The sequence below is a fragment of the Hibiscus syriacus genome, unplaced genomic scaffold (genome assembly GCF_006381635.1).
Source record: "Hibiscus syriacus cultivar Baekdansim isolate YM2019G1 unplaced genomic scaffold, ASM638163v2 tig00116971_pilon, whole genome shotgun sequence".
Classification (NCBI taxonomy): domain Eukaryota; kingdom Viridiplantae; phylum Streptophyta; class Magnoliopsida; order Malvales; family Malvaceae; genus Hibiscus; species Hibiscus syriacus.
This window is the reverse complement of record NW_024063495.1, coordinates 5449511-5521599: the sequence shown is the minus strand read 5'-3', so window position 1 is coordinate 5521599 and position 72089 is coordinate 5449511. Positions and strand designations below refer to the sequence as shown.

The following is a 72089-nucleotide window of genomic DNA, read 5'->3' as shown; positions in this document are numbered from 1 at the left end:
ATGTTCTTTATTCATCCAAGATTTATGGACATTTGAATAATATGGAGCCTCTGAAAATCACTGTTCTAGTTTCTAGCATAAGATGCAACTTTTGAGTATAAACATACAGCATTTTAACTGCCACGCTTGTCGACGCAGCTGGAAGCAAGTATAAAAAATGGTGATATTCAAGGATTTCAAATATTTAACGAGGCAGCTAAGCATCTTTCATCAAGGAGTAGAGTGGAAGATTCACATTTCGATGGACATCAAGAACCGGAGGTATCAGGGTGTTGAAAGTTGAAACCCTTGAGAATGTTTAATGTCCTGTTCGAATATGATAGTAACTTTGTTTTTCTATTTCAGATGAGAAAAAGAGAAGATAGAAATTTGCCTGATGCTGAAGAAGAATCAAGAAATGAGATCCGGAAGTGGGGAATCCATAGGAATTCTGATGAACACCATGAAAAGTTGAATGGAGATTGGGATGATTATGATGGAAGTGAACACTAGAAAATGACCCCATAAATCAGCCTCATCCTCTAGTGCTTTTGCTGTTGATTGGAATCTTTGTTGTAAACTCATGTCGAACATGATCGATCAGCCCATATTACAGGTATCGATCCGGCTCGAGGATAGTTCTATTTGTTTTACTCTCGTATAATGAGCAATCAATCGGTTTGGATTATGAAAATCTATGTTTAAGTTGCACATTGCCGAAGAATAGAAGCCAAGTAAACAACATATGAAAATTATAAACTGGGTTCTATTTTGTGTCTTAACACATGTTCTCCCTATTTTTTTTATTGTTTATTTCTTTGCTAGTTTTAATGCAACTAGGCCCATAAATTCCAAAACTTGAAATGTAGATTCAACCTGAAATTGTTGATTTTGTAGAAACCAAAATATGTTAAAATGACAACTTTTCAACTCTTTTTTTCTTACTAAACAATCACATGAATTTAAATAGTAATCCGTTATTTGAATAACGATTATTATATAGTGTATAAAGCATTATTTGAAATTGTTATTGCATGATCATGATATATGTAATAACTATAACTGTAATAGTACTCATTATGTACACAATCACGATAAAGGCAACTCAATCGAAAATGCAATTACAGCCTCAATTTAAATCTCCATTGGATTCACCAACTATTATTAACTTGCAAAATTTATTTAATATAAAATAATTAAAATACAATTAGGTAAAATATATTTCAAATTAATTAATTATGTGTTCGATAATAAATATGTTATTTGTTTTAAATGCAAATATATTATTAAATTAAAATATTATTACTGTAAATAAATCATTTTATCATTGAAACCTAAAATAGTCTGTTATGACTGATATAATAATTTTTTTAATTCTTAAATTTATATATTCTATCAATTTAATAATTTAAATTTTTATATTTAAAAATTTTATCTATTTAATATTGTTATACTTTTAAACTAAACAAGTTCATTTGACTAAAGCAATAGTTGAATAACTATATCTCTATATAAAGAAACAACATGTTACTGTTAAGAAAAATAATATAATGTTTCGAAATAAAAACAAAGACTAAAATAGTAAAAATAATAAAAATTAAATTTATTAATTATTTTGAATTAAACTTAAATAAATATTATTATTATTATATTATATCATGTTATATTATTATTATTAAATATAATATTTAAAGATTAATAATACATTTATAATAATAATATTTTATTAAATAATATATTTATTTATTTTTTTAAAATAAAACAACTCATGTTTATCAAATGTATATATTTTATACGTGGAACCTTCATTTCCTATAAAATTAGCTTACCCTATCCCCATATGTAATGGGGTAAGAGAAGGTAGGGTAGTAGGCTGCCCCCAACGCTAGGTTGAGAACAACTTCCGTGGAAGACCTCCGACAATTATGAATTGCCCCCTATGAGACTCGATCCCACGACCACAAGGTTAAGAACCTTAATTTCTTATCATAAAACTTATTCATTTTTATAAAAAGAAAATGGTTAAACAATAAGTTTGGTATCTTAACAATAACTTTTTATGTTTTAGTCATCTAACGGTGATGTTAATGTGTCACTATAAGATAATACTATTTCACTATTGAAAAAATAAAAAATATTACATCAATAGTTTTGTTAAATTTTAGCGATATGTAATTAAAATAAAATCAAAATGTAATGTTAAGATAGATTTTAAAAAAAATAATTCAGTGACCAAATGTGTAGTTTACCCAAGAAAAAAAGAATGTTTAAAAATCACCGTAGAAGAAGCGAGGTTTGAACAAGTAAAACCCAAAGTCCAGCACCATACATCATCGTTGAATCAACATCCGTCTGTTTAAGCTTTGAGACAAGAAACCTGTTTTGTAATAATACGAGGAAAGAAGAAGGGGTCGAGAGAAAAGCAAAAGATGTACGTGAGAGCTGAGCCTACGACAGATCTAAACAAGAACACCGAGTGGTTCACTTATCCAGGAGTTTGGTCCACTTATATATTGATCGTCTTCTTTTCATGGCTCATCGTTCTCTCTCTCTTGGGTACTTCTCCTGGAACCGCTTGGACCATTGTGCATCTCTCCCATTTCTTTGTAAGCCCTTTTCTTTTGATTTCGATTCTTAAAAGTTGGGTTTCTTTTTTCGTGTTTGATTGATTTTCGTATCTGGATTTGATCTGCTTTATTTATTGATGTTTCCTTAATGGGGTTTTGGAATGAAATAAGGGTTTGGTTGTTGCTTCCAACTTTATCAAGCAAATACGACGATAATTTTCCTGCGTTTGTTTAAAATTTTAGGTTTTTTTTTTTTTGTGAACTCAGTTTAAGAGATTTAGCATAGAGTTTGAATTTCCAATTTGTGCTTGCTTTTTCTTGGTGGGAAGTCTCTGTCTGTGATCAGAACTCTATGTTGATTGTTGATAGGATCAATTCATTCTGTTTCGTGTTTGTAAGTTGATTATTGAATTAGGTATGATGGTCATCTATTTGTTGGCCTTCAGCATTGTGATCCTATATCTTCGAGCCTGCTCGAGGCTTAATTAGTGAGGGGAAACTTCTCTAACACTTGGATATGCGAGTTGGACTTGTATTTTCCAATCTGTAGACGGCGATAGATAAGTACGGGTAAAAATATGTGATGAGATAATTGTTTAGTCTTCTTGGTATTATTTGGGTTCAGCATGCTGCATCATGTTATTTATGAGTAAGTTAATAAGTTGGGAGTGCTAAGGTTACATATTTCAAAGTCAGTGTACTTTTCCCCTTTGAGATTTTGATTAGATTACATCTTTGTCATCACTAGATGTTCTTATTTTTCATGATTTAGTGTCATATTTTCTAGTTTTCTTGATGTCTTGATATGTGTTGATGAATGAAAATCTGAATTTTTAAGTCGCGAGGGTATACACCTACGAATACCAACATTTGCTGATGTTTTGTCGTGATCCGGATTGGCTCTCTTTCCTGCCTCCTTGAAGAGTGAAAGAAGGCACTGATTTCACCTGTACAGTTGAAAAAATTGACAAACTTGAACTATATACTCTTCCTTTTTCCCAGTTAGGCAATTCGAGTTCGATTTGAAACTAAATGTGCAATAGAAGCAAAAAGGGCTTGTCGAAACACTATGCTTAGCCCCTAGTTGTCATAATCCTTACTGGTCAGTCGTAAGTCCTTTAAATTTCTGCTCCTAGATGTCTAAATAATGATATGCTGTTTATAAATGTGAAGTGAGCTTTTTGGGGGGATTAATATATTATAATATCTAGTTAGAGATTTGCTAATTAATTTAATGCCTCAAGAAAAGAAATTATCGTCTTGACCTCCTCACTATAACAATTGTAAATGCTATATAGTATCGGAATTTTATCGACTTTGCAGTCTATGTTTCTTAATGATTGTGTTATGCATGGATTATCTTACGTTAGGTCACGTATCACTTCTTTCACTGGAAAAAGGGAACACCGTTCGCCGATGACCAAGGGATCTACAATGGTTTGACTTGGTGGGAGCAAATAGACAATGGCAATCAACTCACTCGCAACAGGAAGTTCTTGACTGTTGTACCTCTTGTGCTGTAAGTACTCGCTTTACTCGGTATACTAATATTCTTAAATAAGGGTGTGCATATATTGATCCATGATCTCTATCATATAACATCATAAACGATTGATTTGTTCCTGCAACGCTTCTCAAAGATCAAAAATAGGAACCACGAGCAAGATCAACCGGTTCACCATGGCTGTAATATTTCAAAAGTAAAGAATAAATAACGAATTTACAAGAGTAATTCTTCCGAAAGATTAGAAAAACAGAATGACATACATATTAAGAAAGATATCCATATATAGATGACAACTTCCGTATGGATTTAAATATCTTATGAAATTAACAATACAACAATTAAATCCGGTGTGAATTGATTAGGGACTTAATTATGTGCTTTTAAATAGATATTAGGGTTTATCTATTAGTATACAAAGTTACCAATAAGTGCCAAAAAGGATACTATATGACATTATGTAATTTAATTCTGTTTAAGTAAAGAGTGCTATATGACATTTCACATTTCGTCTAAATATGCACACCCTTAGTTAGATGCCATCTCCACACCATGAATGTCTCTTGGTCGACTCACTCTGCATGATGCGATGCAGCACATAATACCCGAACATCGATGTTTTCCTCTATCACGGTTAATGTCACCCTGCCTCTTACTTTGCGTTCCATTTGTCAGGTATCTTATCGCCTTGCACACAACGGATTATCAATTACCGGTTCTTTTCTTAAACACAGTGGCCGTTCTTGTGCTGGTGATCGCGAAGTTCCCCAACATGCATAAAGTCCGAATATTTGGAATCAATGCTGATCATTGAACTGTGAAGGAATTCATGTCTGATTTCTAGTACTAGGTTTTCAATATCTTGTTTTTCTGTAATGAACTCGATACATATACCTCCCTTAATTCCAGGGGAAAGTACATCCATATATACTACTCTCTTTGCAGGATGTCTGTTAAATCGGAGTTCAACCCAACCTTTAAAAGATAAACGAAGGCTTATACTATTTTATTTTTCTTAATGTCAAAATTAGTCCCAAAAGTTTGTTAAATTGATCGCTTTGGCCTTTATTCCCTTTTTAGAACATTTTGACCTCCAACCTTTTATTTTAAGGTAAAAATTCTTCTAACATTTGGTCAAATAATCATTTTGTCCTTATTCTTTTCTCTAGAGCATTTTGACCCTCAAAGTTTCATTTTAAAATAAAAAGTGTCCGTATTTTAGAACGATAACCATATGTTAACTAATGATTTTCATGTACAGAGAATCTTTTTATCCAAAAAAAACATTGAGAGTTAAACTATTCTAAAAGAAAAATATACACTAAAATGATCGTTGTAGTAAGGGGTTAATTTTAATACTATGTATTTTATTTTTGAAAAGATTTACTGTTACAGAACTTTATAATTTAAACATTAAAATGTCTGATTGTTTTGATACTTGTTTTCGTAAAATTTATTAACAACAAAAATAGAAAATGTTGTTTGACCGTAAAACTAGAAAATACCTTTTAGAAAATAAAAACAAAAATAAGTGGAAAGCTAAAAATATAAAGAATATGTTTTTAATATTTTCATTAAAATTAATTTAGTAACTTAAAGAATAAAAAATAATTTTTATTAAAATTTCTTTAGAAAATTAAAGAATAAAAAATACGAGATTTAAATTTTTAATTCAATTTATATGGATTTAAATTGTTTTTACGTTTTTTAATTTAGTGGCAATTTGTTTATTATTGTAATAATAGTTTTCTAATAAATATATTTTAATGTTAATGGTTATTTATTCATTTCTATCTTGTGAAAGTACATATTGAACATAATTTTATTATTTTTATCTTTGAAAATAATTTTTTATTAATCAAAATATTTTTTAATTTATGTAAAATTATTTATTTTTAAAATTGTACACGTCTTATTTTTTCAATATTTATTTTGTTAATACATGATCTTCATTATCAATAATCTATCGTCGATATAATCTTTATATCAAGTTAACTATCGATATTTTTAAAAAAATGAAATATATTATTTTTATATCTATATTAATATATATTGAGATAATAATTAAATAATTATTACAATTTTATAAAAATAAGAAATAAACCTTTAACATTTTATTCCATGACATTAAAATTATATTTTAGCATTTACTTTTCTTTAATTATACCTTTTAAGTTTATAATTTTTTTGTTGTTTAACAAGGACACTTATTTAAATAACAAATACTAGTACGAACCAAGCGGTCTCGGTAGTAAAGGAATTGTTGTTATTCTTGGAGGTCCCAAGTTCCAACACTAGGAATGTCAAGGATGTGAATATTCGATGTCAAATGGTTGAAAATTATCTTTGAACAGATATTACTTTGTACTTATCTCATATTAACAAACGAAGCAAATAGTAATCATAACATATAATTAATAAAAGAATAATAAAAGGAATAAGAATAAAGATGGAAATAAATTTAAATTAACTTATGGATGACAATAGATATCTATATAACCTTTTCTCGAGTAGACAATCTTCATTATCTAGCCATACATCTCTCCAAAAGTCAGTGGATTATCCATCATAAATATTTTAAATAATCTTTTCCTTTTTTTTTAAATCTCATCCCACAGTTGCTCAAATCCCTTCATGATCAGAACAATTATCCTTGTACAAGATGGTATTTTGTACATTACACCATTCTTATTTTTCCTTCAATACTCCCATCTAAAATCTATCTTCTGTAACCCCTTCGACCCAGATAATTAAAATCGGATCAAAGGTATAATCTAAAGACGAAAAACAGATTTCGAACAAACATTGTTGAACATCCCAAGATACACATTTATCTTTTAGTCAAAATGTGAATTAGTCATCATTAATGAGCATTTTTAGAGATGACTACTAATGAGAAATTAATTTATGATATTACAAAAATTCAGAGACTAAATTATAATTATTCAAAAGTCGAGGGATTAACTTAAAGTATCAAAAAATCAAAAGTTTCTAGAATGGGATGTTTCGAAACTAGACCAAGAGTTTCGAAACTCTCCTCCCCAAATCTGCACATTTCACCTACTTACACCACAAATAACTTCACCTAGTGACTTTGTCAACAAGTAACCTTATAATCCATACAAAATACATAAAACCCACAATCAACATGTACTTAACAACCAACATACAATCAAATGCATACCTTCACATATTCATAACCTAATGTTCTTATACTTACGCATTGTTTCTTGCATTCGACATACATATTCATCATAAAACATGAACGTACCATATGCATCATCTAAATGACACTATCACAACAACCATAATACCAAACCTTATATGCACATACGTTACATAACTCTATCAAACTTAAACCTAAGTTCATCATGACATATATCATATTTACACAAACAAAATAACATATATCACCATTTAAGAGTTTAACAAAATAACATCTATCTTTTAAGGAGTGATTTACAACTTCTAAATATAATCGAATAACTATCCTGAAATGGTGAAATAAAGAAAGTGTAAGTTTATATAATCTGGGCAATTAATCTAGATCAAAGCAATTGAACATAAAATAATTCATGCCAACAATGATTCATATCATAATAATTTGTCTTTAACATGCTTCAATGAAAAATGACACATAATGTTCATAATCATAACATGTAACTTTTATCGCAAGATTTATATCATATAAGATCATAATTTAACTTATTAGAATATAATTTAGATCTTTAACACGCTCGCTTGGTCGACTGGACTGAAATTCAAGATCTAACTGTTAGATCTATTTAACCTGTTGATCTACGAGTAGTCATAATTACCATGTGCTTGACACCATCAGTTAGGCCTATAAATACTCCTCAGTCACGATTGAGGGAGGGGCCTTCCTTATCTTCCATCTCTCTCTTGTCTATCTTCTCTCTATGCTGTCTTGATCCCCCTTTCTCTCATGGAGATTACTGGCGAACAATCGTCCTTGCATCGACTGTGATTTTCCGCTCAAATTAAAAAGGTTGAATTACTAACGACCGACACAATCCATTTATTTTTGTCAACAAATCTAAAATTATTTTCAAATCGTTCGACGCATTCTTAACTACAAACATTTCGTTACCTTAAAGACATTCCTTTTGGTTTTGTCCAAAATCAATGGCCACGAATGATGGTACTTGGTAAATAACATTTTTACAAGGTGAATGAGTTTAATCGTGTGAATTCGAATGATTCAAATTTCATCTTAAGTCCATCTAAAACAATTGAAACTAAGATTAAACTTTAAATTTTTAAGCTCGACTCAACTTATGTACACCAAAGCAAAAAAAAAAAAAAATCCACGCCTAGTGCCTATAGTCCAAGAGGCACATACATTAAACAATCATCCTACATGCAAACTATTTCATTATCCACAACGTCATTTGCTCCATTTGTTATTTTGGCAATAAATTCTGGAGGAAAGTGAGTGCATTATCAAAGCTAGATCAAGAGACAAAGAACCCTGGAAGTCCGGATGAGAAGCCAATGTTGTACTTATGTGCTGGTTCAATGTAAAAAGCACAGTCAAGTCTTTGTTGCTCCTGTTTTCCACCAATTATTTACTCATTTCCAAGGAAACTGAAATGCAACTCCAGTAACTGCTGTACAAGAAGGAAGAAAAAACTTATTATATATAATTAGTTAAACATCTGATAAAGTATACCGCAAGCCAAACCAAAAATGCCTCCTCAAAAGCAAACCAGAGTCCAGGTATCAAAGAGTAAGATTTTGAGTGGAAAAAGAGCGAGGTTATACATAATCTGGCGTTGCGTGTTCATGCTGCTTTGTTGGAGGGATCACGGAGACGAAAATCGTCCGTAAAGCTCGACATTCATGCTACATGTTATCAGCATTAGATTCGATGGTACAGATATAGCGTCAGTAATTGTAAAAACTAGAACCCAGGGCATATAGAGATGTTCACTAGCTAAACATGCCAAAGAAGGCAACGGAATATGTACAAAGCAGCAAAGCATAGGAACCTGCATCCATCTTATCTCGATTTTGTTAGGTGATTTTCTTCTAGGAAGTGAGTATAAGAATGTACATTCTTGACTTATTTTGAGGTGTGGAAACAGCCTCTTTGTGAAATGAAAGAGAAAGGCATTCGGCATCCGAAAACACCCTTTTATGCTCTAAAGAACAATTTAAGACCAAATCATTCTGATGTAAAAGTACCTGTTTCAGGCAATAAATATAGTGAAGAACAGCATAGGCTGACAACATTAACAAAATGCTGCAAGGAAAGCAAAGAATTCTAGGCACAAGCAGTCAGTACAAATCTACAACCATACCTAATGAAATTGCCTTTAAAAAAACTCTATCTCTATAATGAATCTGAAGCACTTAAGAAACCAAATCCCATCCCTGCATAAGTTCAAAATACCAAAATCAATTAATGCAAAATTCATACATATAAATTAGAAAGTCCAAATGATACCTCTAACTTATCACATAACAACTCCGTATTAAATCAGAGTATAAATATGTCTAAAAATTACATTTTTTTACACCACCGGAATATTAGTGGAATTGCAATCCATAAACTGTTCTTCTTTTGAAATCATTTTAAAATTAAAAGAATAATAAAAAACTCTTTTCAATTTTTTTTAACTGAAAGCGCATCTAGCGTAGTGGTATCATAGTACCCTCCCACGGTACTGACGGGGGTTTGATTCCCCGGATGCGCAGTGAAACTAGCACCGTGATTTCTAACTGATAGTATCTGATTTTAGCTATTGTTCTATAAGGATATTCATGTCAAAACAATTCTCTAATGAGTTTGGTTTTTAGTTAACATTTTTTTTCTGTATAATGTTTTTAGATAGTAAAGTGCTTTAAAACCAAGAAACAAACTTCGAAAGTGGTGTTGCGATTCTACCTAAGATTTACAGACGTTTCAGATATTCTGCTTAGGAACAGTGTAAATCTAATGTTTGGATTTGCTTTTAGGTTGTAAATTTGATCTTTGTAGCTGCAAATGTGACATGGTGTTCGAATTCTACAAACACGCCCAAGATTTAAAGACGAACGGTTGATTTGATCAAAGTTTCATGGACCGGAGGAGGAAGAATGGCAGCTAGTTAAGATAACGAGAGGCATAGATTTAATTTGCAGTTCGATTGTATTTTTGGTTGTGTTACGCTTATCGTGATTTCAGCATAAAATAGTAGGTATCACGATCGTGTAATAACAATTCCGGACCATACTTTTACTTCTGTATAATGACCCCTATTCCACTAGTATACCGCTGGCGTAACTTTAAATGCTCGCTAATTAAACGTTGAAGCTGGTGCTTTAGGGTTTGAACCAAGGTGCTTTGATTATGTATGCATTTCTTTTTATCATGTATTTGTTCATAACTACAGAATTAATGGATGATTAAGTTTTACATCTAAATTAGTTATTTATTTTTGTTAAATATAATTTGCATAACCCTTTTTTAAGCCCTAAGTTTGAGCTTTGAAAAATATAAATGTGTTGCTTTAAATATGGATTTGAGCTTTGAAACATGTTTAATGATATGCATGATTTATGGTTTAGATTATGAATTGGTCGATAAATATGTGTTTTTATGGTGCTAGATGATTTTAGGTAACTTCCTTAAGCCTTGAGAATCAATTTAGCCTTAAACTAAAGTGTTTGGAAGGGTTTTGGAGTGATTCTTCAACCTAGAAAGAGGCAATTTTTAGCCTAGGTATTAGAACTTGAGGAACAGTACCGATATCATATGAACTGATGAAGAAATCTAGAAGTTTTAGACATAAATATTGATATTATTCTTTAGAGTATTGATATTGTTCATCTATAACCGATACCAACGGTTCGGTATCGATACCGAACAACTTCGAGACTTTTTTTAGTATCGATATTCGTCTAAGAGTATTTATACTATATGGTTGAGTATCAATACTTTCTGCTTTAGAAGTCATGATTGGCTTTTATAAAGGTTTATAAGAGCACTCATAATAGCAAGATTTAATGCCCTTGAAGCTTAAATAATCATATATGATTAGAACAGTTGTAAAAGTTTGGTGGATAACATCTCAGAAATATTTCTAAATATACCAGTATTGAAAAAGTCGATAGTGTATAACCTATTTATCATGCCTAATAAAAAAAGAAAAGCAATAAAGAAGAGATAGGGAAGGTGAAGGAGAAACGATGAGGCATACTTGGATCATCGCTTGTTCACCACAAACAATCATAATTCTCACTTTATCTGGCCTTTCTTTAAAGTATTTTTTATATTCACAATTATCTCTGTTCATTTTATTGTCTTAAACTCGCATATACTTACAGACTATACAATTTGAACTCGAGTTATCAAAGAAAAACCAAATTCACTCAACTACTGGGACCACTCCGAGGGTATAGAAGCATCATAATAAATTTTGTAAAAATTGCTCGTCCACCTCAGTTGGTAGAGCGCAAGGCTCTTAACCTTGTGGTCGTGGGATCGAGTCTCACGGTGGACATTTCATAATTCTGACTGCCGGAGGTCTTTCACGGAAGCTGCCTCAACCTGGCGTTGGAGGCAGCCTACTACCCTACCTCCCTCTCACCCCATTACATATGAGAATAGGGTACGCTAATTTATAATAATTCTTGTGTAAATATATATTATTATAAAAAATAAAAATAAAAAATTATTATCTTGAAAATAATTATATTTGGTGTCTAAATAATAATGTCTTAAAAATTTAGTGATCATTTGGGAGCTCAGTTGACATAGTCATTAGACTATGTATTTATCGTGAAAAGTCTCTTTAAAATCAAAAAATGGATTGAAAGACAAAAATTGGTTAATTGGTTTAAAATTTCTAATAACATAAAAAATTATGTCATTAGGTGGATTAAATATTTTAATCATTCATTAGAGTAAAAATCCACATAAAACTCTTGTTATACCAATTCAACATGAATGATTAAAATGACAACAAAGTTTGATGTGAGTGACTAAAATGACATTAAAGTCTAACATGGGTGACTAAAATGATAACAATGTCTAATGGCTTCATTATTAATTTAACATGAGTGATTAAATTGACATTGAAGTCTAACGTGGGTGGCTAAAATGACATTAATGTCTAACGTGAGTGGCAAAATGATAACAATGTCTAATGGCTCCATTATCATTTCAAATGTGAGTGACTAAAATTGATGGGCAAAATATCATTTATGAAAGTTAGAATGATCAAATATGTAGTTTATCCTAATATTTTTTTTAACAAATATCATTAAAATTTTCTAAATGTTTTTCTTTTCAAAAAACAGTTTTACGATTTCGCCAATTGTAGTCTTGACGAATCGCCCGGATATAAGCAGTTGGGATCCGTCTCGTTTTCAATGTCTTCCAGATCGTATCTCGGGGAACGCTATCATACGCCTTTTCAAGGTCAATGAACGCCATGTGAAGATCTCTATTTTTTCCCTATATTTCTCCATAAGTCGTCGCAGTAGATGAATCGCCTCCATAGTAGACCTGCCTGGCATAAAGCCAAATTAGTTTTCCGAAACCCTAGTAACTTGTCTCAACCTAGCCTCTATCACCCTTTCCTATAGTTTCATGGTATGGTTGAGTATTTTAATACCTCTGTAGTTACCACAACGTTGGGGATCTCCTTTATTCTTATAGATTGATATCACCGTAGACTCTCTCCATTCCTCTGGCATCGTGGCAGTCTCTAAAATAATATTAAAGATGTTGGTTAACCACTTAACTCCCTCTTCTCCTAGGGCCAACCACACAGTGATAGGAATTTGATCTGGACCGACAGCTTTGTCCCTCCTCATCTTTCTAAGAGCCATTTTGACTTCCTCAAATCCAATCCTACTTGTAGGACAGTCATTGGCCGCAGTAAGATGATTGGATGACCCATCAACAGTACTATCTGTACAGGGAGAGACACCGTCATTAAATAATCCAAAGAAGTAACTACCCCAAACCCTCTTAATATCATGATCTTTCACTAAAAGATCACTATTGTTATCCTTTACAAACCTAATGCTACCTAGATCATTTTTCCTATTCTCTCTGGATTTTGCAAGCCTGAAGATGCCGCTTTGTCCTTTCTTGGTGTCTAATTTCTTGTACATTTCTTCGTATGCCTTATCCTTTGCTTTAGCCACCATTTTCTTGGCTTCCTACTTTGTCTCATTGTATCTTTGTTTAGCTCTCGATCTTTCGTCGTCGTCATTGCATTGTAGAAACTCCTTGAAGCAAGTTTGCTTTATCTTCACTTTAGTTTGGACTTCTTCGTTCCACCACCATGATTCTTTATGTTCCTTTACCTTCCCTGTTGACAACCCAAGGGTGTTTTTGCCCACATCTTTGATGGAATTTGCCATATTTTTCTATAACATATCTACATTATTTGAGTTTGTAGTTCCAAAACCTGTATTAGATAAAACCTTACTCCTAAAGTCATCAGCTGTCTCTCCATGTAAGTTCTTCCAAAGGATCCTAGGTTTACCAAGTTTAGCCCTCCTATGAGTACTCTGCCCGTGGTGTACGCGGAACACTAAAACCAACAATCTGTGTTGTGATGCACATGCCTCTTCAGGGAATACCTTATAGTCAATGCAAGCCCATCGATCCCGATTTCGAACCAGGATGTAGTTGATTTGGGTACAATGTCCCCCGCTATGGAACAAGATCAAGTTCATATCTCTCTTGTTAAAGAAGGAGTTTGTGACCACCATATCATGTGCAGTAGCAAAATCAAGCAACTTACGCCCCTCCTCGTTCCTACTACCAAAACCAAAACCCCCATAAACATCGTCATACCCGTCGGATGCGCTACCTATATGGTCATTGAAGTCTCCCCCTATGAAAACTCTTTGGTCCTCCGGAATGCTCCTAAGTACGTCATCTAACTGATCCTAGAAGCAACGTTTATCCCCCTCCCCTAGGCCAACGTGTGGGGCGTACACTGAAAGGACATTCACCACTTCCGCTTCTATAATAACCTTAATCATCATGATCCTATCCCGGTATCTACAAACTTCAACTACATTTTCTTTGAGCCTAGAGGATACCAAGATACCCACCCCATTTCTAGCGTTATCTATACCTGAATACCACAACTTGTACCCATTACACTCTCTGGCGCATGCACCTTTCCACCTAGTCTCCTGAATATATGCAAAATCTATTTTCCTATTACTAAGTACGTCGGTCAGCTCCAACAACCTAGCATTTAATGTGCCTATATTCAACGAACAAACTCTAAGTCTAGTCTCCTTGACACCACTCTGTCGAGCCCTCCCCCTATACGCCCTATGGGATCTAGAAGAAGGACATAACCTCAAGTAATCATCTGTAGCCGAAGCTATGAGGAACTATGAAAAGGAATCCAAAGAAGACAGAAGATGCACCAATAAAACGCTAGAGAATTAAGGGGTACTAAGAAGCATAGTTGGTTACTTAATAGGATTTTAAGACAAATTAACACTATCTTACTTAACTTAGGCCAACAGCTAGAAACCAATGATTGGATTTATATCTTACTTAAATATGTAAAATTTAGATACATAGGTTATTTTTATCTTTGTGTCCAAATCCGAACATGTCAAACAGATTTAACTTATTTAACACCCAAGATCTAATACTTTTAAAAAATCAACAGATTAGATTTAATAATATATTTATAGCTACCATAATCAGACTAAAAATATAAGCCAAAAGAAATCAATCAAATGCTAACTCTAACAGGCAGATCTCACTAGAATAACATAGAATCCTATTATTCAAAACCAAGAACCCGAGTTTACTATCACACGTTAACAAAATAGTAAGGGGAAAAAACAACTAAAATTGTTGGGATATATATATAAAAAGAAAGGCTGAACAATACTTAAACTTTCTAGCAGCTATTACCAATACGATCCCAGATCCAGAACCAAGAAGAAATCCCCAGTTATTCTAATCAAATATTTATCACTAAACAATCAAAAAATTCCAAAATGCTAGCTCTACCAAACGAATTAACAACATGCAAAATACCAGAATCTTAAAAAAATTAACTTATAATTAAGAACCCTAAAAACCCAAAAATTTTCCCAAATTTTAAAGGGGATCGGAAACGAAATCTAAAAATTTGAGAACGAAATTCAGATCCAAGAAACTCAAGAGAAAACATATGGAAATGGAAGCACCTGAAGAAGTCGTTTCGGGAGGACGAAGCGATAATCGCTTTTCTAGTTTAGCTTTTAAATAATACCTGTAAGAATAACAATTTATCTCGCAATATAACCCCACACCAAATCCTGTTTTTAATCACTAACCAAGAGCAAACAGATCCAAAACTTTGACAAGTTCCTGAATTCTGGTCTAATGAGAATCTGTAAGATAGATAGATCTGGGAGAAAGACACTGAGTCCATCGACTATTAAAAGTTACAAAATGATCATTCAATTATTCAATTGTTCAACTCAGTCTGTCATAATTTTTTTAATGGAAAAGGACAAGTTTGAAACATATGAATAGTCGGGTAACCATTTTGTAACTTTTAATAGTATGGGACTAAAAAAAATAACTCCCTATTCAGGGGCAGAGCCAGGATTAAATATTGGCAGAGGCCGAAATATTATACTTTTTAAGAAAAATACAGCGACTTATTAGGTATTTAAACTCAAAATTTAGAAGACAATGTCTATTTGTCTAATATTTAAACTTACAATGACCTAAATTGTTATTAAACCAAAAAAAATTGAGAACATGAGATTATCCTTATTTAGTTTGCCCCCTACTTAATTAAATATTTAATAAATTCTTGTATTTTTCAATTTGAATACTTATAATTTACATGAACCAGAATAATATTAAACCAAAATTTATCGAATATATAAAAATTTTACAAGGGTCAAGACCTCTTTGGGCCCCAACAAAGCTTCGTCTCTGACCTATGTTCAATGAATCATTTTATAACTTCTAATAATTAAAAAACTGCATGAATCAACTTACCTTAGTGATTAAAAGAAATTGTTATTATTCATAGAGGTTACAGGAATAGAATTAGAATATTCAAAACTTTAGGGATCAATTTAGAATGAGTCCATAGTTTGAGGACGTATGATGTTATTAGCTCTAAACATTTTAAACCGAAAGTAGTAGCGAGGGTTAGTACATAATATTTGTATTTTGAAAGGGTTAAAAAGTAATTTTTTTCCAGATTTTATTTTGTTAATTCCAGTCCCTGATTCCCCACTTACAGACTCCAATGCAGAGAGAGGGAAAAATATAAATAAAAGGACGGAGGAAGCCTTCATTAAAAAGAAAAGAACTACAAAAAAACCCTAATTAATAGTTAGCTATCGATTCAGAAACATTAGATTTCAAATCTGAATTCTTCAGTTTCAGGAAAGGTAAGCTTTTCGTTTTGTTGTTGTAATTATTTTGTTTGTATTTTTGTATTGCACAAATTTAGCATAAAATAATGTTTTATTTGTGTTTGTTTTTATTTATTTTAACTTCGAAAGCGAATCCGTTGTCGAGGAAACATGGAAAGTAAAGAGACTTCAAAGTTCTTTCAGTATATGAATCTTCAGTATTCTATAGCTTTGCTTAGCTTACGTGATTTTTATTCATTTATTATCGAGTATTTAGAGCACAAGTTATTGTAGGATTTGAAAAAGAAGCTGTAGATAGTGCCGGAACCGTTGTTCTAAGTTCATTTGTGAGATTTTGCTTTGCATTTTCGAGTTTTGTAGAATCAATTGAAGACTGTCATTCAAGGCTACGACTGAGTTTTTAGAGGGTTTTGAGGATTGTTCTTGATCTGTTTCCCGTATAGACTTGCTATCTTGGTGAATTTGTTAATATGCAGTTGGGGTGATATTTCTTCTTTTACTTTGTTTTCTAATTTGATGTTGTGAAATGTTCAAAGGTTGTTTGGCCATGCAAATTAAGGGATTATTCCTTTGCTTCCTGGTAAAAGTACCCTTTTCTGTAAATTGGTATTTGCTACAGTACTCTGACAATAGTGAACAATTTTCACTTGGGGTTTACTAAGACTATTCATAGTGTCCTTTTATGTGCAGTTTACCGTCTATGCTTATGCTGTCTACCAGACATGGCTGCTTATATGTTTGGATCATTATATCCTATATAACAGTAGTAGTGATGCATCATTTTCTGATTTCCTCTGCTGAATGGAGATATTATTGTCTCTTGCTTTGTGAAAAATTTCACTGGGGTCTTCATGTTTGCCTTCGTTCTTTTCATAACTAGTTGTTTCATGATCCCACGCTCTTTGCAGGAAAAAGGTTGTTCTTAGCCATGGCAAATTCCAAGGGTCCAACAAATATAAGAAATTTTATGTTTTCTGGAAAGCATGCTTTACTTCCTCCAAAAATTCCATTTCCACCGGTCTCCCCCACATATACTGATTATGTCCCCAACAATGTAAATGGGTCAAGAGCAGTTCAAAAGCGTAGGGAGGGAAATAAACATCATCAGCGCACTTCCTCTGAAAGCTTCCGGATAGAGGAACAGCCTTCTTGGCTCGATGATCTCCTTAATGAGCCAGAGACTCCTGTGCACAAAGGAAGTCATCGACGTTCTTCAAGTGACTCTTTTGCATATATCGATCCATCTAGTGCTCCTAATGTGGATTATGTGGCACAAGATGACTATAGATACAAAAGCATGATTACTGCACCATCTTGGGCATCTCAAGATGCTCGGTTTTCCTCTTTCTATACTGATGTGAACTTGGTAAAGCAAAAGAATAGGGCATGGGATTCGTCTTTGAGTGTTGTGTCTCATCTGAGCAGACTTCCGTCTCTTAGAGAAAACACCATTCTTCAGAGTTTAGGATCATCATGTGCACCACAAGAAGTAGAGGTTGCTCCATCAACTGCAAGTGAAAAACAAGATTCTTCTGAACCTGCTTCTCTTGGTGCAAAAGCTTCTTCTGAGAAGAACGATAATTCTCACAATAAATCTCCTGCATGCGACAGCAATACTAAACGTGCCAAACAGTGAGTTTCCTTTTGTATTGTTCCAATTGTTGGGGTTCGCCTGGGCAGGGGAAGACCGATATTGACTCGAGAGTTTTCTCTTTGAAAAGATTTTTGAAATGTGAGGAGTCACCACCAATCATTTAAGGTGGGATTGGGACACCAAAGAAACCAGGTGATTTTAATAAAACATTTTGTTTTTATAAAAATATCAAGTTTTAAGATCTGCGAAAATCCAAAAATCAGGTTCGGGAGTCAGTTACATGTGGGGAAGGATTAGCACCCCCACAAGCGCCAAAAAATTGGTATCTAGTTGATTATCTTATATTTAAAATCGAAAATTTTGAGTTCGATCTTTATTTAATTTGAAAATCATTATGGATGCAAAGTTAAAAGGGTATTCGTTTATTAAAGCCGATAGCCTTCGCCTCCTAACATAAACGCGGGAGATCAACTATTGTACTCAATAACCGAATATTGACTCGATTTTGAAATCATGATGCGGTCTTTGAAAAGGATGTCGACCTATTTCGGGAATCACCAGTGGTCACCCCTGAGCATACTTGCGGGAGATATACCATTAATTCCCTAATAAGTGAACATTACCTTAGGTTTAAAAATAAAATGCAATCAAACAATTTTTTATGAATCCTAATTAAGCTAAGGTAAATTATAGGTTTTTTCTAGCTTAAGGTGTCGAATTATGAAAGTTAAAGAACCCAAAGGCACAAAACCTAGAAGTGTAGGTTCTAATATTAACCCTATTTGACTTTTAAATCAATTATTGAATCGAATAACCGAGATGGTCCCTCGAGCATTTAGGCGAGGGCCAACTCGAATTATTCCCTAAATTAAAAGGACTAGAGTGAAATCTAACCTAAAGTAGAGGTTCTAACATTAACTTAAATTAATTTTAATAAATATTATTTCGAATAATTAAATTGGAACCTCTAGCAAAAGCGAAGACCAAATTAAGAATTCACCTAATTAAAGGACTAAATGTGAAATCAAGCCCAAGATGGAGACTCTAATATTAATCTTAATTAATTATGTCAAAAGGATAATCTAGTTAAAAGTTTAGGGACTAGAATGTGAGAAGCCAAGATTAAGGCTCTAATTACTATCCCTAATTAACCTTACTAATCATTGAATCGAATAATCGAAATGAAACCTCGAGCATCTAAATGCGAGAGTCAAATCGAATTATTCCCTAAATTAAAGGATTAAAATGTGAGAAATCTAAACCTAAGGTTCAATCTAATTCAAGTTAACTAAATCCAAGACTAAATTAAAAAACCTAAACATGTGTAGGAATTAAAAGGAATTAAACCAACTCGAACATGAACCTTTTTTAAAAATAAAGGAATATGTAACAAACAAATACAAAAAAAAAACCGAATAAATAAATAATTATAGAAATAAATGAATGATCGGAATACCAATTGAATGCTAGGAAAAATGAAATAAGAAATGGAACAGATAAAGGACAAAAGTATGAAACATATTAAAAAAGTAAACTAAATTAAGGGAGACAAACATTAAAATTAAAGGAAATAACTTATTAAAAATATGCCAACTTTACATCTATTGTAATACATTTGGGAAAAGAAATAAGATATAAACAATTAATATAAATCAAACTAAACTATGGAAATAATTTAAAAAAATTAATTATATAAAAGGAAATGTGCATACAATGATATATATGAATGCTATTAAAAAAGAGAAATACTTATTAGAAATAGAAATATATATTTAGAGTCGTTATTATGCATAAAATAAATAAATAAATGTAATGGGAAATTACAAAATTAATCCAGACAAATTAAAATAAAATTTAAAAGATCACTACATATGATCAAAATATAAAAATACGCTAAAGTTATAGAGAATAAAACGTGAATATACCAAAAAACACAAAAGAACGCATGGAAATGGATACAATTATGAAAACGGTGCCAGTGGCCACTTTGCAAGAACATGGTAAAAGTCGGGGGATTTGAAAGAAATTCCCCTCGAAATGTTTCTATAAAAGGAAACTTTTTTTCTTTTTATAATTTTCATTTTTTTTCATTTTTTTAAAAAAAAAAGTAGAGAGGAGAAAGCCACCACCTTCTGTGGTTGTTGGCCACCAAAATTCATGGGTGAACTCTCTCAGGCTCCTCGTCTCGGATCTAAGCTCGATTTCGCACTAAACGACTTCTATCGTTGTGTAAACGGTCGAGACCGTTCGGCTTTCCGGGCTCCGGTGACTCCTCCAACGACCAAGGTAAGCCCCGATCTACCAACCTTTTATTTTTTTCGTATTTTTGACTGCAAAATAGCTAGATTAAAAATACTAGATTTTTTTGTTTCGAAAACCATTATCACCCTTTTTTTAACGAAACTAAATATTGTTTTTTCCGAAAACTAAATAAAACTAAGCAGTAAAGGCAAACAGAAGCTACTCGAAAAGAAAAAAAATACCTGGAAATGTTGTTTATTTGCTTCGAAAAACGGGATTACAGAGCTCTTTTTTTCGAATCCAATGAGCTTTTTACAGTGTTTATCATTTGGGTTTTATACCCATTTTTACAGAAAATGAAATGATGTTGTTTTGTTGCTTCATTGTTGTTTGTTGCTTCATTGTTGTTTGTTGCAGGAGTGTAGCTTGGCGTGGAGCAGCAGCTTGACTGAGATTAGGGCAGAGGATTGGCAGGAGCTGATTGGTGAAGTGGGCAGCTAGGGCTAAGTTAGACTCAGGATCCGGGTTACGGGTCCGGTTGCTTTTTTGGGCTCCGGGTCGGGTCTGTTTGTGTTTGGGGCTGTTTGGTTTGTATTTAGAAGGATTGAGTTTTAATTGATTTGGGCTTGGTAAAAGGGTTTTGGTCTAGTTAAAAATAGTACTCAAACTCCTCTCCTATATTAGTTACTAAAGTTTAAAAATTTTTAATTTAACTATTCAACTTTCAAATAGTTCATGTATTAATATTTTAATTTATTTTATTAATAATTTTATGATAGGACATTTATATTATTATCTTATTAATATATAATTAAAACAATAAATTTGAAAGTTAAAATAATCAAATTAGGAGTTATATGAAAGTTTTTTTTTGAAGGGGTTGTTTGTATTCAATAAAATGTTCGAATATAAAACGAGACATAAAATGAACCTCATTAAAATACATTGCAAATTACCAACACGATAAAGGAACAAATCCAATGAGCTTAAAATACATCATCCATCTCACCCTCAACCATAGACAGCCCACCCAAGCTACACAAGGAGTTATATGAAAGTTAAGTAATTAAATTAAAATAAATAAACTTCAGTAATAAAAATAGGAACGAAAAGATAGATAAGTGATGAATGATGTAATTTACCCATAAAAAATATCACGTTGTAACATTAAAATTTTAACGGCGAAATACTAAAATAGAATAAAAGTAATAATTTAGATACTAAACGTGTAATATACCCTAAAATTTATTCACTCAAATGAACATTCTTCATTTCAAATTTCAATAGTCATTCAATAACACAAATAACAAAAGTAAAAAGGTCAAAAAAATATGAGATCTTGAAGCTCCAAAAGCAGGAAAACTCGAGAATTACAACTAATAACACTATACATGATCTTCCATGATACAGAAAAGTAAATATATGTTCGAAAAACGGATTACATATGACCTGGAAAATAATGCCTTCAAATTCTGAAACCCCATTTTTTCGTCCCCTCTCTCTTCGCCGTCCTCCTTGAGTTCGGATCTATGATATTTTCCAGTGATTTTACCTGCTTCTTTCAAGAGCTCAGCCAGCCTACTCTTCTCATCTTCGAAATCTGGATTTGCAATTCCGAGTTTTTCTCGTAATTTGAGTACATACCCCAATATCTCAATTGCATCTTCAACCCTGATTTTTATATCAGAAGATGAGTAATTGAATTCTTGATTTAAACAGTATAAAATGTACAGTACCCTAAATGCATATCAAACTCATCCTACTTGCATCTCGGCAGAATGCTATAAATATTTAACAACATATGATAGAACTAAAATGGATCATAAGCTATGAATGGGATTTGATGCATGGTGGTTTAAAATATTAGTTACCTTCCCATAGCATCATAAGTTGCTGCAAGATTGCTATATACTCCCAGAGTATCTTGATGACATGAGCCACATTCCTTCTCGAAAATTGCCCTTGCTTCTTTAAAACAACTCACCAGCCTCATCTATCTTGAATAACTGAACACAAGCCAAGCCCATTTGATTCAACACGACTCCAAAGAAGGCTGACTTCCTCTCCCCACTGGCTCTAAGCTTCGCTACTGCACTCTCAAAAGACTTCCTTGCTTCTTCATACCTCCCAAGAATGTAAAGCATCACCCCCATCCATGCTTCGATTCCTGCAATTGTGCTTTGCTGTCCGGGTTTGTCTTCCAACTTCATTGCTTTCTGCAAGAGCTTCAATGCCTCCTCAGGCTCATCGACGGATTCATATATGGCCGAAATTTCAGTTAATCCACCAGCTCTCTTCTGCTGTGATTCCAGGTGCAGGTTTTGCAAAGATCCTCAGGGCATTTTCACAATAGGATTTCGACTCTCGGAGCTTTCCAGTCCTGTGGTATAGATCCGCAAGTTGCACAAAGACAGAGCCAACTTGAGGGTGGTTGTCACCCTTTGATGATTTGAACACAGTCAGTGCCTTTTGGTAGGAGAAGACGGCCTCATCAAAGCGACATAAAGACATGTAAATATTGCCAATGTTGACATCAATAGCAGCTACTTCATACTCCTGCCCATTGGCAATCATTGCCATGCTGGCTAGGACAAGGAGCTCAAGGGCCACTTCGTAATCTCCCTTAGCCTCGCATACAAGTGCCATCAACCTGCGGTCAGCTGCCTCTTCAAGTGATGCCGGTTCACTGTGTGCGTGATGAATTTCAAGAGTTTTCTTGCACAATTCTTCAGCTTTATCGAATTGCATTGCTTGAACATGGCCTCAGCCAAGTACCTATATTTCCATAAATCATGAATAAGCTCAAAATTTTAAGCAAAAAAGACAAACAACCATTCTACAGAAAACCCAGAAACAGAACAAATCTAAAACCAAAAATCTCCTCTAGTACTAAACCTTCAATAACATCCCTTCTTTTAAAGTTAAAAACCACAATCAATTCACTAACTACAGTGACAAAAAAATATTACACAAAGAATCATGAAAGAAGCAAGCAGTTTGCAACTTGTTACACAATTTCAAGTTCATCAATTCATCATATATACATATGATTGAATCAATACATGTTAATCTATCCTACATTTGACTCTCCCCAGAAAGAACATAATCTGCGCCTTAATGATTTAACACAAGCACCAAAAAGAACTCAAATATCCTATTAAATCTTGACAGTAATAAGCCATTAAAAAGAGAGTAAGATAACCTGCAAGTTTCGCCAACTCTAGCGTCGGTCTCTCCCAGAGCCTGGATCTGAATCTTTAGGCCTTCTTCATAGCACCCAATTGATTTCTCCACTTGTCCCAGCATCGAGTACGTATCCTCCAGCTGCATATACCCTGAGAACGCAGCCAACGCGTGATCCGGACCCCGTTCCAAATCGGGCTCTTGAATCGCCCGTTCCAGAACGGAACCGCCTCATCGAACCTCCCCAAGCTGCAATAAATCGCCGCCAGCACGTGCAAGCTCATCGCCAGATCCAAACTGGGCTCACCTTCCACGGCGCACCTCTCGAACGACTTCGCCGCTCGAATCGCATAGTCCAAAGCTTTAGTGGGACCCTCACCGGAAGCGATGGTATCCCGGGCCAATTTAAGCAAAAAAGGGCCGAGATCCGGGTTATCGAGCGAGGAATCGTCTGGGTTGGTGAGTCGGGTGGAGGTTTCTAGGCGGAGCGGGCTGGAGAAGCCTTGGATCGGGAAGGGGACGGGAGCTTTTTGTTGGGCGTCCGAGGTGGATTCTGAGTCGGCGGCTCCGACACTGTAATACGTAACGAAGGAGCGTCGGGTGGAGATTTGAGACCCGGCATTATTGGATCAAAATAAATAAATAAATTGGAGATGCAAAATTAAAAAATAAAATGAATTGGAAGATGAAAGGGAAGGAAACTTGGATGATTTGATAATGGAGAGATACGAATTAAAATTAAAAATAAATAAGATACTTAATTGATTAGAACAAGCCAGCAGTCTCACCAGTCTTGTCCACCGGCTGGTGAGATTAGGATTTACTTAACGCCAGGTCAAAACAGTAAATACACCCATATTTGACTAGAATAAACTACGCATATGATCATTTAATTACTATATATTTTGAATTTATTAAACATCTCAATAATAAAAGAAAATGTTATTATTTCTAAAACTTTTAAGTACGAGTAATTATATATGTAGAATGTGTGTATATTATTAATGATTAAAAAAGATGATAAACAAATTATAAACTGTAAACAAATATTACGGCATATGTTTTTCTATATATTGATGTTTTTGAATAGAGAAAATAACTTCAGTGACCGAAAATATCTTATAATATATGATTTTAATCAACTTTTTTTGGATTTGTGAAAATGACCAACAAATTCGCAACGCGAACTCCTATTTCGCAACCTAGTTTCCAAATTTGCAACGCGATTATGTAAATCGCATTGTGATTTTTTAAATTCGCGTTTTCGAAATGTGCTTTTCCAAATTCGCGTTGCGATTTTCCAAATTCGCAACACGAATATGTAAATCGCAACGCGAATTTGGAAAATCGCAACGTGAATTTGTAAATCTCAACGCGAATTTGTAAATCGTAACACAAAAGTCAAATTCGCAACACATAAGTCAAATTCGCAACACAAAAGTCAAATTCACAACACTGAATTTCAAATTCGCAACTGAATTTCAAATTCGCAACTGAATTTCAAATTCGCAACTGGATTTCAAATTCGCAACTCGATTTTCGAATTTGCAACACGAATTTAATTTCGCAACAGGTTTTAGTTTCGCAACACAAATGTTTTTGGTATATAACTACACAGCAGCAGCAACTTATAACATAAATCCCTAAATTGCAACTCATTCCATCTCCATCTATCACTCTCTTCGGCGACATCCGTTCCTATATCCAATGACATCCTTCCCCATCTCTAATTTTTTTTTACATAATTTTATTTCTATACAATTTTTCAATGATTTCTCTCCCAAATTATCAACTATCAACTTAATAAATGTATGTTTTTCTCTAAGTTAGTGCTGATATCTAGTTTATAGCTCGTTTGTTTAGTAAATTAATTTACAATTTGTAGAATGAAATCATCTAATGTTGATCATGTTTGGATAGATTTGTGTTTTGGAGGGTCATGGGAGAATGTTCATGGTGTTTTACAATATGTGCCTTTACCCATGAATCTTCAACTAAAAATGTCATTAAAAAAGTTAACTTATGAAACTCTAATGTTACGTGTTGCAAAGAAATTGAATTTAGAGCCTCTAAGTGGATTTAGGCTATCTTATCAGAAAAAATGTAAAGTTTATTTGTTAACCAATAATGAAGATGTTGAACGAATCATTGCTTACATTAGTGTTTCACAAGATGATGTTACATTGTATGTTGTTGAACCTAGAAGTAGTGAAGTTGGGTCAGTAGTGGGTAGTAATCAACTCAGTTCTTCAACCCCAGTTTATAGGGCTCACAATGTACAACGTTGTTATCAACCTCAAAATTTAATGGTTCCACGACAATTTCATCACCAAGAAAATTTTGTTTCACCACATTTCCAATACCAAACACAATCTCAAAACCCACAACCTTTTCCTAATCCAAATCTCAATCAACTTTCAGCACCAAATTTCGGTTTTCGTATTGACCAGTTAGACGATTATGAGCCAACAGAAAAAATTGTGAGTACTAGTCAGTATTCGAAATTTGATCTTGGTCAATACCCGGACTTTGATCTTGGTCAATACTCGGATTTTGATGATGTTTCAGAATAAGAAACAGACCCTACGTGTAATGATTTTGATATTGGTTAATACCCGAATTTTGATGATGAAACAGCCGCTGCCGAGGAAGATGTTGTTGATGATAATGAGGAGAAAGTTACGACTGTGAATGAACATATTGAACATCCATTCTGTAATTTATATAACCCTGAAGAAGAAAAAGAAGAAGAAGAAGTCCCCAAAGAAAAGAAAAATAAGAAAATACCATGGGAGTATAACTGGAATATGCTAGAATTACTTCAGATACCGGAAGAAGAATTGGTAAAGATAGCAGTTGATTGTTACACAAAAGTTATTCGTATCAAGAAAGATGATTGTTTTGATACAAAGGAAGACTTGAAGATAGCTTTGTATACGAAATGTGTGGAATATGACTATCAACTAAAAGTTAACAAATCAAGCAAAGATCGTTTCGAAACAAAGTGTATGATTGACAAAAATTGTACGTGGCGTATGATTGCAAAGAGGATAAAAGATTGCGAAATGTTTCAAGTTAGAACTTTTATTGATAAACATACATGTTCAAGAACCCAAGTTTTTCCTCACCATAGACAGGCAAACAAAAAGGTGTTGGGTGGTTTTCTGGCTGAGTTAATGTTTATGAATGTCAGAGTATATCGGGGACATGAAATTATGACTGACATGAATGCTCGGTTCAAGATTAGTATCTCATATTCTCAAGCTTGGAGAGCCAAATGTTATGTCTTGGAATTGTTGAGGGGGTCTCCAGAAGCATCGTTTGCCCAACTGCCGGCTTATTGTCACAATTTAAAGCTGAAAAATCCTGGGTCGGTAACTCATATCAAAACAAATAGATATGGACGCTTTGAGTTGCTGTTTATCGCCATTGGTGTTGCGGTTAGTAAATCAATATAATTTTGTTGACTCATTTTTGTTAGTTACATGCATTTCACATTTAAATGATTATATTTCTTGTGTATATTATTTTGTATATTCGTTCGTTTATTACTTGCATGCGCCTAGTTATTATAGTTGACGGAGCACATTTGAAAGGTCGATACCTTGGAATAAACTTATTAGCAGTAGCCATGGATGCTAATAATGGGATACTGCCAATAGCTTACGGGGTTGGCAAATTTGAAACATCTGATTCATGGACATGATTTATGGGGCATCTTAGGGATTATATAGGTCCTATTAGCAATCTGAAAATCATATCCGATAGGGCAAACTCAATTGACAACGCTGTTAAAAGGTGTTTCCCAGATGTTTTTCATGGGCTTTGTGGTGTTCATTTGTACAGAAATCTAAAATCAAGGTCTGCTGGTATAAAAAAACACAAATGGACATACTGGAAGGCTGTTAAAGCTTATCGGGAAGTGGATTTTAATAAGCATATAAATTGTTTAAGATGTGTTTTGCCTCAATGTACTCAAACACTAGAAGATGTCGGGTTTGAAAAATGGTCAAGAGTACATCAACTTTGAGTAAGATATGGTTTCATGACATCTAATAGTGCTGAATCAATCAACGCTCTAAGTCGTCATTCCCGGAAATTACCCATTACTATGTTAATGGAGTTTTTTCGAGCCTATATTCAATAGTGGTACTACAAGAAAAGAAACCATGCAGGTATTATTTCTTTAAATTCGTAACTTATCATATATTTTACTAAGTATTATTTATTTAAATTTACAGGAACATTGAAACGTTGTATCCTCTCAGGTAGATCGTTAGTCATGGTCTGAAGAAACAAATGTGTCAACACAACATCTCTACCCGGATGTTGTACTTTCAGCCATGGTCCGAAGCAAGTATCATCAAACAATTTTCTTTGTAGAGGTGTAAGTGTCGACACAATTTCAGTGGCTATGCTTAATTTATTCCTTAAGGTCAATACAGCCGAAAAAAAAATTCTACAAAAACAATAAACATACAAAGTTAGATATACCAAAAACTACAAATTATACACTATAAACGGACATGATATTAAACAGTGAAAACAAAGCCAAATATGTTTCAAACTAGCACGGTATTCACCCAAGTCATTATTTCATCATAGTTCATAAAACATCAGATAATATTCCAGAAGTAAGCACTTATATAAACATTTAAAAGGACAACATATAGGTTTAGTACAGGTTCAAGGACAACATAAAGAATAGTAGTTTATTCTTGAAACTTAAATTCGCAACACTGTGAAGTTAGTATTTGTCTTTGTTTTTTGGTTGAAGTAATGCAATTCATTCAAGTTTCAATTTGCAGAATAAGAGTAGTTTCTGAAACTTAAATTCACAACGCGAAAATGAAAATCGCAACGCGAAAATTAAAATCGCAACGCGAACATGAAAATCGCGTTGCGATTTTCATTTTCGCGTTGCGCTTTTTATTTTCGCGTTGCGATTTTCATTTTCGTGTTGTGAATTTAAGTTTAAAAAACTATTCTTCTGCAAATTGAAACTTGAATGAATTGCATTTCTTCAACAAAAAGACAAAACAAAGACAAATACTAACTTCACAGGGCAGTATTGGGAGCAACCGAATGAATTTATTAAGCAATCTCGTCGGAGACGGATTTCGCCAGAGATGGGGACGGATGTCGTCGTAGAGAGTGAGAGATGGAGATGAGACTGAGTTGTGATTTAGGATTTTAGGTTATGATTTACGATAATACTATTTACATTTGTGTTTCTAAATTAATATTGTGTTTCGAATTCGAAAATAAAATTCGCGTTGCGAAAATAAACGCACTTTGCGAATTTGATTTTTGTGTTGCGAATTTGACTTCTGTGTTGCAAATTTGACTTTTGTGTTGCGAATTTGACTTCTGTGTTGCGAATTTGGAAATTGGGTTGCGAAATAGGAGTTCGCGTTGCGAATTTGTTGGTCATTTTCGCAAATCAAAAAAAAGTTGGTTAAAATCGTATATTATAAGACATTTTCGGTCACTGAGGTTATTTTCTCTTTTGAATAACCATATATACCAATTGGAAGTGCATGGAGCTGCAAATATATATTGCCAATTCCAGCTGAATGGAATCCCAGCCGACCTCAATTTCAACGCATTCTTCCTAGTTGATGTAATGGATTATTTACATTTTCACTCATTGCATAAAAGCAATTAATTATAATAAGATGAAATATACAAATAGTCATCTGATTATAGGATATTATTTTATCTAGTCATTTGACTATTAAAATTCTAAAATAATTTCTGATTATAGGGTATTATTTTATTGAGTTCCCTAACAATTAAATATTACAAAATGATTAGCCGAATATTCATATGTTTCAAATTTGTCAATTTTCATTAAAAGATTGACGGACATATGAGTTGGATGTTAACTTATTGATTGTGATATGATAAAATTTAGGGTAAACTACACGTTTAGTACCTAACATTTATTTTTTGTTTCGTTTTGGTAGATCGTCTTTAAAAACTTAACGGAACTGATGCATATTGCGTTTTGATGGATAAATTGTATTATTCGTCACTCAACTATCTTCTCAATCCTATTTTAGTCACTAAAGTTAAAAAAAATTCAATTTAACTACTCAAATTTAAAACTGCTCATGTTTTAATCACTCTAATTTATTTTATTAATAATTTTTTTATATGAAATTTTTATTTTATTAATATATAATTAAAATAAAAAATTAATTTGAAAGTTGAGTAATTAAATTAAAAAAAACTAAACTCCAGTGATCAAAATAGGAGTGAGAAGATAATTGAATGATGAATGATATAATTTATCCATAAAAAGAGTCATGATGTAACATTTTTACTAAGTTTTTAACAATGAGATACCAAAATGAAACAAAAAAGTAAATGTTAGGTATGATTTTGAAACAAATTAAAGTTTAGGTATTAAAATGGGATAAAAGTAATAGTTTAGGTACTAAATATGTAGTTTACCCTAACATCTGGTCATTAGTATCGTTTGAGTTGTATTTTGTGGATTGACTCAATATTTACATTATGTCGTCAAGTCAATGCTTGAAAGTAACGACGTTATCAGTTGATATTATTAAAATATGTTTTTATCACATTCAGTCAGCATATTAACATTCAGCTCAGATGATCATTAAGTTTTTAACATAAAATGATGAGTTGGAAACATATAAATAATCGAGTGAATATTTTTTAACTTTTAATAATCGGGAGCCTAATAAAACAACGCCCTAAAATTAAATAGTCATTTTATAATTTTTAATAATCGATGATTCAACTAAACAATATCTTATCCTCGACAACCATTTGTATATTTTACCCATAATTATACTCCAACAATTTACAGAGTACAAACAACAAAAAGTAACTTATTATTATAAGATTAGAAAATTCCAAACCCACCCAAATTCATACTTAATAAGTACTTCCTCAAGGGCCTTTAATTTTTAACTTCATCTGCCACCTCCAGTTGCCGCTGTTCCAGATTTCCTAACTTGCACTGGAATCACACACTTGAAAGCAGCTATTATATATATGTTATGACAGATAAAAAGTTTTGATATCTTTGCTGTTAACTTACTTCATTAGTTGCACAGTTTGCACCGCCACGATCCAAGCCCTTGACTTTGCCTGCAGAATTAACACGGCAAAGCTTTGTTAATCGTCTTTAGAACTGCCTGAAAACTTTAATTGAGTGCTTTGAAATTGTTTGCTCGCCGATAAATGGATCGAGGTTGACTACTAGGAGAAGGAGAATCATGGTTTTAGCACAAGGACCCATGTTGGATGCTGCTAATGGTGCGGCGCTGTTAAATTGGACGTGAAATTAGTGTAGATTTATAGGGGGCTAAGCTCACTGTTTCAAATGGCAATCTTGGTTTGGATTCTTCTTTTGAAATATACATATTTGTTTTCCTATTTGACATTGACGGGAATAAAGGAATTGTGGGGGCCGTAGATAAATCGATGTGAAGATATTCGATCTTCGTAGAAGAAGATGACGAAGTGGTGAATATAGTTTTAATTCCTTTTCTCAGTTTTGACCGAAAAGTTTTATAGTAATTCTTAGTGTTGGTGTTAGACATAAAATGTAAATGATTATTTATAGGTTAATAGGTCATATAGACACTCTCTGTAAATAATAGGTTTTGACTTTGATAGATCACGTTGATCTATTAAAAGTCACGTCAAAATATCACAACTTTTCGAAAGATGTAAAGCATATGAAATCTTATGTACGAAGATGTTCTCTTAAAAATTCCACTAAGAAAAGATTTTCCAAAGCTTTAAAATGTGAGACCGATATTATTAAGAACTCGGTGAAAAGTAAAAGAATAAATATCTTTATCATTTCCACTTAATAACGTACATGCTTATAAAGAGGGTACAATAACTGCTACTAACCTTAACAGTATGGCTCAACATTCTAAACTTTGACCATCTTAACAACCTAGAGTAGCTTAGCTGGACAACACCTATAACTGCTCAACATTCATCATGATTTTCTTCTTCTCCTCCAAACGATTGTATTTGTACTTTAAACCGAAAGACCTCAAAACAGGCTCGCAATAAAGGCTTGGTGAGACTATCAGCCACCTGTGATGAGCTTGAACATAATTGACTACCACCTGTTTGGCAACCACCTCTCCCTGACAAAGTGGACATCAAGATCCATGTGTTTAGCTTTGGCATAACTCATGCCCACTGCTCCAGTGTTATCACACCACACCACTGGAACATCTTAAAAATAATTTTAAATAGTTATTATGTTAGTACAGTTAGAAAGTTAGTTAGTTTGTTTTAGTTAATTTGTAAGTCATATAGATATCTAGTTCTTGTATAAATACATTTGTATGTAAGTTTATGCAGATATGATAATGAGGTATTTTCAGTATTTCTTGGGTCATTACTTTTAACATGGTATCAGACGTTACTTTTCTAGGCTCTTGGGTTGTTGGGCTTATTTTTCACTAGTTCATCTTCTCCATTCTCGTTTCTGTTTCTAGCTAATCTCACCGTACAAAAAAAAATTCCCAATTCTAGTATTTGTTTCTAGAATTTTTGTTTGTTCTCTGCGAATTTTTTGATTCTTTCTTCATTTCCTCTTTTTGATGTTTCCACAAGATGTTTCGGAGATTGATTTCATGCATTCCTTGTATTTGTATTCGTCTGATACATCGGGTATTGTTCTTGTTTCTCACCAGCTCACCGACGTTCATGATTATAGCGTTTGGATTAGGTCTATGCGTATTTCTCTTCTTACGAAGAATAAATTGGGGTTTATTGATGGGGTTTGTCGTCGGTCTGATTTTGTGGAGCAACTTCAACAACAATGGGATCGGTGCAGCGCGATTGTGCTCTCTTGGTTGATTAATTCTGTTAGCAAGGATATTTTCCCTGGTATTGTTTTTTTTTCTTCTAGTGCTGCTCTTGTGTGGTCTGATTTGAAAGAGCGTTTTGACAAAGTTGATGGTTCTCGAGTTTATTTTCTACACCGAGAAATTACAACCTTGTTCAAGGGGATTCTTCAATTTCGTCCTATTTCACCAAATTGAAGCTTCTCTGGGATGAATATAGTGCCTTGGTGCCTCTTCCTTCGTGTGATTATGCCAATGCTCAGCAAAATACCACTAATGCTCTTCAACAACATCTTTTTCAGTTCTTGATGTGTTTAAATCAGTCGTATTCTGTAGTGCGTAGTCAAATTCTTCTGATGCAACCGTTACCATCTGTTAACCAGGCCTACTCGATGATGGTTCAAGAGGAGTCTCAGCGATCTCATTCCATTGGTATATCCTCGATTCATGATTCTACTATTTTTTACTATAATTCTTCCACATCTCCTAGTAGTATAGGTCGACGTCGATTCAATGGCACTTGTGACTATTGTAAGGTTAAAGGTCACCAAAAGGATCAATGTTATAGATTGAATGGGTTTCTTGCTGATTTCAAATTCAATCGAAAGAATGATTCTCAAGTTGCTCTTATTGTTCAACTTGAAGATCTTACTACTACTTCAGCTCCAGTTCCTGCTATTTTGTCTCATGTATCTTCTGCCCTAGTTTTTACTCAAGAACATTACAATCAAATTCTGAATTTGTTGTACCAATATCCTTCCTCTGAGTCCTATGTTAATCTTGTGGGACGAACTTTAGGTACTTCTTCTGTAAATAAGATCTTGGAAACTGGTGCTACCGATCATATTACCTTTGAATTCTCTTGTTTGACAAATCCTATTGCATATGCTTCCAAAAATCAATTTGTCCATCTTCCAAATGGTAAAAAAACTCTCATCACTTATATTAGTTCTTATATTCTTAATATTGATCACATAATTCATGATGTTTTATTTGTCCCTGAATTCAAAAATAATCTTTTATCTATCACTAAACGGACCAATGAACTTCATTGTGTTGTTTTGTTTTATCCTACATTTTGTATCTTGCAGGACATCTCCAGTGGAAAAATCAAGGGGATTGGTAAGGAACGTGGAGGTCTTTACTTGCTCGAGTATTCTTTTACATCATTGGGTTCAAATTCATTCTCTATTGTTGTTTCTTCTTTTTCAAATTCATTTGTTCGTAAACATGTTGTTCATAGTTCTCCTACTATCACTAACCTTTGGCACTAGACTTGGGCATGTTGCCATTATTAAATACACAAATTGCCTATTTTTCAGTCTGTTAAATGTAATCCTAGTAATGTGCAACATTGTTCTGTTTGTTCTATGGCTCGACAAACACGATTGCCATTTCTTTTAAGTACCTCTAGAATAGAAAATCCTTTTCACTTAATTCATACTGATATTTGGGGTCTTTATGGAGTCTCTACTCATAGTGGACATCGTTACTTTCTCACTATTGTGGATGATTTTAGTTGTATGACTTGGGTGTTTCTGTTGCGACTCAAAAGAGATGCATTCATTCTTTTAAAATCTTTTTTTCCTGATGATTCAAAATCAATTCTCTACTTCTGTTAAGATAATTTGCAGTGACAATGGGTCAGAATTTTTCAATTCAGTTCTCTTGGCATAATTCATCAATTCGTACTCCTCAACAAAATGGGGTAGCTTAGCGTAAGCATAGACATTTACTTGAGGTTGCTCGTGCCCTATATTTTCATTCTAAAGTTGCTTTAAAATTTTGGGGTGAGTGTGCTCTTGCTGCATGCTATTTGATAAATATGTTACCTTCCTCTGTTTTGTCTTGGCTTACTCCATTTGAATTGTTGTATAAAACATCACCTTCCTTATCTCATATTTGTGTGTTTGGGTGTCTTGCTTATGCAACTCAGACACATTTAACTGATAAATTTGGTTCAAGAGCTATTACTTCTGTGTTTCTTGGCTACTCATCCACTCAAAAAGGTTACATTTTATTTGATCTTGAAAAAAGGTTTTTTTGTCAATTGTGATGTTGTTTTTCACGAATATTTTTTTCGTTTCTCTAAAAAATATGATTTTTCCCTACTTAGTATTATGAGGATGATTCTGATTTATTGGTTTTGTCTCAACCTCCTATATCTCCTGATACTTCATTATTACCAGTTTTACCCGAATCATCAGGTTCTTCTGTTGTTCTTTTGCGTAAGTCTTCTTGAGCATCTAGACCTCCAACATGGCTACAAGATTATGTGTGTTCCAATAAATATTTTCCTTCTTTTACCACTTGTAAGTACCCTCTTTATCATAATGTTTCTTATGACCATTTACCTGTTCATACTCAAAATTTTCTTGCTACTACTTCATCCATTGTTGAACCACAATCTTATTCTGAAGCCATTTCAAACCCTTTTTGGATTAAAGCCATGCAAGAGGAAATTCAAGCCTTAGAAAATAATGGTACTTGGTATGTAGTGTCTTTGCCTCAAGGAGTGACTCTCATTGGTTGCAAATGGGTATTTCACGTCAAATATAAGGCTGGTGGTACACTAGAGCATTTTAAAGAACGTCTTGTTGCTAAAGCTTATAATCAAAAGAAGGGTATCGATTTTGTTGAAACATTTTCTCCTGTAACAAAATTAGTCACTGTCAGGATTGTTCTTGCTACTATGAATGATTGGCCTATTTTTCAAATGGATGTTCATAATACTTTTCTTCAAGGTGATCTCTTTGAGGAGATATACATGAAGTTGCCTGAAGGATTTTGCATCTAGGGGGAGAATATGGTATGTCGACTGCGAAAATATCTTTATGGTTTGAAACAAGCTTCATGACAGTGGAATTTGAAGCTTACTGAAGCATTGGTAGCTACATGATATTAGCAGAGTAAGTTCGATTATTTAATATTTACAAAAAAAAGAAGGTGAAAGATTGGTGGTAATGCTTATTTATGTAGATGATGTCCTATTAATTGGCAATGATTTAGCTTTGATTAGTGAGTTGAAAGATATGCTAAATCGTAATTTTAGGATAAAAGATCTAGGAGACTTGAAATATTTCTTGGGGCTTGAGGTTTTGAGGTCAGAAGAAGAAATTTTGCTGAACCAGAGGAAATATGCTTTAAAGTTGTTAAAGGAGACTGGTCTTGAGGGAGTTAAACCAGCTTTGACTCCTTTAGAACAGAACTTGAAGCTTACCTCCATAGAATATAATGAACACTTGCAGTAAATAGAAGATGAAGTATTATTTGAAGAGAAACCAACATTTCAAAGGTTGATTGGAAGATTAATATACCTAACACATACTTGGTCAAATATCACATTTGCAATTCATCGTCTCAATTAGTTTATGCAACAACCAAGAAGAACACATTTAGATGCAGCTGTAAGAATTGTTAAGTATTTGAAGAAAGAACCAAGACAAGGGATATTATTAAAGAAAGCAAGCAAGAGACAATTGATAGCGTATTGTGATTCAGATTGGGCTTCATGTCCTATGTCACATAAATCAGTTAATGGTTTTTGTATAAAATTTGGTGATTCATTGATATCTTGGAAATCAAAAAAGCAAAATAGAGTAGCAAGATCCTCAGTAGAAGTTGAATATCAAAGCATGTCAGTTGTTGTAACTGAAATAGTGTGGTTGAATGGTATTTTGCAGGAGTTACAAGTTGATGTTTCACGACCAGCAATGTTGTACAATGATAGTAAAGCAACTTTGCAAATTTCAGCAAATCCGGTGTTTCATGAAAGGACCAATCACATTGATATAGAATGCCATTTTGTTAGAGAAAATATACAAGAAGGAATAATCAAGGCCGAGTATATACCTTCTGTAGAACAACTTGCTGATATTTTAACCAAAGCGCCTGAGATATAGTAGAACAATCATTTGGTGGGCAAGTTGGGGATGAAAAATGTTTTAATCCCTCAACATGAGGGGGAGTCTAGAAAATAGTTGTAAATAGTTATTATGTTAGTGCAATTATAAAGTTAGTTAGATTGTTTTAGTTAGTTTGTAAGTCAATTAGATATCTAGTTTTTGTATAAATACATTTGTATGTAAGTTTATGCAGATATGATAATGAGGTATTTTCAGTATTTCTTGGGCCATTACTTTTAACAAAATATACTTACTCAACACCCATATCAGTCAAAAGAGCACTTATCCAGGCTACTTCTGTTGTGAAATCAACTACACTGTGATACTAGGCCCCCATAGTAGACCGTGGCATCGACTTTTGTTTCCTAGAAGCCCATGAAACAAGAGAATCACCAACGAAAACACAACGCCAGGAGATTGACCATATCAACATTCAACGATAAACCATTGCCAACAGTAAGCTTACCAAGACCGTACGTACTAGCTCTTTGAGTGTTATTGCCTGGCTCAGGTGTGACGTGGTGCGTCGTACCAGAATCAACAACCCACTGCTCACGTTTAGAAGTAGTAACATTATGCTTATGAGGAACTCTATCAGACTGAGTTGCCACCTATGATTTGTTGCAACAACAGTCACAGTTAGAATCGTCTAACACAGTATAATGAACATTGGCTAACTTGTGCTTGGACTGGGTACCACCATCAACACCGACAAAGGTCTCATCAAACCTGTACCAACACCTATTAACCAAATGACCAACTTTTCCACAGAGTTAACATTGAAATCATGGCCTTCCTTGACCCCGACCAGCAGATCTACCTCCTCAAGAGTGATGACATTGATGCCGAGAACGCTGCCCACCATTATTATTATTTGCAAAATTGTTATTACTCATACTACCTCGAGCAATATGAGCACTGGCCACAAGAGTCTCTTCTTGAGTAGCAAATCCGACCAGTTGTGTTTCAACATCAAGAAGTATCTGATACACTTTTTCCAAAGGAAGAGAGTCATCACTCGATGTTATAATGCCATAAAAGATTGATATCCCCTTGGTAATCATTTAATAATGCTAGCAATATGTTCCACAACAGGAACAGAACTACCATAAGATGCAAGAGCATCGTATACTTCCTTCACACGAGTCAAGAAGACTCTCATGTTGTAGATTCATTATTTAAGTCGTCAACCTATCAACAAAAAATTGTAGAACAGATTGTCAAATAGCAGCTGCGGTCTCTGCACCAACAAATTGGGGCAATAAATGTGCACTAATTGTGGATAGTAACCACGAAGCTAAGGCACTATCCCGTGCGATAAAATCCTCGTATGCCACATTGGGAACCAAGACACCACTCTCATCAGGAATCATATCAAGCGGAGTTTTCATCGCACCAGTAAACAATCTCTCAATTCGATGACTCCTCACCGTGAGAAGTACTTGTTGTTTCCATAGCAGGAAATTCATCTCATCAAGCACTACATTTATTCAACTATTGGTAAACATCCTGACAACTCTGGACAATTGATCTTCTTCATAGGGAGCACCGTCTTGTACCAAAGGTATCAGTATTTAGTTACGCAACAAAAGAAGCACAAGCTCCAGAATCTATGGCGATTGATACCATATTAAGAACTCACTGAAAAGTAAAAGAATGAATATTTTCTTCATCGTTTCTACCAAGTAACGTACATGCTTATAAAGAGGGTACAATAACTGCTACTAATCCTAACAGTATGGCTCAACACTCTAACAAACTTTAACCATCTTAACAACCTAGAGTTGCTTAATTGGACAACACCTGTAACTGCTTAAAAGATCTTATGGAGAAGATATGAATATGGTTCAACAATCTTACATTTAAATACAAATTCATAAAAATATTTGTAAAAATCTGATTATATACGTTCTTTTTTTATAATTTTAAATATATATGTATTTGATAATACATATACCTTTTAAAATCGTATATGAAACCGAATATTTATTAATACTACTCAAAACCTTTGTAGAACAATGATGAAAATGCATCGTCAATGATCAACTCTCAATACATTTATGTATATTCTTTTCTTATAGGTAAACACTAGTTTTCCATGGCTCAACAACATTGTCAATGATTCTCTTTATTTTCTCCTCTCAATATTTGAATGATATTCTAATGATAAACGTTGAACATTTGTAAAATGTATACGCTTGATGGAAAACCTACACAATATGATCTTTATCAACATGTCGATGATTTTTTCAAAACACGAACTGAGTTGGCCAGAAAATGACATCAACGCCTGCATACACGGAGGTCTTATCATTCTATGCTCTAACAAATAAAGCAAGACAATGAACGTTTAATCACCCTTATAATCGCTTATGCTCGAACTCATTACCTTTAGGAATAACAACGATTCCTTTAACTACTGAGGTAAGTTGGTTCGTAATAATTTTTTATTATTTTAAATCAAAGATAATAATTATATTAAGTACATTTATCTTGTAAAAGGAAACCTCCCATATTTTACAAATAGCACAACAAAAGCATTCACTTCTCCATTCAATTTATCCTCTTCACACATTTTCTTTGTTTCCCAATTTGCTCACTGGCTTTGTGATTTCACAGCTCCCTTCTGTCGTCATTCTTTCTTTTACATTAAAAATAACCTTTTCAGTTATATTTTCATTATTTAAGTGTATAAATTTAAAAAAATATCTCATTAATTTTGAAAATAATGTGTATTTTCGATTATATTGGTCAGGAAAAAAAATTCAATCCAGTTATCTAACTCTTAGGACACTATCAATTCAATCATCATTATTAGTTTTGCCAAAAACTTTTATTTCGTCACTATCGATCTCAAATAAATAATAATAAAAGGGTAAACTATGCAAATAGTCACTAATGTTTGAGTAAGTTTTCATTTTCACCACTGATGTTTCAAAAGTCACAAATTGATCACTAATGTTATCGTTTGTTACAAATTGGTCACTTGATGTTAACAGTCGTTAACAAGCGTGACTAAAAACACAACTGGCGTGTTAAATGCTTACATGGACCGGGTTTACTGCGTTGACCATCACGTTTTTTAATGGGGAAAATGAAAACTTACTCAAACATTAATGACCAACTGCGTAGTTTACTCTAATTAAGGGGAAATCAAAGGTTTCATTTACCATTTTGAATTATTATTCTTCTTCCATAAACATTTTATTCTTCTTCTTCTATAAACTCACTTGCTCTTCTTCCATAAACTAATTTCTTCTTTTTCCATAAACTCGTTTCTTCTTTTTCCATAAACCCATTTCTTCTTCTTCTTCCATAAACACATTTCTTCTACTTCTATAAACTCATTTCTCCTTCTTCCATAAACTCATTTCTCCTTCTTCAATTCGTCTGAGAGAAAAAGTAGTGAGAAAAATGATTTATTCTTCTTCTTCCATTCGTCTGAGAGAAAAAGTAGTGAGAAAAATGAGCCCATTGTACTTACATGGAGGTTACGACAAGGAACAACACTATGCTATATGGTAAACTTCTTTTGGGTTTGATAGAAAATAAAAATAAAACCTTAGTTGGGCATCCACAGTTGCAAAGTGGAACATCAATAGAGTCTTCCATTCTCACATGATGTTGGCAAAATGTTTTTGGACTTAAATTGAATTTATTCAGAGTTTTCAAAAATAATTCAAAGTCCTTAAAACTTGGAATTGAGCACAAAACAATTTTCTGGACAAGAATTATTGATATTGTTCTTACAGTATCCATACCTCATGAACAGTACCGATATTGTTCATATGGTACCAATACCAAAGGTAAGGGAAGTTTCGATACTCACTAGGTAGTATCGATACTACCAGCAATGCTCAAATTCCAGAATACAGAAATGGTACCGATACCCAAAGGGGTACCGATACTACTCTATATAGTAGTATCGATACCATATACATAGTATCGATACCATCAGGCCCCAACGGCTAGTTGATTTAAAAATAACAAATGTAGTATCGATACCCTCTATACTGGTCATTTTTATTTTGCACAAAAATTTATCCCCAACGGCCCCAAAACGCTTCTAACGACTATAAACGAACACAACAACATTCCAACATAAAATAAAGTTCAAGACACTTGAAGAATGGTTATAACACCTATCCAAGCAATCAAACACAAGAGAAGAATTATCCATTCTTTTTTTCTATTCTCTTGTAAATATTGTGTTTTAGTGAGTTTAAAATTGTAAACACCTACCTTGTAAGAGTTTTCTTGTTTACACTATCTTTCCTTTTGAAAAAGGGGTTTGGTTCTAATTTAGCCAAGTGAAAAACTAGGGAGTGTAAATGTTATCTTATATCATTTAAAAAGAAAGAACAAATTAGTGAATTTGTTAGAAAATCCTAAGTGAGGAGCTTAGGTAGTGGAAGTAGACTTGGTTGAGAAGTCGAACCACTATAAATCCATATGCCAAATTTCTCTATCTTTTCCTCTCCTTACTCCCAAATCAAATTATTGCCAATTCACCCTCTTGCAACCTTTTGGGTTGTCAATTCGAGCTTCCGCAAATCCTAACACATGATTTCTCTTCTCTTACAATTTTTAGAATTTTTTTAAAGAATAGAGATAGGAATAAAAACCCTAAATTATGTTTAAGGATTGAGTTTTCTTAAAGGAGAAGAGGTGACATTGAAGGCTTTTGGTTCACCAACGTGGCAGTCAACCAAATCCATGTAAGCAGATAATGCACCAACTGTGTTTTCCATCATGCCTGTTAACATCTGTTAACATCAAGTGACCAATTTGTAACAAACGATAATGTTAGTAACAGATTTATTACTTTTGAAACATCAGTAGTGAAAACGAAAACATTAGTAATCATTCAACTTTCATTAGTGATCATTTTTGTAGTTTACCCTAATAAAAATTACATAGTTGATCACTCAACTTTCATAAATTTTTATTTTAGTGCAATGTGTTTGAAAAATATTTTTAAATATTGATTTTCAATTATTTGATTTAAGTATTTAACATTATAGTCAAAATATATTTAAACATTATTTATAAAAATAAGAAAGAATTGATAATATAAAAAATTAAAAAAATCATCGAATTTATTTATCATTGCCAATCCCTTAATTTCAAAAATATTTATTGTTCTTGTTTCTCACCAGCTCACCGACGTTCATGATTTTAGCGTTTGGAGTAGGTCTATGCGTATTTCTCTTCTTATGAAGAATAAATTGGGGTCTATTGATGGGGTTTGTCGTCAGTCTGATTTTTTGGAGCAGCTTCAACAACAATGGGATCGGTGCAACGCGATTGTGCTCTCCTGGTTGATTAATTCTGTTAGCAATGATCTTTCCGCTGGTATTGTTTTTTCTTCTAGTGCTACTCTTGTGTGGTCTGATTTGAAAGAGCGTTTTGACAAAGTTGATGGTTCTCAGTTTATTTTTTACACCAAGAAATTACAACCCTTGTTCGAGGGGATTCTTTAAATTCATCATATTTCACCAAATTGAAGCTTCTCTGGGATGAATATGGTGCCTTGGTGCCTCTTCCTTTGTGTGATTGTGCCAATGCTCAGCAAAATACCACTAATTCTCTTCAACAACGTCTTTTTCAGTTCTTGATGGGTTTAAATGAGTCATTTTCTGTTGTGCGTAGTCAAATTCTTCTGATGCATCTGTTACCATCTGTTAACCAGGCCTACTTGATGATGGTTCAAGAGGATTCTCAGCGATCTCATTCCACTGGTATATCCACGATTCATGATTCTACTATTTTTTACTCTAATTCTTCCACATCTCGTGGTAGTATGGGTCGACGTCGATTCAATCGCACTTGTGACTATTGTAAGGTTAAAGGTCACAAAAAGGATCAATGTTATAGATTGAATGGGTTTCCTGCTGATTTCAAATTCAATCGAAAGAAGGATGCTCAAGTTGCTCTTACTGTTTAACTTAAAGATTCTGCTACTAATTCAACTCCAGTTCCTGCTATTTCGTCTCATGTATCTTCTGCCCCAGTTTTTACTCAAGAACATTACAATCAAATTCTGGATTTATTGCGCCAATAACCTTCCTCTGAGTCATCTGTTAATCTTTTGGGACGAACTTTAGGTACTTCTTCTGTAAATTGGATCTTGGACACTGGTGTTACCGATAATATTACCTTTGAATTCTCTTGTTTGACAAATCCTATTGCATGTGATTCCAAAAATCGATTTGTTCATCTTCCTAATGGTAAAAAATCCCTCATCACTTATATTGGTTTTTATATTCTTAATATTGATCACATAATTCATGATGTTTTGTTTGTCCCTAAATTCAAAAATAATATTTTATCTATCACTAAACTGACCAATGAATTTCATTGTGTTGTTTTGTTTTATTCTACATTTTGTATCTTGCAGGACATCTCCAGTGGAAAGATCAAGGGGATTGGTAAGGAACGTGGAGGTCTTTACTTGCTCGAGTCTTCTTTTACATCATTGGGTTCAAATTCATCCTCTATTGTTGCTTCTTCTTTTTCAAATTCATTTGTTCGTAAACATGTTGTTCATAGTTCTCCTACTATCACTGAACTTTGGCATGCTAGACTTGGGCATGTTGCCATTAATAAAATACACAAATTGCCTATTTTTTCAGTCTATTAAATTTAATCCTAGTGATGTGCAACATTGTTCTGTTTGTTCTATGGCTCGACAAACACGATTGCCATTTCCTTTAAGTACCTCTAGAATAGACAATCTTTTTCACTTAATTCATATTGATATTTTGGGTCTTTATGGAGTCTCTACTCATAGTGGACATCGTTACATTCTCATTGTTGTAGATGATTTTAGTCGTATGACTTGGGTGTTTCTGTTGCGAGTCAAAAAAGATGCATTCATTCATTTAAAATCTTTTTTTCCTGATGATTTAAAATCAATTCTCTACTTCTGTTAAGATAATTTGCAGTGACAATGGGTCAGAATTTGCAGTGACTTGGAATAACTCACCAATCTAGTTGTGTTCGTACTCCTCAACAAAATGGGGTAGCTGAGCGTAAGCATATGCATTTACTTGAGGTTGCTCGTTCCCTACGTTTTCATTCTAAAGTTCCTTTAAAATTTTGGGGTGAGTGTGTTCTTGATGCTTGCTATTTGATAAATAAGTTACCTTCTTCTGTTTTGTCTTGGCTCACTCCATTTGAATTGTTGTATAAAACATCGCATTCCTTATCTCATTTTCGTGTGTTTAGGTGTCTTGCTTATGTAACTCATAGACTTTTAATTGATAAATTTGGTTCAAGAGCTATTACTTCTGCATTTCTTGGCTACTCGTCCACTCAAAAAGATTACATTTTATTTGATCTTGAAAAAAGGTTTTTTTCAATCGTGATGTTGTTTCCACGAATCTATTTTTCCTTTTAGTTTCTCTAAAAAATCTGATTCTTTTTTCCCTGCTCAGTCTTATGAGGATGATTCTGATTTCATGGTTTTGTCTCAACCTCCTATATCTCCTGATACTTCATTATCACCAGTTTTACCCGAATTACCATCTTCTAGACCTCTTTATCATAATATTTCTTATGACCATTTACTTGTTCATACTCAAAATTTTCTTGCTACTACTTCATCCATTGTTGAACCATAATCTTATTCTGAAGCCATTTCAAACCCTTTTAGGATTAAAGCCATACAAGAGGAAATTCAAGCCTTAGAAAACAATGGTACTTGGTATGTAGTGTCTTTGCCTCAAGAAGTGACTCTCATTGGTTGCAAATGGGTATTTCGCAACAAATATAGGGTTGATGGTACACTAGAGCATTTTAAAGCACGTCTTGATGCTAAAGCTTATAATCAAAAGGAGGGTGTCGATTTTGTTGAAACATTTTCTCCTGTAGCAAAATTAGTCACGGTCAGGATTGTTCTTGCTCTTGCTACTATGAATGATTGGCCTTTCTTTCAAATGGATGTTCATAATACTTTTCTTCAAGGTGATCTCTTTGAGGAGATATACATGAAGTTGCCTGAAGGATTTTACAGCCTGAAGGATTTTGCATCCAGTGGGAGAATATGGTATGTCGGCTGCGAAAATCTCTTTATAGTTTGAAACAAGCTTCACGACAGTGGAATTTGAAGCTTACTGAAGCATTGGTAACTACATGATATTAGCAGAGTAAGTTCGATTATTCAATATTTACAAAAAAATGAATGTGAAAGATTGGTGGTGATGCTTATTTATGTAGATGATCTCCTATTAACTGGCAATGATTTAGCTTTTATTAGTGAGTTGAAAGATATGTTAAATCATAATTTTAGGATGAAAGATCTAGGAGACTTGAAATATTTCTTGGGGTTTGAGGTTTTGAGGTCAGAAGAAGAAATTTTGCTGAATCAGAGGAAATATGCTTTAGAGTTGTTAAAGGAGACTGGTCTTGAGGGAGTTAAACCAACTTTGACTCCTTTAGAACAGAACTTGAAGATTACCTCCACAGACTATGATGAACACTTGCAGCAAATAGAAGATGAAGTATTACTTGAAGAGAAACCAACATTTCAAAGGTTGATTGGAAGATTAATATACCTAACACATACTTGGCCAAATATCACATTTGTAATTCATCATCTTATTCAGTTTATACAACAACCAAAAAGAACACATTTAGATGCAACATTAAGAATTGTTATGTATTTTAAGAAAGAACCAGGACAATGGATATTGTTAAAGAAAACAAGCAAGAGCCAATTGATAGCGTATTGTGATTTAGATTGAGCTTCATGTCCTATGTCATATAAATCAGTTACTGGTTTTTGTATAAAATTTGGTGATTCATTAATATCCTGGAAATCAAAAAAGCAAAATACAGTAGCAAGATCCTCAGCAGAAGCTAAATATTGAAGCATGGCAGTTGTTGTAGCTGAAATAGTATGGTTGAATGGTATTTTGCAGGAGGTACAAGTTGATGTTTCACGACCAACAAAGTTGTACAGTGATAGTAAAGCAACTTTGCAAATTTTAGCAAATCCGGTGTTTCATGAAAGGACCAAGCACATTGATATAGACTGCTATTTTGTTAGAGAAAAGATACAAGAATGAATAATCAAGGCCGAGTATATACCTTCTGCAGAATAGTTTGCTGATATTTTAACCAAAGCACTTGGGATACAGCAGCACAATCATTTGGTGGGCAAGTTGGGGATGAAAAATGTTTTAATCCCTCAACTTGAGGGGGAGTATAGAAAATAGTTGTTAATAGTTATTCTGTTAGAGTAATTAAAAAGTTAGTTAGTTTATTTTAGTTAGTTTGTAAGTTAGTTAGATATCTAGTTCTTGTATAAATACATTTGTATGTAAGTTTATGCAGATATGATAATGAGGTATTTTTAGTATTTCTTAGGTCATTACTTTTAACAACATCTTGTTACTCAACACCCATATCAGTCAAAAGAGCACTTATCCAGGCTACTTCTGTTGTGAAATCAACAACACTGTGATACTAGGCCCCCATAGTAGACCGTGACATCGACTTTTATTTCCTAGAAGCCCATGAAACAAGAGAATCACCAACGAAAACACAATACCCAGAGATTGACCATATCAACATTCAACGATAAATCATTGCTAACTCCTGCTTGGACTAGGTACCACCATCAGCACCGACAAAGGTCTCATCAAAACTGTACCAACACCTATTAACCAAATGACCAACTTTTCCACAGAGTTAACATTGAACTCGTGGCCTTCCTTGACCCCGACCAGTAGATCTACCACCTCAAGAGTGATGAGATTGATGCCGAAAACGCTTCCCACCATTATTATTATTTGCAAAATTGTTGTTACTCATACTACCTCGAGCAATATGGGCACTGGCCACAAGAGTCTCTTCTTGAGCAGTAAATCTGGCCAGTTGTGTTTCAGCATCAAGAAGCATCTGATACACTTTTTCCAAAGGAAGAGAGTCATCACTCGACGTTATAATGGCCATAAAAGATTGATATCCCATTGGCAATCCTTTAATAATACTAGCAATATGTTCCACAACAGGAACAGAACTACCATAAGATGCAAGAGCATCACATACTTCCTTCATACGAGTCAAGAAGACTCTCATGTTGTAGATTCATTATTTAAGTCGTCGACCTATCAACAAAAAATTGTAGAACAACTTGTCAAATAGCAGTCGCGATCTCTACACTAACAAACTGGGGTAACAAATACGCACTAATTGTGGATAGCAACCACGAATCTAAGGCACTATCTTGTACGATAAAATCCTCGTATGCCACATTGGGAACCAAGACACCATTCTCATCAGGAACCATATCAAGTGGAGTTTGCATCGCACTGGTAAGAAATCGCTCAAATCGATGACTCCTCACCGTGAGAAGTACTTGTTGTTTCCATAGCAGGAAATTCATCTCATCAAGTACTACATTTATTCAACTGTTGGTAAACATCCTGATAACTCTGTACGACTGATCTTCTTCACAGGGAACATCGTTTTGTACCAAAGACATCAGTCTTTAGTTACGCAGCAAAAGAAGCACAAGCTCCAGAATCTATGGCGATTGATACTATATTAAGAACTCGGTGAAAAGTAAAAGAATGAATATTTTCTTCATCATTTCTACCGAGTAACGTACATACTTATAAAGAGGGTACAATAACTGCTACTAATCCTAACAGTATGGCTCAACACTCTAACAAACTTTAACCATCTTAACAACCTAGAGTAGCTTAGCTGGACAACACCTGTAACTGCTTAAAAGATCTTATGGAGAAGATATAAATATGGTACAACAATCTTACATTTAAATACAAATTCATAAAAATATTTGTAAAAATCTCATTATATACATTCTTTTTTTATAATTTTAAATATATATGTATTTAATAATACATATACCTTTTAAAATCGTATATGAAACCGAATATTTATTAATACTACTCAAAACCTTTGTAGAACAATGATGAAAATGCATCGTCAATGATCAACTCTTAATACATTTATGTATATTCTTTTCTTATAGGTATACACTAGTTTTCCATGACTCAACAACATTGTCAATGATTCTCTTTATTCATTCCTCTCAATATTTGAATGATATTCTAACGATAAACGTTGAACATTTGTAAAATGTATACGCTTGATGGAAAACCTACACAATATGATCTTTATCAACATGTCGATGATTTTTTTCAAAACATGAATTGAGTTGGCCAGACAATGACATCAACGCCTGCATACACGGAGGTCTTATCATTCTATGCTCTAACAAATAAAGCAAGACAATGATCGTTTAATCACCCTTATATGCTTAAACTCATGACCTATAGGAATAACAACGATTCCTTTAACTACTGAGGTAAATTGGTTTGTGCTAACTTTTTAATATTTCAAATCAAAGATAATTATATTAAGTACATTTCTCTTGTAAAAGGGAACCTCCCCTATTTTACAAATAGCACAAAAAAGCATTCACCTCTCCATTCATTTTATCCTCTTCACACATTTTCTTTGTTTCCCAATTTGCTCACTGGCTTTGTGATTTCATAGCTCCATTTTGTCGTCATTCTTTCTTTTACATTAAAAAATAACCTTTTCAATTATATTTTCATTATTTAAGTGTATAAATTTAAAAAATATCTCATTAATTTTGAAAATAATGTGTATTTTCGATTATATTGGTCAGGAAAAAAAATTCAATCCAGTTATCTAACTCTTAGGACACTAACAATTCAATCATCGTTATTAGTTTTGCCAACAACTTTTATTTTGTCACTATCGATCTCAAATAAATAATAATAAAAAGGTAAACTTTGCAAATAGTCACTAATGTTTGAGTAAGTTTCATTTTCACCACTGATGTTTCAAAAGTCACAAATCGATCACTAATGTTATCGTTTGTTACAAATTGGTCACTTGACGTTAACAAGCGTGACGGAAAACACAATTGGCTCATTAAATGCTTACATGGACCGAGTTTACTGGGTTGGCCATCACATTTTTGAAACTTCAATGGGGAAAACAAAAACTTACTCAAACATTAATGACCAACTGCGTAGTTTAATTAAGGGGAAATCAAAGGTTTCTTTTACCATTCTGAACCATTCTTCTTCTTCCATAAACATTTTCTTCTACTTCTTCTTCTTCATCTATAAACTCAATTGCTCTTCTTCCATAAACTCGTTTCTTCTTTTTCCATAAACTCGTTTCTTCTTTTCCATAAACTTGTTTCTTCTTTTTCCATAAACCCATTTCTTCTTCTTCCATAAACTCATTTCTCCTTCTTCCATAAACTCATTTCTCCTTCTTCCATAAACTCATTTCTCCTTCTTCCATAAACTCATTTCTCCTTCTTTAATTCGTCTGAGAGAAAAAGTAGTGAGAAAAATGATTTCTTCTTCTTCTTCCATTCGTCTGAGAGAAAAAGTAGTGAGAAAAACGAGCCCATCGTACTTACATGGAGGTTACAACAAGGGACAACACTATGCTTTATGGTAAGATTCTTTTGGGTTTGATAGAAAATAAAAATAAAACCTTAGTTGGGCATCCACAGTTACAAAGTGGAACATCAATGGAGTCTTTCATTCTCACATGATGTTGGAAAATGTTTTTGGACTTGAATTGAATTTATTCAAAGTTTTCAAAAATAATTCAAAGTCCTTAAAACTTGGAATTGAGCACAAAACAATTTTCTGGACAAGAAGTACTGATATTGTTCTTACAGTATTGATACCTCATGAACAATACCGATATTGCTCATATAGTACCAATACCAAAGGTAAGGGAAGTTTCGATACTCACTAGGTAGTATCGATACTACCATCAATGTACAAATTCCAGAATGCAAAAATGGTACTGATACCCAAAGGGGTACCGATACTACTCTGTATAGTAGTATCGATACCATATGCATAGTATCGATACAATCAGCCCCAACGGCTAGTAACGGCTAGTTAATTTAAAAATAACAAAGGTAGTACTGATACCCTCTGTACTTGTCATTTTTATTTTGCACGAAAATTGATTCCCAACGGCTCCAAAACGCTTCTAACGACTAGAAACGGCCATAACAACATTCCAACATAAAATAAAATTCAAGACACTTGAAGAATGGTTATAACACCTATCCAAGCAATCAAACACAAGAGAAGAATTTTCCATTCTTATTTTTCTATTCTCTTGTAAATATTGTGTTTTAGTGAGCTTAAAATTGTAAACACCTACCTTGTAAGGGTTTTCTTGTTTACACTATCTTTCCTTTTGAAAAAGGAGTTTGGTTCTAATTTAGCCAAGTGAAAAACTAAGGAGTGTAAAGGTTATCTCTTAATCCTTTAAAAAGAAAGAATAAATTAGTGAATTTGTTAGAAAATCCTAAGTGGGGAGCTTAGGTAGTGGAAGTAGATTTGGTTAGGAAGTCGAACCACTATAAATCATTGTGCCAAATATATCTATCTTTTTCTCTCCTTACTCCCTAATCAAATTATTGCCAATTCACCCTCTTGCAATTTTTTTGTTGTCAATTCGAGATTCCGCAAATCCTAACACATGATTTCTCCTCTTACAATTTTTAGAATTTTAAAAAAAAATAGATATAGGAATAAAAACCCTAAATTATGTGTAGGGATTAAGTTTTCTTAAAGGAGAATATGTGACATTGAAGGCTTTTGGTTCGTCAACGTGGCGGTCAACCCAGTCCATGTAAGCAGTTAATGCACCAGCTGTGTTTTCCATCACACCTGTTAACAGTTGTTAACATCAAGTGATCAATTTGTAACAAACGATAATATTAGTGACCGATTTGTGATTTTTGAAACATCAATAGTGAAAACGAAAACATTAGTAATCATTCAACTTTCATTAGTGATCATTTTTGTAGTTTACCCTAATAAAAATTACACAGTTAATCACTCAATTTTCATAAATTTTTATTTTAGTGTATTGTGTTTGAAAAATATTTTTAAAATTTGATTTTCAATTATTTGATTTAAGTATTTAACATTATAGTCAAAATATATTTTAAACATTATTTATAAAAATAAGAAAGAATTGATAATATAAAAAATTAAAAAAATCATCTGATTTATTTATCATTGCCGATCCCTTAATTTCAAAAATATTTTTAAAATGGACACCAAACAAACTCTTCTATACTGTAAAATATTTTCCCCAATTTAAAATTCCCACTTTTTCTAGTCTTCCAGGCGATCCTTCATCCCGGCTTTCCCCTTTTAGCAATTGCAAGAATCAGGCAATTATTTTTAAAAGTAATTCGAGGAACCCTAAATTATCCAATTTTAAAGGTAATAAGCTGATGGTTTTATTTCAATAATCTGATTTCCCTACCTCCTTTCTGTAATTTTTGTTATTTTATTCGGAATTTTTACGAAGGATGGTCATTTTTTCTTCTTTTTTCTGTTAGACTTATCGAAAAGTTGTAGCTTGTGGACAAGCTGATTTCCAATTCGGAGACTCTGGATTGAATTCGCGGCGTGGGAACTCCTGAGACGCTGCCGCTGTTCTTAGTCAACAAGTTTTGTGGTATTTCCCCCGCATATTTCTTTTCTGTTTTTCGATTAAATTTTGTATAAAAGAAAATCGGGTTTGTTTTTAGATTTTGCGAAGATAATTTCTGCGGTTTTTTTCTTAGGTGATGTTAATGCAATAGAAAATTTCAAATTTAGGAAATTTAATTAGTTGATTAAGTTTGTTAATTATGGCTGAACATGTTGTATTTTGTTTGATGATTGGCTGAGGCTGAAATCGGGCCCTTTTTTTAGAATTCGTCTTATATTTGTTTAATGATAAAAGTAAAATCTTTGGAGAACTGTAGATAATTATTGAGCTATTGGGTATATATTGTTGATGTGTTTCTTGGCATTGATGTGCTGCTATGAATTTCAGGGGATTATTATGAGCTGCAATAGCATGTAATGGCACCATGAGCATATCATCTTGGTACGGTAGACTTTATAATTAGGTGTTGATAGACGATGTTGTAAAGTATAGAAACCATGGGAGATGGTAATAATACCTCAGGCAGAGGCATTGCGGCCAACAATACTTCATCTACCAACAGTGAGAAGCCAGAGTGGCTGCAACAGTACAATCTTCTCGGCAAAATTGGTGAAGGTACTTACGGACTTGTGTTTCTCGCAAGAATTAAGTCTCTGACCAATCGTGGAAAATGCGTTGCCATAAAGAAGTTCAAGCAGTCCAAGGATGGGGATGGTGTTTCCCCCACTGCCATACGAGAAATCATGTTGCTTAGGGAGATTTCACACGAGAATGTTGTGAAGCTTGTGAATGTGCACATCAATCATGCGGATATGTCGTTGTATCTGGCTTTTGATTATGCTGAATATGACCTCTATGAAATCATCAGACACCACAGGGACAAGGTTAACCATGCTATGAACCAATACACTGTTAAGTCACTGCTCTGGCAGCTGCTTAATGGCCTGAACTATCTCCACAGCAACTGGATCATACATCGAGATCTAAAGCCATCAAATATATTGGTTATGGGTGATGGAGATGAGTACGGGGTTGTCAAAATTGCTGATTTTGGACTTGCAAGGATTTATCAAGCTCCCTTGAAGCCATTATCTGAAAATGGTGTGGTTGTAACTATTTGGTATCGTGCACCTGAATTGCTTCTTGGTGCAAAACATTATACCAGTGCGGTTGATATGTGGGCTGTTGGATGTATTTTTGCTGAGCTTTTGACTTTGAAGCCACTTTTTCAAGGCGCAGAAGCCAAATCTACACCAAATCCTTTTCAACGTGATCAGCTGGACAAGATATTTAAAATTTTGGGTCATCCTACCTTGGAGAAGTGGCCCACACTTGCGAATCTTCCACATTGGCAATCAGATGTGCAGCACATTAAAGCACACAAGTACGAAAATACTGGACTTCATAGTGTTGTTCATCTTTCTCCCAATAGCCCTGCATTTGACCTCTTATCTAAGATGCTTGAATATGATCCTCGAAAGCGTATAACAGCCGCACAAGCTTTAGAGCATGAGTACTTCAGAATTGAACCTTTACCAGGTCACAATGCACTGGTACCCAACCAGCCTGGAGAGAAAATAATCAATTATCCTACTCGGCCAGTGGATCAGAACACTGATTTTGAAGGGACAACTAGCATTCAGCAACCACCGCAACCTGTACCATCAGGAAATGTAGCTGGCGGCATGGGTGGTCATGTAGGGAGAAATGGATCTGTGAATCGACCTATGCCACATCCTCAGGTGCAAAGAATGCCGCAGGGCGTGATGGCTTATAATTACCCATCTCAGGCTGGAGTGGGTGATATGAATCCAGGAGGCATGCCAATGCAGCGGAATCTTGCTGCCCAACCTCATCAGCCGCAACAGTTGAGAAGGAAAGATCCAGGAATGGGCATGACTGGATACCCTCCACAGCAAAAATCGAGGCGCATGTAAGAATGTTAACTTGTATCATGTTAATATCTGATTGTAAATGAACATGGTGTTGTATTCGTTCAATTTCAGTATATTATTAAACTTATTTCATGGAATTTATAACCCATTGACTTGCAAGTTCTATAGATTTATTAATGCAATTTCTTTGCATGTTCAATCACTAACCATGCTTCAAATTCGAAGTCTATACTAATGTAAGCTCCCTCAGGTACGTTGAATAGCCTTGCTGTTGTTTGAACATTTTCCTTGCTGCAAGTATTCCTATGTTGTAATTTTATTAGCAGAGATGAGAATTGGGAGTTTTATTAGCTAAAAGAATGGTTTCTTACAACTTGAGAAAGCTCCTGGAACTAAAATCTGTACTTTCACTTGCAGGAATTCTAGGACAATACAAATTATACTCTAAATTATATCTACAGCCTAATGATAATCTCCAGTACTCTCACAGGAACTCCTTAGATTGGCCACCATGTCGTCAACATACAGTCTGACGATATTGCTGCCCAATGATCTTGAAACATCTAAGACATTCCTGAAGGTCGAAATTGCAAGCTATAAAAACACATTCATTATCGTTGTTCAAATACTTTCCACCTCCAGCTTCAGCCTCTTGGCCACTTCCTTTTTCAGTTCCCTTATACCAGAATTTAAGGAGATCCAAAATCTAATTATGTCTTCTCTGTAAGTAGCCTTAATGGTTACACTTCATTTGCCGCTTAGCTGTGGACTGCTTCAGACGATAATCTGAATAAGGAGGTGGCATCTCATCTATGCCGATTTCTGCTGTTGAAGGACACAGGTTTCTGAAGTCTTTAGAACTTCCGGCACCCTCTACTAGCAAACTTTCAAACGGCTCTTGACATTCTGTAGCCACAAGGGCTTCAGGCATTGAAAATGTGGCTGACATATTCAGTTCCACTAAATTTTGAAAGGCAAATTCAGGAGGATCGTGTGATTTAAAGCATCGATCATGGATGGAACTGAGTGGATCCTTAGTGCCTGCATTTTCAATTTCAGGATTACCTTGACATGGACCCTGAGAAGTAGGCATCTTAACGCCCCCTTCTCTTTGTCACCTTGGCACTTCTTCCCTTTTATACATGTCCGGCGAAATCCCATTCTGCTGAGAGAAGTTCTTGGCTCGATGCCCTCCCTCCTTGCAACCAATCTTCCACCAAAGCTTGTCCATTACTTCTTGGTGTCCTACACATAAGAAATCATCTTTTTCACCCTGAGGCTCCGAAGGATTGGAGTTTGGTGAGTTTTGTTGGTTGAAACCTTTCAAACGGATTGGCCATTGTATGGAACCAACAGCAACTGTGAATGGACTACAGGCAAGTGATGCTAAACCAAATGCTCTATCAGCACCTTGGACGGATTCAACAGCACATTTTAGCATACGAAACGGTCAACTTTGTTGATCTTGCGAGATGGCCATCGGGAGATCCCATGCTGCCTGCAGATGCGCTTCATTGTCGTAGGACAAACTGTAAAGCAAAATCTCTCCGAGCATAATCCATTTTCAATAGGTACAAAAACTATATTCCAGATTATATAATATAAAGCTAAAAGGCAAAGAAAAGTTTTCATAAAGAGCATATTCATACCACAAAGGCTCTTTGCAGCATCTTTGGGACTTCCTGAAAAATACTGTTGGATCACCTCCAGACTAGTTGATTTCTCAGTTTCCCCACGTCTTCAGAATGAGAATTAGCTTCAAAATATACATCGGGGCTCCTTTCCATTACGTTGTGTTCCCTGCAAAATGGTAACCACCAACTTGCCAACTTAGCAGCCTCCATGAAAGCAAAGAGAGTCAAAGCCGAGCCTCTATCATCCAAGACATAGATCGAAAGCTTATCGGCCAGATAATCGTAAGCCATCAACGACAGAGATTCACCACATTCATCGGTGGCTCCTTGTAAGGATCAGCCGTGCATATGAACACATCTAACCCTAAAAATCTTCATCTTTGATGATTCGTTTTATGTTTTCAGGGAACACTTTACGAAGAATTGGGGACATCCGGAAAGCTTGTGCCGAAGCCCACATGAAGGCAAGAACAAGATCAGAGATGAGCAAAGAAAGGGTGATGGAGAAAGAGAGCAAGCTGGTTGTTTGGTAGAGAGAAAGGTTTTGGACATGGTGGTACAATAGAGCTAGGATGGAAGAGAAGTAAACTGCCACAAAGGTTGAAGGGTGTTCGCCTCAGCGGCGACGAATGAAGTGGAAGAGCATTGGTGGTGTTGCCTCCTCTTAAACCTGGGCCTTCCATATTTCTTTGGATGACTAATATGTAAGTTTGTAATGTGATATATACAGGCCGAATGAGAGGAAGAGAAATGTGCTGCAATTGTTCATGGACCCCAATCTCCGTTGAGATTCATGTGTGGCTGAATAAAAAACAAAGACAGCTACATGTTACTGATCATGGTTCAGAACAAGGACAAAGAAAAGACGTAATTATTTTGCATATAGACCAAACATCATCTCATGGTCCAGAAAAAGGACAATGAAAAGATCCAATTATTTTGAATATAGAGCTCCAACATCTTTCAGAATCAGATACCAATACTTTTCACAAGAATGATATCGAATAAGCATTGGCTTAGAGCATTATAAAGTTGAAGATGCATTACTCTGGGACATGAGGAAAATTCACAAATTTGGGGATACTCTTCCTCAATTCAAATCACTACACCCCAGTCGCCTCTTGTTTTTTTAATTGCCTTTATGATTTATTACCGTCTATCTTGTCATTAGATGAACATTTAAACTGGTTCCATGATATGAAGGAATACGTGAAAAAGGGGTTTTTTAGCCTAAATATATATGGCAAATTATTACCAAAAATAATACATGTTTCATAATATTTCTCTAATTGACACCCTTAATTGCAATGCAAGACAAAAGCACATCATATGGAAAGCATTTGCGCCTTCTGCTTACGTGACAAAAGTCCATCAAAACTTTAAAGATTATACGAGCACAGGCCAAACGGAAGCAACATGTATTAGTCTCATCTTCAATCACTTAATAAATATATAATTTGATATTTAAGCATGTTCTTAAATTCCATGTAATGCTATATTTTTGGCAAACAAGGAAAGCTCATGTTGTACGTGTCTCTGTCCTTCAAGGGAAAAAATGTTAATCTGAAAAATAATTTGAAATGGATGTTATTTTTGGATGAAAAAGGCTGCAGAAAGCACTTTGATACGCTAACGAAAGGCAATAGGAATGTATATATTAACCTCCCCATCAAAGAGAATTTATGAGCTCCAATATGACAATCATATGAACTCACTGCTTAAGGAAATAAAAGGTCTAAAGTTTCGCAAAGCAATGAAAATTTACAAAGGATTTGACATCCTCAATCAGCTCACTGCTTCATATCCTAATCCAGGCTATCTTCTAGTCAGATAAAAGGGGCTAATCACCAACGAAGACCGACCCACAGAGGCTAACAACTAAAGGAAACTAAAATGCGACACATTTATATATTTACAAGCAGAGGAAACCAAAAGACTAGAAACACCACCCACCACAACAAGTATTCACATGATCCTAGCCCTAGCCTCTAACCCATACTAATTCACGAACAAGTCTTGGTTCTTCAAATCCAGGAGATGTATTTTAGTCTCCTATGGTAGACAGCTCCAAAAAACGAGCTAGTGATCAGTGTCCCTTGACTCATAAGTTGAAAAGTTAAAGACAAAGGCTCCCACTGGCAACAACAACAACAAAAAACAAACAACAGGTACTGAATGGGGAAAAGAGGGGGAAAAAAGTTGCTACTTTAATCCGAGTCAATCAGTCCCTTCACTTTCAATAATAGACATGGGAAGTTTGCTTCCTGTGGTCATCTTTTTCACATCCTGGCTTGAACAGATAAAAATCCTTCTTACCATATTACAAAATTCCCTGCAAGGATGTAAATTATAAGACGGTAAGATAAATTCTGAAAGAGGCTTCTCTTTATTACAAAATGAAAAAAAAAAAGGAAAATAGCATGCATCAAGTAACTTACGGCCATGGGTCATCGCCTACAAGCATCATATCCCCTTCATCATCAGTGTAGACGATCTCCCACTTATTCCTTGGGTGAAGCTCTCCCTTAATATCAAACATCTCCTCTAATTCATCTATAAGCTGATCATATCCTGCCAACATGGTCAAGTCAACAGCACGACCAACAGCAACTCCGTGCATCTGAACCTGTTCACATATGCAACCCAAAAGAGAGTTTATTGGAAATTCTTCATAGTAGTAGATGGTTTTTCAATCGAATGAAAATGTTACTTTCAATACCTTAGTACGACTTCTTGTAGAATTAGGACTTTGCCTGCTCTGGATCTCTTTTGCCGATACCTGTAACTGTTCCTGTTGCTTCTCTTTAGAATCTTTTGAATTGTCAGGTTTCTGGTCAGAATCAGTGGGTGACGACAGAATAGTTGGACCATGTCCTTCAGTTGTACCAGCAGTCACCTTAGAAAGTTGTGTGGATGTCCTCTCCACTGGAGTTGTTGAGCCCACAGAGTGGTTTATCAGTTCAATACCAAACAATCGACAACTAGCTGCTGTCTCAGATTTCTTTAACTTTTCAATTGGATCAAAGGTTAAATCATCCTTCAGTTGTGGATTTGAAAAGCCTGAAAGAAGAGGCCAACCAGAGACACTTTTGCTATCCTCTCTTGCATCAGGAAACAGATGCTGAGAAACACTCATGCCAGAAGACAGCCAGCTTCCTTCATTTTGAGTCTTCGAGACAGAGCTGCAACTACTGTTTACTTGTGCCCGCATGTGATGCCACATGACATGATTCTCATTTCTTTTAGCTTCAGCAGAAATGTTACGCTGAGTTGGATCATGGGAATGCATCACTCCAGAATTCCAAGGAGCTGATGCTGTTGTTGACATATCTATATTATTCAAAGAGAGCAAGTCAGATAGAACAAACATAAGTATAAAAATAGATGAATAATACAAGGAAAAGTATGTCTTACATAGAGCAGGATTTTCAGTGGGCGGTCGAGGCCGTTTGTTCTTAGCTGCATTCGGTTGAGCCAGAGCTGGTGGAATTGGAGCAACAAAGGGTTCTATCTCCCATGGTGAAACCCTGTCAGGCCTCTGAATAGAGGCAGGCTCATCCCATTGTACCTGTTGAGAAGCATTAAGAAGTCTTAGATTAGATGTACATGACCAGCCATAACAATTTAAAATAAAGTTGGAGAAATTATGTAAGAACAAGTTACCTTCAATGAACGCCATTTTGAATCTTTCCAGTGAGGAGAAAAATCTTCAACCCCAACAATTGTTGCAGAAAACCTTATCAATCAAGGAATGTTGAGTAAGTACTTAAAGAAAAGATTTTTCTTTTTTTTTTTCTTTTAAAAGAAATCGCCAACTGAGAACAATCCTGTGGTTAAGTTCTAGTACCTTCTCTCAGGAGAATCTTCCCCTTCAAACCTCATCTTAAATCTCATGCCAACTACAAACTTATTATTAAGGGCATCTAAATATTTGTTCAACCCGATGATGAACTGACTTGTCCTGATATTTACATGAAACAAATATGAGAAAATAAAATAATAATCTCATTTTTAGCAAATAGATAAATATTATACCTTGGCTTATAGTAGACAACAAAGAGGGACTGAGTTAAAACAGCATGAGATGCAGTTGCAAGCACTCCTAAGTGCATATTCTGACTTGATATGACTGATGACGGCATGCTGCTCAGTTGGTGAGCTACACGCCTAACTCCGACACGAAGCTCCCCACTCTCTCCTCTAGGGGATCAAGTATTAAATGAATAATTCATTGGCCACAATACAAATAAACACAAAAAGCAAAGGGCAGAACACATGCAGAGAAACAGAAAAACATCAAAGTGGACAAAAAATGAAAAAAGAAAAAAAAAAAAAGACATCTACCTCAGGAACACAAAGGAATCACCAGCGACTAATCGCTTTGAAGTTACAAATGTACTCCATCCTGTTGTCAGCAAATGCCTCCTTGGTTGGCCTGTTCAGTCAATCATAAACAAATAAATCATGATTTGCCCAATCATGGTGGAGGTACCTTTAACATAAAATGAGAGGTCAAACATAAAGGCTTAAAGTATCTCATATCTACCAAATCCAGGGCACCTTAATGTCAAAAGTCTGAATGAGAAAAACGATAAATAAGGTGTTTTGGTTACCTCTGAATATATGCTTAAAGCGCCACTCGTAACCATGAAGATCCTTTGCAACCAATTCCTGGGTTGGCGTTGCCTGGTTCATGTCCTGAAAGAAAATCACTTTAAATAATCAATATGATGAAAATCTCTGACAAAAAATGAAAAAGGCCAAAACAAATAGCTTGATCTAGAACACAATACCAGTGGAGGAAGGCATTCAGTGGCATGTTTTCGAAGAACAGAAAAGCCTCCATGGGTGCTTGTATCTGAGGCTGTTAAAACCTTGCAGAATGAGTACACGGTAGGTCTTTGAGGCTCAGGAGGGCATTCATCAGGAGTTGTTGGCTCAGGTTGCTATAGATGCAAAAACCATAATTGGAAATCAGTAATTTCAAACAACATAACATGAAGAGAGAGAGAGAGAGAGAAACAACTTCGTTTTTGCATTCTGATACTGAGAGATGTTCAAACCAGAAAGGAATAAAATTGATTACTTACATTTGGTTCCGGCAACAAAGTTAATTGTGCATAAACTTCATCAGTTTCTTGTTCAGCCTAGAAGCAGCAAAGTCAATAAAAATTATCCCCAAATCAATCATGTTGATAGAATAATATAATGACCCACTTTGTCTACATCACTTGACATCGGACAAAAAAATAAACCCTATTTATCTAGCCAGTAAAACTAATTACTCAAAAACAAAAAGTTATTCAAATCCTAAGGTTTAGATTCTCTTCAAGATCAAAAACAATAAAAACAAATAGATCCAAATATTTATTCCACTTCTCCTTTTTAATGTTCTTCAATTGATCATCAACCAAACAGACAACCAAAACAATGTAAATTGAAAAATCAGATATGGAAAATTACCAGCATCTGAATATGAACAACACGGCAAAGAATCTTCGATGGAAGATTAAACAACGGAATCCTCTGATTCAACTCCTGATTCGTGGACGCTTCCAACTAAAATAAACCCACCAAAAATAGCAATAATTCAATCAACAACCCGTTTCGAACATTTCCATAAAAACACAATTAATTTCCAAATAAAACAAGCACGCAAAAAAGAAATCAGATCCAAAAAAAGGAAAAAGAGAAAATACTAGCCTGTTCCATATGCCCTTGAGGAAAATAGTAAACCCTCTCTTCAGCTCGAGGAACCTCAACCAGTGGTCCGGCACATAACTTCCATAACTCCATATACAGATCATCCCTTCCGTTTCCTATCACACAATAGGGAAATGAAAACCTTCAAAAGAAAAAATTCCAGAAAAAATAAAGTAGAAGAAGGAAATGTCTTTTACCTTCAGAGGATACATTATTTGTCTGCGAAAACGATCCGACTCTATTCGCCATTGAAAACTATCTAACTCACCTAGTCAACAAGCAGTAGTAGTAGCAGAGCAGCAATTTCAAAAACCAAATAAACCATCCAAATCGCTTATTATATACACCTAATCACCAAATAATTATGAGTAATAACAAAGCTATCATCAACACGATTTAACTGCTCGACTCTTCGACATGCCGTTTTTTGCCCTCTCCGTAACGATCGCGAGATCCAAATACCGTAACTGAAAACCGCTTTAACGGTTACAATACCGCTTTTACTTCAGCTGGAGAAAAAGGCTTTTGGCTTCAACTTTTCCACTTCTTTGTCTGAAAAGGCAGAGAATCCCCCCTAAAATCGCTTCGCGCGAGTCTAATATTAAGCGGCTCTGTTTTGTTGTCTGCCTTTTAACTCCGGTTCTTTCTCTTTGGTTTGGTTTTTCTTCTGTGGAAATAAATGTTTATCGCGTGTTTAAGGCTTAATTTAACTAACTCGCTGATTAACTCCAGTTCGGGATTTAACCAGGAAGGGAGGTTAATGGATCCTTGAGGGGTTAACGTGACGGACGTTTTGACGGCGAACTATAAAATGCCGTTACTTAACGGCGTTATACGTACGGTTGATTAGGCATCGGGATGCGTGTGGTTGGGGAAACGGTTGAGAGGCGTTATGTGTGATATGGACGTTACTTATCGCCGTTTGTTGCCGTCTCTTTCGTTGTCTGCTTCCAAACAGGCAACAGGGTTGGCTTGAGTTAACCCGGCAGAATTTTGGGGTTTTTTTTTTTATTCAAAGGAAGACTTGGGGATTAAATGTTTGTCCTCGGAAGATGCGTGGTAATTACGAGATTCTACCATAAGTTGTGGGCTCCACATGACCACGTGAGATGTGTTGGATCTTGTTCCTTGTAAAAAGGATAGGGTAAATTAAAAAGCTTAGTCACTTTTATTTTCAGTTTTTTAATTTCGTTAGCAATTTACGCAAAATTATATTTGGAATGGCAATGGGTTCGATCGGGTCGGGTAAGATTTTCAGTTCACCCGAACTCAATCTGAGCATTAAAGTCCTCTACCAGCATTCAATCCGACTTGGATTTAGGAGGGCCCCACTAGACTGAACGCTCTGCTAATTTTTTAGGTCAAAACTTGTACTTGATTCAACTTAAATATATATTTTTTTTATAAAAATTCATTTTATTAAATAAAATAAATATCTAATTGAAAAAATAATATAAGAAAGAGTACTATTGAAATCATCTCTATATGTATAAGGGATAATTATAATATTATGTCGAGTCTCGTCAGATCGAATTTTTTCACTCTAATTCTAACATGACCCAAACCCAAAAATTTAAGAAAAAAAATGACCCAATTATTTTGAATTCGGTTAGAAATCATTCAATCGGGTTGAAATTGTCATCCCTAAACATATTGATAATATAAGTAGTGTGAACCAAGAGATTGTAAAGGTTAAAGGATTGTTGTTGTCCCTTGAGATTTCGGGTTTGAACACCGCATATGCAGAGGTGTGAGCATTCATTATTAAATAATTGAAAATCTTAAACATATATTATCTTGTATTCACTACAGATTTATATATATATATATATATATATATATATATGATAAAATAAGTGATCAGAATGTAAATTTTTCAAAATTAATGACCAAATAAAATAGACAAAATAAAAGTGAGCACCCGTAGAATTTACCTAGAAAAATAAAAGAAGTGTTCTTTTTCCAGACAATCTGCGAGCGGTTCGGGTGGTTCTCGCCGGTACACGTCAAACCAATTTGCCAAATTGGAGTTTACACGTTGTTTGGTCCATGTGGGGTCCCCTGTCCACGTGTATTCCTTTTATCGTTGTCGTTTTCGAATAATTGACTCCGTCCCATCATCTATTCGTCCTCGATTTTTCACTTTCTTTTCGGGAAATGTGTATATACTTCTCCGATTATTTCGAAAAGATCAACGAAGCTTTTCATACTTTTACAATTAATTTTAGGGTAAAGTATATAAATGGTCACTTAACTTTTTAGATGTTTGCATTTAGGTCTCACAACTTTTAAAACTTACAACACAGATACCAAACATTTAGTTCATTGGCAATATGGTCCCCAACATAACGGCCGTTTCACTACCGTTAGGATAAATTATATAAATTGTCACTGAACTTTTCAGGCGCTTGTATTTAGGTCTCCCAACTTTTAAAACTTACAACACAATCATCAGCTATATTCTAAACATCAAATTCCAAAATACTTCAATTGCATGCCCAATCCCAAATTCACAATTCATTCTCAAAATTTGTCATAACAAATTGAACTTGAAGTAGTAACCCTAAACCCTCAAAACTTAATCATTTTGAAAAAAAAATTAACCAACTATAAGTGAACAATAAGTGATTATGTTGGGTTTAGGGTTTAAGGTTATATTGGACCTAAATACTCAATTCAGTTTATAAAATAATTAACTCGAAATATTTTCGATTTGAATTTATAAAATTCAAATCAAGTCGAATTGAATTGAATTTTTGAGTTTCTATTTAAATTTAATTATAAATATTTATCATATTATAATATTATTTGATTCTAATCCAGTTCAGTTTATAAAACAGTTGACTCGAAATTTTTTCGATTTGAGTTTATAAAATTTAAATCAAGTCGAATTGAATTGAATTTTTGAGTTTCTATTTAAATTTAATTATAAATATTTATAATACTATAATATTATTTGATTCTAATTTAATTTTTTTAACCATATACAGTACATATATTTCTTCATATTTTTTCATATGTGATATACATATATTATACAGAGTCAAGGGAATTGAACCAGACTTAAAAATTAATCCACTAATTACTAAAATTTTTTAGATGTTCAAGTTGTATTTTACAACTAGATTTTAACTTGAATTTTTTTTAAGTTGAGTTTATGAAATTACAACTCAAAGTCAATTTGTATCAAATTTGTTGAATCAATTATAGTCGAAAAAATAATTTTTTCAAATCGAATTGAGTATTGTTCACTTATAGTTGGTTAAATCTAACTATTAAATCCTAAACCCAACATAATCACTTATTGTTATGGACTCAAAATGAACTAAATGTTGTTGATTATATTGGGTTAATTGGTGGGGAAATTTAGTATTTAGGGTTATGTTTTGATGGGTTAGGGTTGCTGCTTCAAGTTCAATTTGTTATGGTAGATTTTGAGAATGAATTATGAATTTGGGGTTGGGTATGTAATTGAAGTATTTTGGAATTTGAGGTTTAGAATATAATTGAAACATTTTAGAATTTGGGGTTTAGAATATAATTGATGAATGTGTTACAAGTTTTAAAAGTTGGGGGGACTTAAATGCAAGTGTCTGAAAAGTTCAGTGATAATTTATATAATTTACCCTAACGATAGTGAAACGGTCGTTATGCTGGGATCATATTACAAACGAACTAAATGTTTGGTGACTGTATTGTAAGTTTTAAAAGTTTAGGGATCTACATGCAAGCATCTGAAAAGTTCAGTGACCATTTATATATTTTACCCTTAATTTTATCAATAACTAAATAACTTAATGAATATTAATTGTTAAAAAATTTAGTGCAAAAAATTAATTAAATTTTCTAGTCAAAAAATTAATTAAGTATACTCTTAATTAAAAAAATATTTTTTTTATAATTTTTAAACACATGATTCTATTTTTAAAATTTTTAAATTAAAGGTCTATTTTAAAAACTAATTAAAATTTTTAATCATTTTTTTTAATCAATGACATTTTAATTGAGGTATATTAACAATAAGTCATTCAAGATTATATTTGGGTAAACAATGAGGTGAAAAAAAATTGAAATAATAATCTCCGGAGTTTATTTTTTCAAGTAAGATTTTATTTATAATATGTCAGAGAAGACGATAGAATTACATGGCGTATTCGATGAAGACACTTGAATTACAAGGCATCTTCTACATTTCTTCTACATAAAAGACATTGTACTATCTGACCGTCCTTCGAAAAGACGTCATATCGTCTAGCTATCTTCTCAAAACACTATAAAATTCTCTCTAATTAAATCAAAATAAAAAATCAATTGTAACGCATTTTTAAAAAATCTCACTATCCTGTATGGACATTTATATCATTTTAAAAAAAATGATGATTTGTTTATTTAATACCAACTTTAATTTTTGTTTTCAATTTAACAAATCAATCAATTGGGTATCATATTCCTCCTTTAATTTGCACCTTTGAAATTTAACTTAAATATATATTATCTATATAGCACAACTAAGAGGATAAAATCTATCACAACCGATTTTCTTATGTGCTCTTCCTATTCTTCAATTATGTTCATAAATTTTCAAATTGATTTTAAAATCATTTGAAATATTATTTTTTATATAATTATGTGCAACAATAAAATATAGCTTAATGGTTAATGGTGGATGGATTTATTGCATATTCAGAAGAAATCCACACATCGATGGATGTAAGATTTTATATTTAAAGACGAATTTATAAAATTTTAGTCGATAGTTTTATTATGCCATGGGTAAAACTAAGGTTAATTTATAATAAATTTTAGCATAAATATTATCATGTCTACTCCAAAAGTTATATAATTGATAATAATTTGAGTTACAGCCGAGAATGTTACATTGCACGGTTTTAACCTAAAACGTTATCATGTCTACTCTAAAAAGTTGTATAATTGATAACAGTGGCAAATCCATTCATTTCCTAGGGTGAGCACGTGCTCATTCTGAAATCTTATTTTTCTTCGACTATTTACATATTTTATTGATTGTGCCTACCCTGAAATTTTATTGGTGCATATCTCATACAAAAATTTTGTTTTATTTATATATGTGTGTGCACCATAAAAAAATTATAGATCCGTCATTGATTGACAATAATTTCGATTACAACCGATAATGTTACAAATGTTTCTTAATGATAACTTTTTATGTTGCAACCAGAATAGTTACGCAATTTACATAATTTGTTATTGAGAACATAATAATTTTGATTTTAATCTAAAATTTAATTCGGATTACCCTAAAAAATGTATACATTTAATAAAATTTTCGGTTACTAAAATGTTAAAAAAAACGATCATTTTCGTCCGTTTTCAGTCCATCCCTAACCACATGTACAACCACTTTTAAGTTATGCAAAAGCAGATACGATCGAGTCCAGGTCAGAGTAATTAGATGAATAATTAGCCTTTAATGGTGTGGATAAGCATGGTGGTTAAGTGTTAAATAAAACCCCTTTTTTTTCTTCTTTTTTTGCTCCATATATGATGGAAAGACAAACCAATAAGCGTTAGGGTTTGTGTACTCTTCGCTGTAACGCCAAGATTTCTCATGCTTAACTTTACTGCTTGACACTTGTCTCCTTATTATAATTACTATTAATTTGGACCCACACCGTATGCTTTATTTTGTTAATGAAATATAAAGTATATGTTTGTGTGTGCGACTCTTTGTTTTACGAAGAGTTCATATTTTTCCTTTGAAAATTAAAGGAAACAACATAAACTTCTTTATTTTTTTAATTAAGTGATTTTGTTTGTATTATAAAATTATAACGGACAATTATGATTTCTTACATGTTTTTTAGTGCAGCGTTCTCAGACAGAAACCTCTTTTTAAAGCAGAAACATAACTTTCTCTCTTTTATTAAAATTATTATTTTCTACAATCTTAAAAAAATAATTTTATTTTAAGAAATTATTGGGTATAAAATTAAAGAAAATTATGGCATAGAGATCAGTCAAAAGGGTTGAATATATAATATAGGGTGTCGCAATCAGAGAGAGAAGGGTTTGTGTTTGTAGGATAACGGTCCCAAATGTAGAAACAGTGATTAAAAGGGAACATGCCGCTGATTCCCCAGCCATGACCCGCCCCCTCTACTAGGGTGTCGAAACGATTTTTAAACGGTGGGGTGAGATTTTTAAAATCGCGTTATTTTTAATTATTTTCTTTTCAATTGAATTTTTAATTAAAAACAATATGATTTTTAGAAAACCTCTCGTTTCGAAAATTTGGAAATCTCTTTACGATAAAAACATATGGTTCGAGGAGTCGCCACCAATCATTGATTAGGGTGTGATTGGGCACCCAAAAATATTGTCATTTTAAATAAAAATTAATTTTAATTAAAACAACAAATTTGCGGTCTATGTTACCAAAATATGGGTTCGGGAGTCGGTTACGCGTGGAGAAGGATTAACACCCCCACAGCGCCCTAAATCGGTACCTCGTCGATTAATTATTGTCTTTGCAACGAATTTTACAAGTTCGAATTTAATTTGATTTATGATCCCTTAAAACAAAAAAAATGCAAATTTGAAACATTGGAAAGCAACAAAACAGATTTAATTAAAATTACCAAGTCATTAGAAAGATAAAGGATATTCGATTATTTAAAATATCGAGACCAGATCTTTAGGTAAGTTCTAACGATCTTTTCTCAAATAATTTAAATAGCCGAATATTTCTTTTTCTTTCATTCCCAAATTTTAAAGTGAAGAAATCGAATTTTTGATGTCACTGATGGGATACACTTGTAATTTAAAATTGTCAAGAACAACTTTCCTGTAAGTTAAGAAAAGCCATTCTGGCGGTTTTAAATTAAAAGGGTATTACCCTTAATCCGATTATGTAATTAGGTCAAGTTTCATATGAGGACAACATGCATAAATTATACAAAGTGATGTTAATGCAAAAAATAACTAAATATGCGATTAAAGTGAATGAATTCAAACATGCTCATAAAAATAAATTACACCTACGTGCGTATGAACAACATGCTTGAAATAATATATACATGCATATATTTAAAATAAATCTAAATTAACCTAACAATCATGCATAAAATATTAAAAGGACTAAAACATAAAAAATAAATAACAACAACCTTTTTCATAACATTTTCATTTATGGGTACTGCAAACATAATATAACCAAAATATTGCATAGGATCAAATTGAAAGCTTCTCAAATTACATATCCAATGCAAAAAACGGAAAGAAAATGGCCATAACATGATACGGGACCAAAATAAAACACTCTGGAAACCAGGAGGTAAGATTAAAATTCCCACAAAGCTCGGTTTAAGGACCAAAATGGAATGAAACAAGAGAGGAAGGACCTATTCCGATGTTAGCCCAACGTCCTAAAACCCGGTTCTCCTCCCCTAGCCTCAAACGTTACCGTTTCATGCCTCCGTGAAACTACGTCGTTTTGGCGTTATAACAAACCAAATGGTAGATTTTTTAACCCTAATCTCATTTCTTCTTCAGCCTCACCAAACCCGCCGTTTCACTCTCATCCTCTCTCTCTCGATTCTTCATCTGGTTCAACCGAGACTTCACCCTCACCACTCAACGCCACCGGCTGGCCACCAGTCCTCGGTGGCCACCATTACCCCGAAGACCACCTAGACCAACTGGTCAACCCAAAACAAGCCTAAACTAGACAACCCCTCACCACTCTTCTCAAACTCCCTCTGCAACCCCGAAAACCAAAGCCTCCACCGCCAGAAAACCCAAAGATCTCCACGGCCACCGTCTAAGACCGAGACAAACCCCTACCAGAAAACTTCAACCCCATCACGAGACTAACACCAGACTTCCCGAAAACCCCAACGAAGACCCCGATGAAAGCCTCCTCTCCTTTCTAGCCTTAAACATTCACTCTTACGAAACCCACAACCCAAATATCACAACCACGAAGCCCATTGCCAACCACCGTGGCCAACAGACTCCGTTAAGGAGTTAAAACTGTACCCCAAACCCCGAACATGACCAAACTTACCCAGAACTAGCCCCCATAGACCCCGATGAAACCAAACACTGAAACAAAAGAAGAATCGATAGCTTACCCTTGGTGACCCAACGGGGTTCGACTTTCAAATGGTGGTGATGGTTACTCTTTCACTCAAGGAGGTGAGGGTTTCGTTTTTCCTTTTGTTGTTTTTGCTCTCCGATTGCTGATCGTTTTTTGGTTCGAGTATTTTTGGTTGTTTTCTCCTTCTTCTTTTTTGTGTGTTTTCCCTTTCTGTTTTCTCTCCTCTCGCTGATGATCCTTGATGGTTTTTTCCCCCTCTTTTTGAACCTTGGTCACTCTCTATATATGTTTTTTGTTGTTGGTTTTCTCTCCTCGATTTCTCCGTGCCTCTCGTTTTGCTTCTTGTTTCGTGTGTTTGCAGGGCACTGGCGAGAGCAGATCACGGGCGGCAGCTGTGGGGAGTCGAGCTATTGTCCGGTTGGCGTGCGTGGTCTGGCAGTAGAGTTGGCTTCACGTGAGACTACAACTGGCTCGGGATGCTTGGGACGTTGTGAGCCGTTGGATCCTGATGCCAGATCCAACAGTGGTAGCTTGACGGCGCTGGAACCCTGACCAGAAACCCTAGTGGTCTTTGATCTGGACCGTTGGATGAGAAGCAGATCCAACGGTCCAGGACAAGCGGCGGCTGGATCCATAAGCTGGAAACCCTAACGGTTTTAGGGTTCTTCAAACAGGCTTGAACATCCAAGCCTTATTATTTTGATTTTTGGGCCACTTCGGTCCAGCTGGTTGTAATTTGGTATAGGCCCTGTAATAAAACATTTAATTAGTATACTCATATGTATTTTAATTGCTTAACATTCATTATAATTGCTTAGTTGCTCATATATCATATATAAATATAACCAAACATTAATCATATAAACGATAATAAATCCAATTCAACTTCGGAAAAGATCCCGGACAAATCGAGCATCTACAGCTGCCCCTCTTTGCTCATTGTCGTGCAACGAGAATATAGCAAAGATCACTAGATGATCAAATTTGTCCGATTATGAGAAATTCAAAAGATTAATCGGCTCCACTGCAACGTCCATAAAACTGGTTTTATCCCCTATTGCTTCAGGGAGTAAAACTCGAAAATATTTGTCAATCGTGTCTGCTCCCCATTTTTCCAGAGAGTACAAGACTCAAACGATTCTCGATAATCATGTCTGCTCCCTATTTTTTCAGAGAGTATGAGACTCGAACAATTCTCAATAATCGTGCCTGCTCCATATTTTCTTCAGAGAGAATGAGACTCGAACAATCTTCAACGAACGTGTCTGCTCCCTATTTCTTCAGAGAGTATGAGACTCGAACAATCTTCAACAATCGTGTCTGCTCCCTATTTTCTTCAGAGAGTATGAGACTCGAACAATCTTCAACAAACGTGTCTGCTCTCTATTTCTTCAGAGAGTATGAGACTCGAACAATCTTCAACAATCGTGTCTGCTCCCTATTTCTTCAGAGAGTATGAGACTCGAACAATCTTCAACAATCGTGTCTGCTCCCTATTTCTTCAGAGAGTATGAGACTCGAAAAATCTTCAACAAACGTGTCTGCTCCCTATTTCTTTAGAGAGTATGAGACTTGAACAATCTTCAACAATCGTTGGGAAACCTGTAAATATTTAAGTCATCATGCAATGTCATGATCCTACTCATGCCTAAAAGGTATGCAAATGTGCAATTTAATGCATTTTCTTCTTCAGAGGAACATCATCTCTTTTGATTTCAATGGAACTCAATTTCGTTTCGGGTACAGAGCATTTGACCAGTTCACCCCAGCTAACACTCTCAATACCATATCTTTTGGCTCGACAGGACTTTGACTTCTTTCTTTCTTGAAATCTGCCGGTACACATGACCAACTTCTTGATAAATGACAATTTCTTTGGGTCATCTATTAATGGCTAAGATTGTCTATGAATTCCAAAGTTTTAGCTTTTCGCAACCCTACAAGCTTATGGGTAAAACCATTGCTAGCTTCAGAATACCTGCATTTCCAAAACCTTTTGCATAATAATACAAAATGATCTCATGTACCACAAGTTAAGCTATGCGTTTTAGCTTTTTCAAAATTAGATGCTTGTAAAAGGGAAATTAAGAAGGGAAAATATCTCTTTATTTATATAAATGCGAAGAATTTTTAGGCAACTACATGACAAACTTTTAATCAGAAAAGAACCAAAGAATAGGTGTCTTCAAATATCAATAACACAAATGCTTTTGAACTGGCACGCCGTCAGAATGACTCGAGTGTAGCTTCTGTCAAAAGGATCTCCAAAATGGTGATGACACCTAAGAGTGCAAAACTCTTTCTGAACCCCAAAATCTCCCATTATTGGATGCCATAAACCAATATTGAATCTCACGTGCATTCAATTCCTCCTCTGGTTGTCCCCATCGAGACTTATTAATCTTTGGTCTCAACCCCAATTGCCATTGTCGTTACCCATGTCAGGAGCTCTTCCTACTATCCAAAAACAATTCAGATCCTCCACCATACACGAACTCTGAATTTAAAACTCAAGTCGCCCTTTGCGGGTTTTCGACTCGACCTCCTTTGGTTTCAAGACGCCTTTTTTGAGTTTTCATCTTGAACCTTCATTTTTTTTTTCATTTTTTCATTCATTTTTTTTTATTATTTTTTTATTTTTTTTATTTTTTTCATTTTTTCTTCTCATTTTTTCTTCTTCTTTTTTCTTCAAGCAAAATACTTCTTAACTGCGTCAGAATTCACTGGATAAGGTAATTCAAACCCATCCATCTCAGTTAAGACTAGAGCTCCCCCAGAGAAGGCTTTCTTGACAACATAGGGTCCTTCCCACTTGGGCATCCATTTCCCTCGGAAATCTTTTTGAATGGGCAATATCCTCCTGAGCACCAAATCTCCTTCGTGGATTTCTCGAGGGCGAACTTTCTTATCATGTGCTCGTATCATTCGCTTCTGGTATATCTGACCGTGACAAATAGCCTTCAATCTCTTTTCTTCAATCAGATTCAATTGGTCATATCTGGCATGTACCCATTCTGCCTCATTTAGCTTCACCTCCGATAAAACCCGGAGCGAGGGAAATTCCACTTCAATAGGGAGGACAGCTTCCATCCCATAAACTAGAGAAAACGGAGTTGCCCCAGTTGACGTCCGTACAGAAGTCCGATAGGCAAACAGAGCAAATGGCAACTTCTCATGCCAATCTTTATAAGTTTCAGTCATCTTCTCTATAAGCCTCTTAATGTTCTTATTAGCCGCCTCCACTGCCCCATTCATCTTTGGGCGATAAACCGTAGAATTATGATGCTTTATTTTGAATTGCTCACATACAGATTTCATCATCTTGTTGTTTAAGTTCAATGCATTGTCAGAGATAATTCTCTCTGGTAAGCTATATCTGCAGATGATTTCCTTCTTCAAGAACCTACATACCGTTGACTGGGTAACACTTGCATAGGAAGCTGCTTCTACCCACTTGGTGAAGTAATCTATTGCTACCAGAATGAAGCAATGACCATTTGACGCTTTTGGAAAAATTTGCCCAATAACATCCATGCCCCACATAGAAAACGGCCACGGAGCTGTCATCACATGCAACGGATGAGGAGGGGTGTGCATTCTATCCCCATAAATCTGACACTTGTGACACTTTCGGGCATAATTGATGCAATCAGTTTCCATAGTTGACCAATAATACCCAAATCTCATAATCTGTCTGGCCATTACATGCCCATTAGCATGGGTGCCACATATTCCTTCATGTACTTCTTCAAGAATCATTTTCGCTTCTTTAGTGTCCACACACCTTAATAAGACCTGATCTATACTTTTCTTATATAAGATCTCACCATTAAACACATACCCTGCTGCCATTCTTCTAATGGTCCTTTTGTCATTCTCAGTTGCCTGTTCGGGGTAACTTTGATATCTTATATACTGGAAGATATCATAGTACCAAGGTCCTTTATCATCTTCTTCTTCAATGTTAAAGCAGTGGGCTGGATACTCATAAGCCTTCATCTCAATAGGCATCATATTTGAATGCTCGTTCATCTTAAAGGCAGCTGCCAAAGTAGCCAAGGCGTCCGCCATT

The 72089-nt window shown here is 34.3% G+C and overlaps 5 protein-coding genes and 2 pseudogenes across 7 annotated transcripts in view; 4 read left to right on the top strand and 3 right to left on the bottom strand.

The window, feature by feature from the left end:
* The window catches only part of LOC120191770, a 2287-nt gene extending 1748 nt beyond the window's left edge, over positions 1–539 (top strand). The window contains exons 5-6 of the mRNA XM_039194691.1: positions 139–261; positions 346–539. Of these exons, the coding sequence (XP_039050622.1) occupies positions 139–261; positions 346–492 (270 nt within the window). The 3' untranslated portion in view covers positions 493–539. The remainder of the gene's footprint in view (positions 1–138; positions 262–345) is intronic.
* Positions 540–2288: 1749 nt separating this feature from the next.
* On the top strand, positions 2289–4978 carry LOC120192025 (ORM1-like protein 2). Its single transcript, XM_039194870.1, has 3 exons — positions 2289–2585; positions 3917–4065; positions 4726–4978. Exons 1-3 carry the CDS (start codon positions 2409–2411, stop codon positions 4862–4864), a joined length of 465 nt encoding a protein of 154 aa, XP_039050801.1. The 5' UTR covers positions 2289–2408; the 3' UTR covers positions 4865–4978.
* Positions 4979–16332: 11354 nt separating this feature from the next.
* On the top strand, positions 16333–18096 carry LOC120192023 (uncharacterized protein At4g06598-like). Of its 2 annotated transcripts, none has more exons than XM_039194868.1 (2): positions 16333–16449; positions 17343–18096. In XM_039194868.1, the coding sequence occupies exon 2, from the start codon at positions 17363–17365 to the stop codon at positions 18068–18070; it is 708 nt and encodes a 235-aa protein (XP_039050799.1). In that variant the 5' UTR covers positions 16333–16449; positions 17343–17362; the 3' UTR covers positions 18071–18096. The 2 variants fall into 2 exon arrangements, with proteins under 2 accessions (XP_039050799.1, XP_039050800.1); XM_039194869.1 differs by having other exon boundaries at positions 16348–16449; positions 17350–18096.
* Positions 18097–21906: 3810 nt separating this feature from the next.
* On the bottom strand, positions 21907–24139 carry LOC120192022 (annotated as a pseudogene).
* Positions 24140–50383: 26244 nt separating this feature from the next.
* Positions 50384–52855, top strand: LOC120191976 (cyclin-dependent kinase E-1-like). Its single transcript, XM_039194830.1, has 4 exons — positions 50384–50491; positions 50611–50729; positions 51093–51113; positions 51148–52855. The coding sequence occupies exon 4, from the start codon at positions 51203–51205 to the stop codon at positions 52640–52642; it is 1440 nt and encodes a 479-aa protein (XP_039050761.1). The 5' UTR covers positions 50384–50491; positions 50611–50729; positions 51093–51113; positions 51148–51202; the 3' UTR covers positions 52643–52855.
* Positions 52856–52919: 64 nt separating this feature from the next.
* On the bottom strand, positions 52920–54525 carry LOC120191854 (annotated as a pseudogene).
* A 1425-nt stretch (positions 54526–55950) lies between these two features.
* Positions 55951–69865, bottom strand: LOC120192064 (auxin response factor 9-like). 2 transcript variants are annotated; one of them, XM_039194919.1, is made up of 16 exons: positions 60135–60291; positions 59938–60053; positions 59698–59793; positions 59325–59381; positions 59272–59274; positions 59028–59180; positions 58848–58932; positions 58579–58669; positions 58270–58434; positions 58082–58195; positions 57898–57970; positions 57649–57802; positions 57472–57564; positions 56954–57396; positions 56673–56860; positions 55960–56566 (listed from the first exon to the last, which is right to left on the bottom strand). In XM_039194919.1, the coding sequence occupies exons 1-16, from the start codon at positions 60184–60186 to the stop codon at positions 56452–56454; spliced, it is 1998 nt and encodes a 665-aa protein (XP_039050850.1). In that variant the 5' UTR covers positions 60187–60291; the 3' UTR covers positions 55960–56451. The 2 variants fall into 2 exon arrangements, with proteins under 2 accessions (XP_039050849.1, XP_039050850.1); XM_039194918.1 differs by lacking the exon at positions 59272–59274 and adding an exon at positions 69862–69865 and having other exon boundaries at positions 55951–56566; positions 56954–57564; positions 60135–60192.
* Positions 69866–72089: the final 2224 nt, after the last annotated feature.

Bases quoted from the DNA above. Each gene is read 5' to 3' on its own strand.
- LOC120192023 (XM_039194868.1), top strand. From the start codon at position 17,363: ATGGCAAATTCCAAGGGTCCAACAAATATAAGAAATTTTATGTTTTCT.
- LOC120191976 (XM_039194830.1), top strand. From the start codon at position 51,203: ATGGGAGATGGTAATAATACCTCAGGCAGAGGCATTGCGGCCAACAAT.
- LOC120192025 (XM_039194870.1), top strand. From the start codon at position 2,409: ATGTACGTGAGAGCTGAGCCTACGACAGATCTAAACAAGAACACCGAG. The intron at 2,586-3,916 runs GTAAGCCCTTTT...ATCTTACGTTAG, and splicing joins TGCATCTCTCCCATTTCTTT to GTCACGTATCACTTCTTTCA. The intron at 4,066-4,725 runs GTAAGTACTCGC...TCCATTTGTCAG, and splicing joins ACTGTTGTACCTCTTGTGCT to GTATCTTATCGCCTTGCACA.
- LOC120192064 (XM_039194918.1), bottom strand. From the start codon at position 60,186: ATGGCGAATAGAGTCGGATCGTTTTCGCAGACAAATAATGTATCCTCT. The intron at 58,670-58,847 runs GTAACCAAAACA...TTGACTGAACAG, and splicing joins CTTTAAGCATATATTCAGAG to GCCAACCAAGGAGGCATTTG. The intron at 57,803-57,897 runs GTAACTTGTTCT...GCTTCTCAACAG, and splicing joins CAAAATGGCGTTCATTGAAG to GTACAATGGGATGAGCCTGC.